Genomic DNA, 72,089 nt, shown 5'->3' on the forward strand with positions numbered 1-72,089 from the left:
GATTGGCCCTTAACAAAACTATATCGTTCTCCTACAATACCGGGACCACGCACCACATCAAAACCTTCATGAATTGCAACACCAAGTGCACTGTTTACTGCTTGATTTGTGTATGTGGCTTAATTTACATTGGAAGCTCCATACGCCCACTCAAGGAACGCATACAGGAACATGTCAGAGCCATCAGAAATGTTAACACCAACTATCCCCTTGCTGTACACTTCAACACCCTACACAGGGAGAAAGACCTTTTAAACATCAGATTCCACGGCATCTCACATGTCTCCAACTCACCAAGATGGGGAGACAGAACAAGGGATCTGCGCAGATGCGAGGCTAAGTGGATCTTAAAACTTCGCGCAGTTGAGCTAGGCCTAAACACAGACCGTGAATTACATTACTTTCTCACATGAGTGTTAGCTCCTACTCCTTCGTTGTCTGCTTATTACATATTGGGGCCCCTTTTGGCCAACACTGTTTAACTCTCACATTTGACTTTATATCATTATCATGTGTCAACATTTTTCGTTCTTGATCATGTGTCTCACCACTTACTCCATGCCTATATGCGACCTCCTATTGCATTTGATCACTATGCGTCGTGGTCTCTGTCTTTATATGCTCCGCTGCCGTTTAACCAATGGACATTTGTTTGGCTAAATCTTACGGTATACTCTGTATCATTGTTGTGTATCTATTATGCCGTTTTTTGATCATGTATTTCAACATCTACTCCATGCCTATATGTAACCACTTGTTCCATCTGTTTACTATGCCCCGTGGCCGTGGTCGTTTTATGCTCGGCTACAGAGTACTCTATGTATTAACATTTTGTACCAATGTACCTGACCGTCACGTATTATTTATATGCATTATTACATTCCCTAACCTAACCCATTCATTGACCTTTCACCAACATGACCCCAATGTCACCTACCATTCTCCTCACTCACACCACTGCCCTTGCATTATATCACCTCGGTTCACTCTACGAAACTATAAATTACTCAACACACCTGATTACCTTTTTCTTCAGTGCTTCCCAGCCTGCACCTAATTAGGGTTTGTTCTTTCTTTTTCACCTTTCAATTACCATTTTCTAAACACCAACTGCGCTCTATTTTTGTATCTCTATTCTTCCTTTGGGTTTCTTTTCCCACGTATTTCCATTTTCTCATTCCTGTCCTCCCCCTTTTTTATTTTCCTTTAATTTTTCTTTCTACCTTCGTAGCAATCTGTGCTTAGACATTTACTCCTTGTCTTCCAACTGTTTTAGTGTGACCGCTGCGTAGGCATTTACTCCTTGTCTTCCAAACTTTTATTGTGACCGCTGCCTCACTGCTACATCGACCTCTCCCGTCATTTTCTACTTTCAGGTCCTCGGACCTCACTTTTCTACACTTAAGATGGCCGCCATACTGTTCCACATCCTACTTTTAGAGTCCCTCTTTTATTTTTATGCTACTCCTAGTTGCTCTTTTTAAGCTGAGAGCACAGGTCTGTACCGACTGATACTCGTCCAGACTACTTGGTGCTACACATCCCCTCGCCTTCTCAGGTAGGCCCTCGCCTTACTCTACCTTTGTTTTCTGACTTTCGGTTCTCAATAGTGTTTTACTTTTTACCACGTGCGTGTTAGTCGACGAGCGTTTAAAACCAACCACGGCTTAATCTCCACTGTCTTCATATATACTTACTTATTGGTTTGCTTGCAACCAAGCGCTGTCCAATTAAGTTTACACCGCGTTTTAATAACTTGCCACATTTTCTAATCCCAGTTCTTGACATGCCACTTTATTCGAGTTTATTCATTTTCCGCGCCGTTAATTCGCAGCCCCTTACACACGGGCTTTTTTCACTGTTTACTTTCACCTACCAACACCAGAGTGCGCTTCTGCTTGGCGTTCTACATGTTACCGACATGATGTCTCCGTAGCTCTCTGGACTGCGTTTAGTTCACCTCAACGTGTGTTACCGAGTAGATCACTTAGCCACGTACTACCTGAATTACCAATATCGTATCTTCTTAGTTACTGGTCTCTATTGTACACAACGTGGCGACCTTGACGCCTTATAGGACTTAACACTTCAATTTTCTTCAATATCATTTCCACTTTTTTTACTCCATGTAGCTTGCTTCATACTTAGTAAATTACTAGATGCACATGTTTTCCTCATTTATGAGAAATTAGCTCAGTTTTCTTTTCCCTTTCACTTTTATCTTTCACCTGTTAGGTTCCGACCACAGGCTTATCAGGGTCTGCTAACCTGCCTTTTCATACTTGCCTAATTTCTTACTCAGCCACATTACTGTTAGGCCTACTTCTAGAAGGCATGTATTATTAGTTATTGTTTGTTACCTATTTTCTCTTCAATCTCTTTATCTACTGTTTATATACCACTCCCCCTCTTCACTGTATTATTGGCTACTCAACTATTGTTACCTTTTTTCTCAGTTACTACTGACGCTCCAAAGCCCACTCAACTGATCAGGGGGCTCCCTCTAATACTTACCTCCGGTACGTACCATCCTGGCCGGACGGCCCAGGTTTGAGCCACACATCTGGCCCCCTTTTGTTCCCCCCCCCCTCTTTTTACCTCTACTTTGGGTTCATTTACTAACCCACCCTTGTTTGACCTTTTTAATTTCCGTTTTTGTGTTCTGAGTCTTCTACTTGTCTGATCTCTCTGTCTCAGTCCCTTCGTACTTATTTGTTTTTCGAGCCTGTCTCACCTCACTTCACAGTCTTTGTTTACTTATTCCAGAACGAAGCTGGTTTATATCCACCATAAACTCTGGTCTTATACCACACTTAACATTGGTTCTTGATTACATAGCATTTGGACACGGTGACTCATTGTCTGTCTTATACCTTGCACTTCGGGTCCCTACCACAAATTCTATTTGCCATGTTTTTTAAAAAATATAACAAATAAAAAAAAAATAATAAAAAAAAAAACCTTCACCTACTCACCTTTTAAAGCTCACTGAGCTCACATATGGCTCACTGGTCACTGATATCCAGTTTTTGGAGTCATTTCCACTTGCTCTCCTACGAGCCCACTCTCGAGTCCGTAATCTTCTATATGCCAAAACTTTTGTTTTTATTATTATTTTGCAGCCTTGATAAAGTCACTGGTGTGACGAAACACGTGTTGGCTGTATCTCGCTGATGGCATAATGTTGTCTAGTATCTACAAATAAAAGACACCAGCTTTAAACAGGACTTGAGACTCCATTCAACTCTGCACCTCAGCAACATACTACCAGGGATACTTATCCCTGCCATACTATTGGACTTTACTTTCTGTGTGCTGTGGCCATTTTGTCCAAACACTCCAGCAAGGATCACGGTTTCAGTTGCAGGCAGCATCATGGGATCCAGCAGTGTTGTCGGTCTGAAGTCGTCCGAAGTCGGTTTCCTTGGATTTTCTTGGTTTCCCACCAGCTTCTTTTTTCAAGGGCTCAGGGACAGGATTAGGCACCACTTGGCAGGTGTCCCAGCAGAGAATCCTGGTACTGGCAGAGAAAGTCTTTGATAGCCCTGAGACTTCAGAACAGGGGGCAAACTCAGACAAGCCCTTGGAGATTTTTCTCGAGCAGGACTATACCACAAAGTCCAGTCTGTGTCCCCTTTCACAGGCAGAAGCAGCAACTGCAGGATAGCCCAACAAAGCACAGTCACAGGTCGGTCGGTCGAATAACTTTATTCGGCAGTTGCCATAAAAGTACAAACCAGAACACATATTACCGATCTATGAATAATGTAAAACACAATTAAAAACTATAAAACAATTTCTAAGAACACCATATAAACATCCGATCTAAAGCCCCTTGACAAATAGCAGATAAATATACTAAACATGATTAAGAAATAACAAAAGCTCTAAAATACAGATATTATCTAAAATAGTAGACTTTCACTAAGATGTACGAATTTAAAATAGATGTGACCTTTTCCTAATACTTAAAGAAGCTGTAACAAAATCTAGTACATGATGACAGGTTTGAATATCTGACAGTCTCTGGAAATATAATAGAGCTTCCTTGTAGTGAATAGGTCTAAGGTGACATAAAATGGGTAGGATAAAAGCCTTTCTGGGAGCAGCGTATAGAGGGCAAAAAAGAAGAAAATGCGAGGTACTCTGATTTGACTTGGAATCACAGGGGCAGAATGGTAAATCCTTTTTCCAGAAACATGGTTCGGGGAAGGCTACCTTAAAATGAATTAGATTAAATCTAAAAAGTGTTAAAAGAGAAATTGTTCTAAAACTTGAAAACCAGGTCAAATAGGGTCCAAGGCATGGAGCAGTCACAATCCGAGTATAGGGATCGAAGGATTACAGTTTCAGGGAACTATAAAATTTCAACTCTGAAACGTGCTCAGAATAAGTTGACTTCAAGACAGTCCTAGGATTTGTAGTTAACAAATGGGGTTTGTTAAACATATACCTGAGCCCTAGCTTCTCAAAGGAGTTTCTCAGAAACTTAAGCCAGGGAATCCTATTTGAATTGTCTAATTGTAGGCAGTCAGAAATGCAGTCTTGAACAAGTTTTGCCGCGGGGTTTAACCAGCATCTAATCCAGAGCAGTAGAGGAGCAATGGAGACCCTGTCCTCCAAAAAACGCTGACCCAATTCTTCATGGCCAATGATATTTGCTGTACATTTTGGAACCATCAGTAATCTACGCAGAAATTTATTTTCAATGCTCTGGAGAGAGGGAATTTTGTTATAGCCCCAAACTCCTGCCCCGTATAGGACTGCTGCAGGGCACTTGGAGTTATAGAGTGTTTTCATCTGTGCAGGGGGTCTGTGGCTTAGTTTACTAGTAAAGCGAAAAATCGCTCTGTTATTCCTTGTCAGCTGTTGAAGCTTGAAGTTAATATGTGTCTTCCAGGACAGAGAGGAACTCACATGCAAGCCTAAATAACAAAAATTATTCACCTTGTTTAAAATATGCCCTCCCATAATAAATTGTTTAGACTTTGTGTTACGTGGGCCACATGTCATAACAAAAGTCTTGGGATAATTTACTTTCAGATCAAGGTTCAACGTAAAATTGTAAAATAGGTCCAAAAGTCCCTGTAAACCATTTGCGGTACGAGCAATTAAAACTGCATCATCAGCATATAATAAAACTGGGAGTGATCTTTGGCCCATCTTTGGTACATCCTTTGCATGTTTTACCAGCGAATCATAGAGCCCATTTATGTAGATCAAAAAAAGAAAGGGTGCTAAGATACATCCCTGTCTTACGCCCCTTGTTGACGGAATGGGAGAAGTTCTCTGCCCATGTAAACCAGTCTGAACAGAAACCGTTAAATCTGTATGTAGCCGTTTAATAAGCTCCAGAAGGGATGTATCACAGCCTAAAGCTCCTAGGGTTTGCCATAACTTTGACCTATTAACCATATCAAAGGCACTAGTTAGATCAATAAATGCCATATGAATGGACTCTTTTGGGACTATCACATATTTACTGAGTATCAGATGCAGATTTAAAACTTGCTCAACTGTACCTACACCGGGTCTAAAACCAAATTGAATAGGGGATAAAATCTGGGCCTCAGTCACCCAATCTTCTAAACGGGATAAGATCACGCTTCCTAAAATCTTTGCCGTCGAATCAATAAGGGAAATTGGTCTGTAACAGGAAGGATCTTGTCTGTTTCCTTTTTTGAAAATGGGAACAATAATAGCCGATTTCCATGAGATGGGTACATTACTATTTACCGCGCTATTCAACACATTTGTAACTAGCGGGCCCCAAAGGTCAATTTCAGATTTAAAAAGATCAGCGGGAACCCCATCAGGGCCAGGAGCCTTTCCCTGCCTTGATCGATTGATGGCACTTAAGACCTCATGGAGATCAAAGGTAATATCTAAGGCCTTAGTATTAGGGTCTAAAATAGAATGTGCTATAGGATTATCTTCTATATACAGGTTCTCATTATTTCCTGGACAAAAAACGTTCCTAAAATGAGTTACCCAGACGTCCTCGGCAATAAGACAGTCATCGGCCTTAGTATTATTATCTGAGAAGTAAGAGTGATATATCACTTTCCAAAATTCACAGTCACAGGCCAGGGCAGCACTTCTCTTCAGCTCTTCTCCTTGGCAGAGGTTCCTCTTGATTCCAGAAGTGATCTAAAGTCTGGGGTTTTGGGCCCACCACTTTCTGCCTTTAATGTAGGAAAACTTCACATGAAAGTCTCAGTCGTTCACAAGATCCTCCTGTGTCCAGGCCAGGCCCCAGACACACACCAGGGGGTTGGGGACTGCATTGTGTGAGGGTAGGCACAGCCCATCCAGGTGTGAGTGACCACTCCTCCCTCCATTGTAGAACAGATGGCTCATCAGGATATGCAGGCTCCAGCCCAGCTCCCTTTTTGTCACTGTCTAGAGGAGACGTGCAAACAGCCGAACTGTTAAACAGACCCAGGCAGGGAATCCACAAACAGGCAGAGTCACAGAATGGTTTAAGCAAGAAAATGCCTACTTTCTAAAAGTGGCTCTTTCAACCTAACAATCTAAAAAACAACTTCACTAAAAGATGTATTTTTAAATTGTGAGTTCGGAGACCCCAAACTCTACATTTCTATCTGCTCTCAAAGGGAATCTTCACTTTAAAGTTATTTAAAGGGAGCCCCCATGTTAACCTATGAGAGATAGGCCTTGCCACAGTGAAGACTGAATTTATCAGTATTTCACTGTTAGGACATGTATCACACATCAGTACATGTCCCACCAGTAAACATACACTGCACCCTGCCTGTGGGGCTACCTAGGACCTTCCTTAGGGGTATCTTGAATGTCTGAAAAGGGAAGGTTTAGGCCTGGCAAGTGGGTACACTTGACAGGTCGAATTAGCAGTTTAAAACTGCACACACAGACACTGCAGTGGCAGGCCTGACCCATGTTTACAGGGCTACTCATGTGGGTGGCACAACCTGTGCTGCAGGCCCACGAGTAGCATTTAATTTACAGGCTCTGGGCACCTCTAGCGCACTTTAGTAGGGAGTTACTAGTAAATCAAATATTCCAATCAAGGATAAGTCAATTATACATACATTTTACATAGGAGCACTTGCACTTTAGCACTGGTTAGCAGTGGTCCAGAGAATCAAAAACAGCAAAAGCAGAGTCCAGCACACATCAACAACCTGGGAAGCAGAGGCAAAAAGTTAGGGGACAACACGCCAAGTATGCCAAGTGTAACACATACCATTCAGATTCAGTATAAGGAAGGGACTCCCTGAACACGCTCTTCCTAATACCAAATCGCAAAACCCAAAATATGATTTGGTAACAGGTTACAGATGCAATTTGGGCTTTGTACATCCGAAAAAGTATTTTTCTAGTCACAAACTGGGCGATTCTGCAAATCAGCCCGTTTGCAACTAGAAAAATACTTTGTACATGTGGCCCCTAGATTCAATCTGTAGTATACATGTAAGGACGTTTGGTAATATGATGTCTTGTGTGATGTCAAAGTGATCAGCGATTATTGGCAACTTCTAACAGTGTTCTCTGTAGTGTATGAAAAGTAAATATACACTGTCACTTACATAAGACTAGGCCTCTGTGGTGGCATTAGTATTGACACATCAAAATTTGTGCTGTAACTAGAGTTCGGGAAAGTGATTATTTCTCCCTGCAAAAGCAGTAAAAGTTAAGGGATTTCAAAACGTATGAAGAACTAGGAAGTTCTCTTAGGTTGGACTGGGACAGAAAATCAGCCCAACCACCAAATTAAAAGTAGCCCCCTTTGGCAAATCAGATAGCTAGAAAAGTGGTCCACATTTGCAAATCAGGGCATATTTAGAGTTGTCAAGTCAAGCTGTATAGGTGTTTTGCAGGGTACGGGAGACTGTATGCATGTGTGCTTGCAGCAGGCAATGTTTGTGGTAATACCAGAGAAATGAATAGTAAAAACTTGTTCACCGGACCATAAAACCGGCACACAAAAAGGAAAAAACGGTCCACTCACTGACCTACAACACCAGCCCTTCGGACACTGCCTGAATGCTCTATGGCCTGTCCGACGCTGAAGTTCTCTACCTCTGGATGAAGAAGGTGTACATTAAGGGGCATATTTATACTCCGTTTGCGCCGGCATTGCGTAGTTTTTTTTTACGCAATTCCGACGCAAAACTAACTCCATATTTATACTTTGACGTTAGACGCGTCTAGCGCCAAAGTCCATGGAGTTAGCGTCATTTTTTAGCGTGGACACTTACTTTGCGTTAATTATATGCAAGGTAGGCGTTCCCGTCTAAAAAATCGACTCCGAGGCATGTGCGTCGGATTTATACTCCCGGGCAAAATTCACGCCCGGGAGTGGGCGGGTCAAAAAAAATGACGTACGGCCGCTTTTGCGCCGTTTTTTAGCGCCTGCAAAAGGCAGGCGTTAAGGGACCTGTGGGCTCTGAAGGAGCCCAGAGGTGCCCTCCCATGCCCCCAGGGACACCCCCTGTCACCCTTGCCCACCCCAGGAGGACACCCAAGGCTGGAGGGACCCATCCCAGGGACATTAAGGTAAGTTCAGGTAAGTTTTTTTTTTTTTTTTTTTTGTGGCATAGGGGGGCCTTATTTGTGCCCCCCTACATGCCACTATGCCCAATGACCATGCCCAGGGGACAGAAGTCCCCTGGGCATGGCCATTGGGCAAGGGGGCATGACTCCTGTCTTTGCTAAGACAGGAGTCATTTCTATGGGGGTTGGGAGTGAAAAAAAAATGGCGCAAATCGCGTTGAGGCGAAAAAATTGCCTCAACCTGACTTGCCCCATTTCTTGACGCCCAAGCCCCATATCCCCCTACGCCGGCGCTGCCTGGTGTACGTCGTTTTTTTTAACGCACACCAGTCGGCGACGGCGGCTAACGCCGGCTAACGTCATTCAATAAATACGGCACCCGCATGACGCTTCAGAATGGCGTTAGCCGGCGCTAATTTTTTGGACGCAAAACTGCGTTAGCGCAGTTTTGCGTCAAAAAGTAGAAATATGGGCCTAAGTATGCCAACAAACCTACAGTCAAGATTTCTACGCAAAGGGACATCGGGCTGGAGGGAAGTGTCTCTCTCCACTGTCTTCCACAGTAATACAGAAAAGAAAATAGCTGCGGCTGGAATCAGTGTGCTACTTTCCCAGGAGCTGGAAGTCACGCCCTGGGACATCCGGTAATGGTAAAAGTGGGTGAAGCACCGACCAACAGAGCTGAAGGTAAGTCTCGGATGTACAGAATGTCGTACAATGTGGCAGGATACTGTACGCTGCTGCGTAGAGCACGTTCCACTCACAATGTTTATGTTAGGGTACGCTTCACCTTGGTCACCATGCCGATTGGACTGCTCATTCAGGTCAGTCCACCACAAGAAGGGTCAAAACATCCTCAGTTATGCAAGATGACAAAAGTAATATTAGTGGGTGTTCCCAGAGCTTTAAGTGGGATGAAAAAACTCGGAGGTCTCTCAAAGGAGCGTGTCCGATGTAGGGACTTAAAATCACATAAGCTAAAAATCTGTGCTTAGCCTTAGTTGAGTATTGTGTGCCACGACTGGTATTTGGCTGCTTCTTTCTGTCATTGCATCCAGATATAGAATACAAGTAACACTACAACTACAACAAGCCAGGACTATTGGCTTTGTCAAATGTTAGTTGTATAAGGTAAATAAGCAGCAATGGCTTCATTGTGTATAATACTGAAAATGCTTCAGCTCTGAATTTATGAGACTGTTTAAGAGGTATAACGAGTCTCTGAAATTACAGCAAACGACAGTGGAGGGTGATACTGTTGCAAAATTTAATTTTTTTTGACGCTGGATGAGAGGATTAAAATGGAGAGCCTGAATTGAACCCTGTTCAGCACCTGCTTTTTTGAACGGCCGGTGCTGATCACTGGCAGAACCTGGCCCACTTAAAGCCCTGGGTATTGCCTTGGTTCTGATCGATTCTAATCCAATACCAAGAACGTTAAGCTTTTCATCACGCTCTGCACAAATTCACGTTTTCACGCATTAAGAGAAGGAGGCATCTAATTAACCACTCGTTTCTAAAGAGACATACATGATTGAGCGCCTAGTAATGGCCGTCCCCCAATTAAAAAAGCTGTTCTAAAGCGCACGTGCCAGAAAAATCTGGGACCTGCCCGGACGCTCTACTGTAAATGGAGCAGTGCTTGTGGGCGCTGCGGGCGTATATGTGTTCACGCGGAGGTGTCGGCGTGCTCTGTAATTCAGAACGCTGTCTTCATCTGTCTTGGTGCTGAAAATGTGTGCGTTTTCGGCCTACTAGCGGAGCTGTCCGAATTATGAAATGTAAAAGGCTGGGATGCTTATGCTTTTACGGAGGGTGTTGTGTGGTCGGTGTTATAGGAGACTTTCGATGTAGACTAAGAAATGCGCGATTATGTGAGCGAGCTGTCTAGGTGCCAAACTTGTTAAAATAGAGAGAGAGGGAGAGAGAGGGAGAATGTATTATTTAGAGTGTTTGCTCAGGCTGAACTCTCGCAGGGGAGCTTTAGCACTGCGTGTATCAACTCAAATAGACACATCTACACAGGTTGGCCATTTCTACGGCGATGAAAAGGCATTTAAGTGAATGTGAGCATCTGTTAATATACATAATGCATTTATAAAGGGTTTTCAAACACAACATATCGGTCAATGCAACATCGCTTTCCCCTGCCACCCGTGGCGAGGTCGGCTTTCTAGCAACACCCTAAGAAGTTAAAATAAGAGACTTTCTTGATGGTGTGTTTTTAAAGTGCCTTACATTTGCATTTATCAGCCCAGGAATGAAAGATCTGTTCACGTGGAGACTGTCCGAAATCCGATGTGCTTACCGAGAGCACGCGTGAATGTCGGTCTGTTGTCTGTTAATTAGAATAAACTAGTCTCCCCGCTTATGTGGCGAGCATTCAGCATTGCAAGATATTCAGAGGCGAATCTGTCTCCCTGTCACGGTCCTCCTGCGGGCAGAGCAGTCTGGGTCCACGCGGGGATATTATTTAATGCGTCTGCCTGACAGGCTCCTTGTGAGATGTCCTTGGGTCACGCAAGGCGTGATAGATATGGCGTTTAGAAAGCACGCGGCCCTGATCTGACACAAAGATGAATATAATATTTAATGGGAGAATGATTACCGCTCACCCTCGGGTTAAGAAGTAAATATTTATTTATTTTCCCCGAAGACCCTTGAGCCAAATAAAGGCATTCGTTTAAGAGAGAAGCGTTTAATTAATATCGTCATTGATTACTGTCAATGGTGGTGACTGCGCGGCACCGGCTGCAGTCAATGAAGTACACGGCCCGACTGCGAAGTGTAAGCAGCAAAAAAATGTTCTAAGATGGGAATGGGGAGCGCGCCCTCTGCAGGTCATCTCGCAGACCCCTGTGACACGCCTGCAGTCCTTAATCTGTGCTTGTGCCGAACGCCTGCCTGTGCTCATATCCATTTTATAAGGCTGGTCCAGAGCAACGGAGAGAAAGGCAGAAGGTAGGCGTAAGATAAATATAAAATAACATTAGCAAAGATAAAACGCAGGACTGAAAAGGAGCCTTCGAGAGTGAGATAAAGTGCAGGTAGTAATGGGTGGTGGAAGGAGAGACACGAAATGGAATTAAGACTAAGCAGCCTTGGTTCTTATTTATTATGGAAAGGCTTTGAGAAATATTAGGTGCTCTCCTACTCTATATTTGGGGGGGAGTAGAGGTATTATATTTAACCTTTTCACCGGCTTTGGTACTGAAAAAAATAGAATTGGACGATTCTGACCATCAGTGGTTTATTCTGAAGGCAACCTAATTGCATGTTACCCGTGTTACTCTTCATTCAAAATAAACCACAGCCATGGGGGATAAGGGTTCTGGTGTTTGGCAGGGTGAAGTATAAGTTGAGTGAGCAGGTTTCTTAACCACAAGGGCCACACACTTCACAAACCGCGGACGTGTCAGATGAATAACCTCTGCCACACAATACCCATGCGTATGAATGAAAGCTATTTTAAGTGAACAAAGGACTTGAACGCTACTCAAAACTTTTAGCTTAGTAACCATATCACACATCAGAAACACTTTCCACTATGGTTATATTTTATGTCAGAGTCGGAAAAAAAAACAGGAATCATTTTCTGCAAACCAATATATTTACCTACAATGTAAAAGAAATTAAAAAGTCCATGTTGACCGTGTCTGTTAAACACATTTATATAACTCACTGTAAAAGAAACAACAAGTATTAAGAAATATTGTATTTAGATATTCTTAGATATATTATGAACCACAACCATGTATTACTCTAAATTGTGGTGTGCAACTAACAACCATTTACAGTTCAAGAACCTTTCATACAAGTGTAGGTCTTACCCCTGTCAGCAACATGGGCCCATATTTATACTTTTTTAGCGCCGCATCTGCACCGCTTTTTAACGCAAAAGCGGCGCAAACCTACAAAATACAATAGGACCATATTTATACTTTTTGACGCAAAACTGCGCTAACGCAGTTTTGCGCCAAAAAAATTAGCGCCGGCTAACGCCATTCTGAAGCGCCATGCGGGCGCCGTATTTATTCAATGACGTTAGCCGGCGTTAGCCGCCGGCGCTGTCTGGTGTGCGTTAAAAAAAACAACGTACACCAGGCAGAGCCGGCGTAGGGGGAAAATGGAGTATGGGCGTCCACAAATGGTGCAAGTCAGGCTGAGGCAAAAAAATCGCCTCAACCCGATTTGCGCCATTTTTTTACGACTCCCAACCCCCATTGAAATGACTCCTGTCTTAGCAAAGACAGGAGTCATGCCCCCTTGCCCAATGGCCATGCCCAGGGGACTTCTGTCCCCTGGGCATGGTCATTGGGCATAGTGGCATGTAGGGGGGCACAAATCAGGCCCTCCTATGCCACAAATTTGTTTTAAAAAAAATACTTACCTGAACTTACCTTAATGTCCCTGGGGTGGGTCCCTCCATCCTTGGGTGTCCTCCTGGGGTGGGCAAGGGTGGCAGGGGGTGTCCCTGGGGGCAGGGGAGGGCACCTCTGGGCTCATTCTGAGCCCACAGGTCCCTTAACGCCTGCCCTGACCCAGGCGTTAAAATCCGGCGCTAATGCGGGTTTTTTAGACCCGCCCACTCCCGGGTGTCATTTTTGCCCGGGAGTATAAATACGACGCATATGCATCGGAGTCATTTTTTAAGACGGGAACGCCTACCTTGCATATCATTAACGCAAGGAAGGTGTTCACGCAAAAAAATGACGCTAACTCCATGAACTTTGGCGCTAGATGCGTCTAACGCCAAAGTATAAATATGGAGTTAGTTTTGCGTCGAATTTGCGTCGAAAAAAACGACGCAAATTCGGCGCAAACGGAGTATAAATATGCCCCAATAGTATTTTGTAGGTTTGCGCCGCTTTTGCGTCTAAGAATGACGCAAATGCAGCACTAAAAAAGTAAAAATATGGACCAGGATGGTGTTCGAGTAGGTGGCTCACAAGTTGCGAGAAACTGTGTACTCCAGCACTAGCCATGAGTCCAGGACATGAGAACCGATCAGCTGGGCATTTCACAAGTGCAGGGCTTCTTTAGCTTTTGGGTCCACAAAGCTTAATTGGAAGCTATCCCAATAGCCTTTGCAGTCCAGTCACTGGTTCTTGGCATGAGTGGAAACAGGTCCAGCCCTTGGGGTCTCGCTTCATGGGTTTAAGAGCAGGAAGAGCCATTCCCTTTCAGAAGTCCTGTCTTGAGTAGGTGCAACAAGTGCAGTCTTCCTTGGTGCAACTGTTCTTTCTGAGGTCCACAGATTCATGAGGTACTCTCCTTCTCCCATTCTTTCAGAATCCAGCTGTGTTCTAAGGCTGGAAGGTGCAGGTGTCACTTTTATGACAATTTCAAGTTTGTGGGTGAGGAGGATTCACAAGTCGACTGGGCTATTATTCCCATGGGTTAACCCTACCAACTTTTACATCATTTCCTGTAGTGTTAGCACTAAATAATCCTTTATCTCTCTGCCAAAATCTAAGATGTCGGGGTGTTTCTTTCCTGTGAAAGAGCCATGGACACACCATTGAGGTGTATCTAGTATATTAAGCAAACTGTGTTGGAAAACCCATTCTGTAACAGGCTTTCCTCCCTTGGAAGAGATGCCAGCAAGTCTACCTCGCACAAAGGGGACAGTCTGCAGTGTGAGTCACATTTACCTATCAATCGTGGTAGCCACTTTGAAGCTAGGTCATCTGTGGCCACAACCCTCTGGCCATCCTGCTGAAGGAGGTCACTCCTCCTGCAACCAATGGTCTCTTTATTTCCTGTTCCTGAGAGAGCTTTACACCCTTCGGCAGGAGGGCAACAGGCTACCTAAGGTGACAACTGCTGTAGCTAAAAAAAATGACTATTAGAACTTTGGGGGAAGACAGCTTTACCTTACTAAAGTCTCCTTTATATTAACAGTCACTTTAAATTTGAAGTCAGCATTGTTAGGTTTAATGTAGCAATTTATTTGATACATTGGAGTACTATTCTTGGTGCTTCCATATGGAAGTTAGCACTTAGCGCATGGGCTCGTGAAGTTCCATGTTAACCTATAGGACTACCAGCCTTACGTCAGTGAAAATGACAATTTCGAGTGACTGGACATGTAAAAATTAAATTCAACATGTCCTTTTTAATATCTGGCACCATGCCTAATGGACAACTAAGGCCTGCCCTAGGGGTGACTCTATTAAAAAAGCAGGGTTGGGCATGGCAAAGGGGTTATTTTGCCATTTGGAATTGGCAGTTTGAAGGATGACCAATTAGGCTTCAATGGTAGACCTAGAGCCATTTTGTTTGTAACAGCAGTGACTGCACAATAAATGCTGCAGTCTACTGGTGACAACTTACTAGCCCAGAATACACTTTGTACCATATACTAGGCACCTATACGTAAATTCAATATGCCAATTGGGATTAACCAATTTGACATAACATTGAAGGCTCAGAGCACATGCATAGGGAACTATTCAACAGAGCACAGTGCATTTCAGAGTAAACAGAAGAGCAATATATAGCAAAAAAGAAGGGTGGAGGTGATCCTGCAGAAAGGGCAATTTCTTAATAGGTTTTCAGACTGTAAATACTTCCCATCACAAGGGAAGGCAGAATAATCCAAAGCAGATTTTTGTACATCTGTAGTGAAAAATTCTGCATGTGTGTTTGGCAGCTAAATGTGCTGCAGTTGTGTGCGCAGCTGAAAGAGTGAACATCTTCTATCTGCACTACTGTGAGTGAGGGCAGCTTGCAACGCTGCTGCCTGTGCTTTTCTCCTTTTGTGTGCTTCTATGTGTGTGAAAGAGGTAGATTGTCCTCTTGCTACCCCTGCCATGCCTCTTATGTGTGTGTTTATTAAGTTTGCACTACAATAAAGTATGTGTGTGTGTGTGTTTGTTTTGGGGGCCATTGCCTGTTCTGGACTTTTTCTGTGTGTGTGAGGGAAGCTTGCACTGGTACAACTTGTGTCCCTCTCTTTTTATATCCTTTTGTGTGTGTGTGTAGGGAAGCTTCCTCTCCTGTTACCTCTGCCATACCTTTTATGTGTTTGTAATTAAACTTGCACATCCAATGAAAGTATGTTTTTGTTTGTGTGTGTTTGTGTTTTGAGGGTCATTGCCTGTGCTGGACTTGTTCTGTGTGTGTGTGAGGGAAGCTTGCACTGCTACCACCTATGTACCTTTTTACACGCTTTATGTGTGTGTGGAGGGAAGCTTTCTGTCCTGTTACCTCTGCCATACAGTTTATGTGTGCTTTTAATAAACATGCACTTCTAGAGCATGTGTGTGGTGTTGTGTGTGTGTTTTTATTTTGTTGGTGGGGATGTTGTATGTGCTGGACTTGTTCTTAGGGTATGTGGAGTGAAGCTTGTTTTGCTGGTGCCAGTGCAGGTTTTGCCGTGTGTGTGAGGAGGTTTGCAATGCTGTTGCCTATGCTTTGTTTCATTAATGGGTGAAAGGCGAGAGAAGCTAGCCTTGCTGGTCACCACTATGACCTTTTTCTGCTCGAAGTAATCTTTCCCGTCATTACCTGTGCTTTACCAATTCTGCTGCAGACAGTTGCACCTTCTAACCTTCCATTGACAGTTTAGCATAAATGGTACGGCTATCGCCTCCAAAAAGGGAATTGGACTTTCCCCTTTAAATTCAGAGCAAGAGAAAATAAACAACAAACCAGAAAAAAAGAACAGCAAGTTCTTATCTTTACCCAGTGGGTGAAGAAGCGACTTGGGGACTTGGCAAAGTCAGGCTCAAGGACTTATCAGCCTGGGCTGGAAGATAAACAGGCCCGAAGATCGGCGTCAGTGGCAAAGAGAATGGAATTCCCAAGGAAATGGAAGCACGAGATAAGGAACTAATGTTCAGAAATCCGAAAAAAAAACATTTTTAGACTCCCCAGGTCTTTATATGAGAAAGTAATCAGCAGTCCTGGGGCATGGAGTCATGTGAGCCGCTCAGATATGCCAGGTGAAGACACTGCAGCTGGATTTACCACACAGACAGCAACAGATGAGATGTGCTTACACCTAGGGGCATATTTAAGAAACCCTAGCGCCATTCGAACACCACATAAGCATCATTATTTGACGCTAATGTGGCATTAGAAGGCAAAAACGCTGTGCCATATTTAAAAAGTGGCGCAATTAATACATTGTGTCACTTTGTTACCCTTTGTGCTATATTATTCCTGCACCAGGCATATTGTATGCAAAAGGGGTGTTCCGCTGTTTGCATAAGAGATTTTCTTGCACCATTTTTTTCATCACTTTCAACGCCTGCTCAGAGCGGACGTTAAAAGGAGGCTTCCATTGCTTACAATGGGCCTTTGGGTACTTTGCAGGATTAGTGCCAGAATTTCGTAATCTAATCCTGAAAAGCGATGGATTTGCGTAAAAAATTATGATGCTAGTCCCCTAGCCACCACCATGGTGCGCCATATTTTAAATACAGTGCACACATGGTGGCATTAGGGGGGTGCTAAGGAGCGCAAGAAAAGTGGTGCTGCTCTGTGTGCAGAGCCACTTTTCTTAAATATGCCACCTAGTTCTTCTGAATACTTGCTTCGGTTCCATGAACTCCAAAAGAACCTCACTTAAGAATAACCTCAGCCAACAAGCCTGAAGCTACACAGTGGTGAATGTGAAATAATGGGGCCCCTTTGTAGAATTTGATGAGGTACCCGAGTCTTCCATGTCTCACATGTGATAATTGGCATTTGGCCTGAATGGGGCCCCCTGCAAGGTTTGGGGGCCCCTGCTGGAATTGTACTGTAAGAGCTTCATGGGCCTGTGGTACACTCTTGATGTTACCAAAACACACAGGTTGATAAACCTCCTGTTAGGAAAAATACCTTCTTGACTCGCCCACCTTTACAGGAAAATACACTTTATCAACACACTGTAGAAACACACTTTATTAAAAATCTCATGTTTTCTCATGGTACAAAAAAACGCCTTCTTGACATATACCTCTTTGCAGGGAAATACACTTAGCCATACATCCCACTAGAAAAAAAAATCCCTTGTCGACATGGCTCACTTTCCAGAAAAATGCACTATGTACAAATTGTATTCACTGGAAAAACGCCCTCCTGTCATGCTCTAGCTTACAATGAAAAATACACTGCACTAAAGCTCAAATTATAGAAAATGTACTTTGACAAACCTTATGCCACAGAAACATTTCTTTGTTGACATAATCCACGGTGCAGGGTACTGCACATCACAAAATCTCACTTGGTTGACACATGCATTTCTTAAAGATAAAGCTAGCCAAACCTGACTTCCTGACATAACCCACTTTACAGGAAAACGCAATTTGTCAAAGGTCAAGGTACGGAAAAATGGCTTTCTGGCATGCTTCACGGCACAAACAAAAATGTCCTCTCACCAAACTTTTCTCTACAGAAGAATGCCTTCTCTAAAAATCTCTAAAAATTATACAATCCTTCCCAACAATCCTTACTTTGGGAAATATTTTTACCACAAATCTTACTATGAAAAATTTATGAACCCTAACCTAATTGTTCACTTCCCTCACTCCATTATAAACCTGCATGTAAAAATTAATGCACTTCCGGCAACCCCCACCTCTCATAACTCCTCACTACACTTAAGGTACCCACTCATTCTACAAAGCAAAAACTCCCCTCTCACCATATCTCAGTTCACTGAACAATACCTTATTAACATATCTCTCTTTATGGGGAAATTACCTTACCAAAACACACCTTCTACATAGTTTATAGGTGTGTAAGTTTTTATTATGCTACTGTAGTCTTGGATAATTCTCAACTATAGGCCGTTGTGAAAATATAATTATGCTTGATAAGTTTCATGGCTCTAGTAGGCACAGAGCAATTTTAGTCAAATGAGTACATTTGCATATGTTTGCAAATCATAACCTTGTTTCCAGTGTTGGCAACCCTAAGCAAGATTTTAGGAGCTTAATGATCTAAGTATTGTATTCATAAATGAAGGTCTCATGCTTCCTCCAGGGCAAGATCCTGCCACCTGCATTTTAGATACTTTTTCTTGGAAGTAACAAGATTCTATCATGAGATTAGGTTGGATGGACTATTATTGAGAGAGAATATATATAAAATGTCATGTATTTCAGCATTCAGCTCCAACTGACCCTATTCTAGGGAGATCTCTGGTCAGTTGAAATGCTAATTGTCTTTTGATTATTTGCTGTGATGCTTGCTAACGCATGTTAGATGTGAGGTCTCTGTCGTGTCGGGTTTAATTTTAGCAGGTGGTGCATTGGTTGGGAATCACCTCAACAGACAGAAGACAGTGAGTGTTGGATCGAGCGTCACACAAAGACCCCAGGACCAAGAGGTAAGGGAGACATTTTTTTTCAGGGGAACTGAGGTGGAGAATGTCTCAGCACTGGACCTGGTAAATTGAATGAAGATGTGAGCACGAATTGAACCAAAACAGTAGGTAAAGTCGAACTGTACATACCCTGGGTTTTGTTTGCTTTGCATCACCTATATTGTCTTGCGTTAGTGTATTGTCAAAAAGGGTGAGTTCACTTGTTGTCTAGCTAGGGGACAGCACTGACTATATAATTGGTTGGGTAGGGAGTACTGGGAGGCATCCATAGAATTAAAAATGAGTATGAGTGTAAACCCATGGTATAGAACAAGATGGCTCTCAAAATATTGTGATAACAGGGATGCTAGGCAGGGTTTCAAAGTACAGACACTTGAAGGATAAACATGTGAGAGGAAGAGGTTTTCTGATCTAGCTGTCCAACCCCTTCTTGAGGCCCTCAGGTGTGGACTGAAAGTCTGCCAAATACAAGGGAATCTTCGAGCGTAGGTGAAGGATGTCCTTTTCCCTTTCTCATTTTCAATCTCCTTCCCTACTTACCAATAGAACATTATATCTACATTCTCATACTTGCATAGATTCCTTTATGAATCTTACTTTACTCTAGTTACTCTTGAATATTTTGCATGCAAGTCTGTTCTTTGCTTAGTTTTTTCTAGTGAATACCGATTTTGAACATTTTGAAAGTGACATTTTGATATTTTCAGTTTTCACGTGAAAGCTTAAACTCAGGAATACATTCACAAACTTCAATTCTTTTTTGTAGTATTCACCAGAAATATGTGAATTTCACACGGAAAGCTACACTTCCAGTTCATAATAAATCACTTTGCAGGCTAATGCCCACCTAAAAAAGCTCAAAATCGAAAAAATGTTGTTCGAAAGCAACCCATTGTAAAGATTAATACTCCCACACAAACTCAATATTTAGAATAATACTCTACCAACCAGTCTCACTGTGCAAGATAATGCTCTTCTGTTGAAACTCACTATTCATAAACGTGGCCCTGCAGTCAACCTCACCTCAATGAATTAGCCTTTATCTATCGGAAATGCTTTTCTAAACAACTACAGTACAATTTTTCGCTGCCTAATCTCACTCAACAGAAGAATGCACACCTGACAAAATAAAGAAAAGCAACTGTTAGACACAACTCAATAAAAAAAACTCTTACCTCAAAGTTCACTATACAGAAATTTACCATTCCAGCAAAGTTAGAGAAGAAGGTAGTGATAATTGACGCTTTACAGAGGAATACCTACCCAGCATAGCTCACATTACAGACAGTCTGATTCACAAATTAAGTTACATTTTTGAGTAATTTGCACTCTTGAGTAGGTTTACTACATTTGGGCTGTTGACAAAATCCAAGTATATATTTACTTCAATCGTGTAACTTGCATGTCTCCACCAAACTGCAGCAGCTGAGGGCTATTTACAAACATGTAATTTATCCTCACACTTTTGAGAAGCCTTACTACTTTGATTATGCACAAAATCTGTGTGTAAAATGATGCTGTCCATCATACACTTTTCTGCAAGTAAAGCCAGCCATAACAAAAAATACACTTAAAATACATGTCCGCTCCCAACATAGATCACACTACAGAACATTTGCCTCTCAAGCAATCACACTATAAGGAGTAAATCCCGCCATACACAATTCAGTCAGTAGAATACTGCTCTGTGAACAAACCTCACTCTTCAGAACAATGGGCTTCTATTGAACTCACTGTAAGGAATAATGGCCTCCGAGTCACCCTCAATCCACATAATACACCTAGGCCCATATGTATACTTTTTAGCGCCGCTTTTGCGTCGTTTTTGTGACGCAAAATCGACGCAAATTTACAAAATACAATTGCATTTTGTAAGTTTGCGCCGATTTTGCGTCAAAAAGCGGCGCAAATGCGGCGCTAAAAAAGTATAAATATGGGCCCTAATTCAGAAGAAAATAACATTTCTCACCAACCTCCCTCTAAATTCAAATGTCTCCTGGACTAATCTCACTCTGTAGCTGAACGATGGCTCGCAAAACTTAATCTATGGTAAAAAAAAAACTGTCAACACAACTCACTCCACAAACTTAACTCCAAAAGAAAATGCACTTTCCATCACATCACACTGTAGGGAATAATGATAACCAACAAAACACTCTATTGATTTCTGCTACCCAACAAGTAAAACTGTATAAAGTCACAAAACAAATTGCACGTTAAAGACAACTCCTCTTCCAATATAGCTCATGCTATACAATACTAGTCTCCCAATCAAAAACATGCTAAAGAATAACATCCTCCATGACCAACCCAGTCTATAGAATACCGCTTTACAACAAACTTTACACTGCAGATTAATGGCCTCCATGAAAAAACACAGTGTTCATTTTTGCTTCATCTTTGCTTATTCAAGAAGAAAATTTCTGGCTGAGAAGTATTTTCTGTTCTGATCATTCTCTAGCCAGTGTCTCGCTTGGCATTTCTATGCGAGGGATGCCATTGCATGAAAGTTTCATTCTCTGTAATTTTTGCAGAGTTCCGAGTAATTTCACCAAAAATAATTATGTGATTTCGCACATCCCTTGTGAAATTCACATTACAGATCAACTGCTTTCCTCTAAATTTCACTCCACAGCATAAACCTCGCTGTACAAAATAATTCTCTCCTGATAATCCTCACTGTACAAGTTAGCATTCTTTCCTGTATGCAAGACAGCAATATATGGTGCCTGTACAAGGTATCAGGCTCTTGGTCTTTGAGCAGGGCCAATGGAATTATGCGACAGGAGAGAACCAAATTATAATGCAGGTTGACTAACTGATGCAGCAAGAAAAAGCAATAGTGTTATCTCGTCATATTGTCATTCAGTTTTACACGTGTTAACTTTACCCGGGCAAAGGTTTCACCTCATTAGTATTAGTTTGACACCCAAATGCAGCAAATAAGCAACAGAAAGGTGACCAGTCAACCTTTTCAATTGGCCTTTAAATGTGCGGTAACATGAGCTACCACGCTTTAGTGACGTTTGATTCATTTGCATAGAAACAATTTTTCTGTATTAAAATCAGCAGATCTTTTAGCACGATTGATTATGTGGCTAATCCTTAATACGCGGCAAATGCCACAACTGCAAAATCTCATAATTTCACTGGCCGTGTCTATGATGTATCTGCATATGAGATAATGTCCTGATTTGAAAACTGCTCTCTGCATGTGAAAGGCTCGGAGGGTTGGCTCGACATCATTTAAATGCCAGACTTTCATACCATATGTTTACATATACTTCAGGCCTCCCAGCGTTGTTGGAGACCAGCATAGAAAGGTTTTTGTTGCATCCCTGTATGCCCATGTTTACATAGGGTACGTGTTATGAGGAGATGGGGCACTCTATGAACAGAAATTAGTAAATGACAGTAATACAAGGTGAACAGTACTTGCTGGCTCCCATGTAACTGCGGACCACTTGCTAACACAGTAGACAATAGGAATGCAGTATCAGCTCTCATTCCATGCCTATTGCATCCTCCGCTATGTTGGAAGAATTTCACCAATCAATGGGAGAGTAGAGTTCATTCTCCAAACATTTCACCCCTGGCTTCATTTTGTTGGTGAGGAGTCTGAGCTCTAGATTAGGAACAGTGTGAATCACCAAACCCATTTAATGTTTGACTTTCCTCTCAATAGATAGATGAGACTTTCATAGTCCATAGAATAGTAAGTCCCTCTATCCTGGAGGGTTTGTGGATGGTGGGACCACTGTGGTTTGAAGGAAACCTCAAACTCCAAGACCATTGGCTGGAAAAAGAGTGCAGTACTCACCATAATTTGTTAGTAAGGGAGATATTTATTAGGAGAGTAAGGCAGGCACACATTACTACCAGATGGAAGGTACTCGATGAAAGGAGAGATCAGAACCCGGAACCGTTGGCTAGAACTAGACGTCACCACCCAGAACTACACTCAGGACAAGTGCTGGAAAGAAGAGCACAGTAGGTACCTAAGGCTATGGTCTCAACTAGAGGTCAGCACTTAGGGCTACTAATTGGAAAATGAGTTCACTTGACAGTACTACTGACGTGAAGGAGAGCTTAGTGCCTAGCATATTTGATATATAGGGTGATCAGGGTCGTTGGCGAGAAGGAGGGATGGTTGTGTACCCAAGAGTACTGTCTGGAACTACTTCTCAGTTCTCACAAGTACAGGCTGGAAGCAGAGCCATGTCCCTGGATTACTGACTGGAAAGATTTTAGGATGGAAGGAGAGCTCAGCACCCAGCATTATTGGCTGGAAGTATAATTTGATAAAAGGAGAGCTCTGTATCCAGGATTAGAGTCTAGAAGGACTATTGGATGGAAGGAGACTGTGGCACCCAGTATTACAGACTGGAAGGATTAGAGGGTGGAAGGTGAGCTCAGGACCCAGAACCGCTGTCTGGAAGAAGAGACCAACTCCAAATAACTGCAAACTGGAAGGCGAGTTTAGTAGCCATTACTACTGGTTTGAAGTAGAGCTTAATACCTACTACTATTGGGTGTGAAGGTTGATCAGGGCTGTTGGCTTGAAGGAAACATGAGTACCCAGGAGTTCTGACTGAAAAGACAACACAGTGCCCAGGGCTATTGGCTGGAAATGAAGGGCAGTACCTACTAACAATGGGTTGGACGTAGAGGACCAGACCCAGGATTACTGACTAGAAGATTGATGCCTGGGAAAAAGAGCTCAGTACCCAGGAATATTTTCTGGAAGAATTACTGGATGAAAGGAGAACCCTCTACCCAGGATTACAGACTAGATGAATTGTTGGATGAAAGGCGAGCTCAGTCCCAGAACTATTTCTGGAAGGTTTATTGGATGGAAGGAGAGTTCAGTACCCAGGAATACTTGCTGGAAGGATTACAGGATTAAAGGAGAGCTCAGTAGCAAGGATTAAATACTGGAAGAACTACTGAATGATATGAGAGCTCTTTACCCACGAGTACGGACTAGAATGACTACTGCATGGAAAGAGACCTCAGTTCCCAGATCACAGACTGGAAGGGTTATTGGATGGAACATGAGCTCAGCACCCAGAACTGCTGTCTGGAGGGAGAACTCACTGACTAAGACTACAGGCTGGAACTAGAGGTTAGTGCTCAGGACTAACTGGAAGACAAATTCACTAGCCAACACTACTAACTTGAATGAGAGATTAACACCTAGTACTATTGGATGTAAACGGAAAAGGCACTTCTGGATAGAAGGAGAGATGCATACCTTTGGGCACTGGCTGGAAGGAGAGTTTAGTACCTAGAATGACTGGCTGGATATAAAGCTCAGTGCCCATATCTACAGGCCAGAAGGATAGCTCAGTCTCCATGATTACTGATTGTAAAGATTATTGAATTAAGGAAAATTCAGTACTCAGAATTACTGACTGGAAGGATTGTTGGATAATTTGAGAGCTGAGTATTCCAGATCACTGCCACAAAGTTGTATTAGATGGAAAAAAAGCTCAGTATCCAGGATTACAGATTGGAAGGACTGTTTGATAGAAGGAAACCACAATACCCAGAACTATTGTCTAGGAGAATACCTCGGTATCAAAGACTACTGGCTGCAACTAGTGATCAGGACCCAGGCCTGTTATATTGCACCTTTCTACCTGTCTTCTGATAATGACAACAAGAATGAACGACCAAGTCCAAATTTGACAAATGAGGTGGTTATGAACCAAATTCAGGAAACGCTGGTGACACAATGACTAATATTAACTGAAGACCTCCATCAAAAAATTGATTATTGCACAAGCAATAGTTCAATGAGGCGTACACTAAGGTTAACATCTGCATAACTATATATCTTATATGCCTAGGTTTGTTGTAGGAATACTGGCAGACGCGTTAGACTGACACATGGTAAAATATGCTACAATATCTGTCAAATGCATCACATTAATTACGATATTTTCATTAGCAATGTCCAATTGTTTGATTCTGAAAAAATGCCCGAGAGAAAGATTGAACCATTTTTTAGAATGTCAATACCACTAGATATGGTGGAATATTCACAAGATGGTGTCCAGGGTATCGTGGGACAGTAATATCGAGCACAAAATATCGGGGGACCAAATATTGAAACGTAAGTATACATAGATTTTCTATACCTAACGCTACTTACGTATACCTTGGTAAAATATATATTATCAAGGTACAAAGATGTGAAGTTAGGAATAATAAATCTATACTTCCCTCTATGCACTCACCTTCGAAATGTTGTCTCTCGATATTTTGTCCACGATATTAGTCTGCAATGATATATTTGCAGTTTATATTAAAGAGTACAATCCGCCGAATTGTCTTCCTACATATACAAATCCATATACATATGCCGGATTTGCTTCCTACATATACAACTCCAACCCCACAGACCTTAAGCTTTGAGTTCACTTCCCATAAAAGCTGAGAATTATGCACTTTTTTCCCTAATGCTTTGTTTTATATAAATTAATATCTGACTGTATTTCAATATGTCATTCAGGGTAAGTAAATGTTATGGTCAATGAAATAAATAATTTTACATGATGACATTTGCACAAACAGCTTTACCTTCTGCATGCGATACTACAGTTGCATTGTACAATAAATCTAAGGCCATTCAAAAACAAAAAATCCCAATGAAATAGCCTTATATCAAGTTATATTTTGATATTTACAGGGAGTGCAGAATTATTAGGCAAATGAGTATTTCCTCTTTATGCATGTTGTCTTACTCCAAGCTGTATAGGCTCAAAAGCCTACTACCAATTAAGCATATTAGGTGATGTGCATCTCTGTAATGAGAAGGGGTGTGGTCTAATGACATCACCACCCTATATCAGGTGTGCATAATTATTAGGCAACTTCCTTTCCTTTGGCAAAATGGGTCAAAAGAAGGACTTGACAGGCTCAGAAAAGTCAAAAATAGTGAGATATCTTGCAGAGGGATGCAGCACTCTTAAAATTGCAAAGCTTCTGAAGCGTGATCATCGAACAATCAAGCGTTTCATTCAAAATAGTCAACAGGGTCGCAAGAAGCGTGTGGAAAAACCAAGGCGCAAAATAACTGCCCATGAACTGAGAAAAGTCAAGCGTGCAGCTGCCACGATGCCACTTGCCACCAGTTTGGCCATATTTCAGAGCTGCAACATCACTGGAGTGCCCAAAAGCACAAGGTGTGCAATACTCAGAGACATGGCCAAGGTAAGAAAGGCTGAAAGACGACCACCACTGAACAAGACACACAAGCTGAAACGTCAAGACTGGGCCAAGAAATATCTCAAGACTGATTTTCTAAGGTTTTATGGACTGATGAAATGAGAGTGAGTCTTGATGGGCCAGATGGATGGGCCCGTGGCTGGATTGGTAAAGGGCAGAGAGCTCCAGTCCGACTCAGATGCCAGCAAGGTGGAGGTGGAGTACTGGTTTGGGCTGGTATCATCAAAGATGAGCTTGTGGGGCCTTTTCGGGTTGAGGATGGAGTCAAGCTCAACTCCCAGTCCTACTGCCAGTTCCTGGTAGACACCTTCTTCAAGCAGTGGTACAGGAAGAAGTCTGCATCCTTCAAGAAAAACATGATTTTCATGCAGGACAATGCTCCATCACACGCGTCCAAGTACTCCACAGCGTGGCTGGCAAGAAAGGGTATAAAAGAAGGAAATCTAATGACATGGCCTCCTTGTTCACCTGATCTGAACCCCATTGAGAACCTGTGGTCCATCATCAAATGTGAGATTTACAAGGAGGGAAAACAGTACACCTCTCTGAACAGTGTCTGGGAGGCTGTGGTTGCTGCTGCACGCAATGTTGATGGTGAACAGATCAAAACACTGACAGAATCCATGGATGGCAGGCTTTTGAGTGTCCTTGCAAAGAAAGGTGGCTATATTGGTCACTGATTTGTTTTTGTTTTGTTTTTGAATGTCAGACATGTATATTTGTGAATGTTGAGATGTTATATTGGTTTCACTGGTAATAATAAATAATTGAAATGGGTATATATTTGTTTTTTGTTAAGTTGCCTAATAATTATGCACAGTAATAGTCACCTGCACACACAGATATCCCCCTAACATGGCTAAAACTAAAAACAAACTAAAAACTACTTCCAAAAATATTCAGCTTTGATATTAATGAGTTTTTTGGGTTCATTGAGAACATGGTTGTTGTTCAATAATAAAATTAATCCTCAAAAATACAACTTGCCTAATAATTCTGCACTCCCTGTAGTGCAAGAAAAAAATAGAAGTGTGTGAAAGCACACTTTTTTTTGCAAACATTCACAAAAAGTACATAATGTTAAGTGAAAATGATTTTGCACTAGCTCACATGACAGCTGAGTATGAGGGCGTACATCACATTCAAAAGTCACGTGAGATTTGTACAAACTTACTGGCTCTTGTGAGACTTTTTTCTGCTGAGACCAGTCATCTGCGAGACAATTTCTGCTCGAACAGAAAAGAAACAGAACATACAGCAACATTTAACACATATGGAATTCGTGGAAAGTTGTAAATTTTTTATGATGCAAAATTTGTAAATTTAATGAATTTTGCAAGCGTAACTAAAATTTCGCACATGCGTACAAACCTATGTGACACAGCGGTTTTATATTCTTCTTAATTGCTGGGCTATCCAGACTTCATGTTTCTCTAAGTGCTGTAAACTGCAGACATGCAAAAAACAAAATTACTGGTACTAGAAAGAAAAGAAGAATATAGAACTGGATGAGGGACTCAGTACAAATACCAGAACACAAAACTAATTCAGGAGTGGATGGTTTTGCTAACCTTCCCCTTGTATTCACCAGTCTAAATATCACAGTGCTCCTGTAACACTTCTTTAGCTCTGCTTGACTGCCTTAAAACCATGTAACCATTCATCCATCCATCCATCCACCCGTCCATCCATTCATACATCCATCCATCCATCTCTCTATCCATCAGTCCGTCCGTCCGACCATCGTCCATTCATCTGTCTGTCCATCCCTCTATCCCTCACTCCCTCCCTCCCTCCGTCCATCCATCTCTCTCTTACTGGTCCCGAATTGCTGAGACATCCACAGTTCTTACTGACCACCTCCAATGTGGTCCATATTGAGTCTTCTATAGACCTATTAAAGGGCCCGTTGAATTTGATGTGGTGTGCACTCTAATACCAGTGTGCTTTATCGTCTGCAATGTCCTCACTATGCATTTCTATCCATGCTTCTTTCATGCACTAGTTACTTTCAAAATGACACTGCTCGCACGTATCTCTTTTATTCTGATTTGCTTTGTAATCTAGAATCGCAGTACTATTATACGTTATTTTGGCACATCATGTTTTTTTATCCGGAAAGGAATTGAAGCAATTCCTGTTTCTGGTAATAGAAGCCACATATGAAATCACCTCCTGCAGAGTTTTGTTCAAACTGTTTGTTCACAGGTTTAAATACCAATGTGGCATCTCTGTTTTTCATCATTTAAAAGCCACCATCATTAGGACCACTGAATATAGTAATAAGCTTTGCCTCTACCCCTGGGCTCCTACAACAGCCAATGAAACTATGTATCTCCATGGAGTGGCTCAGTCGATGCATTTTCGCAGTATGATACAGACCACTCTAAGATGGTAGGCATCTACATGCTTAAATGATGACATTTATTGGTTCTTAAAACACACGAGAATGCATAGTCTAATGCTTGCAACGACTTAGGCAGAGCTTTTTCTGTCATACATACACAACAAGAAACCACTTCCCACCTAGTCCACAATAATTCTAATACTCTTTACCCAGTTATTCATTGATTTTAATACTTAAATGTACCATCAAATATTTTGTTAACAAAAAGTATAAATAGGCTTAGACACTACCAATTACTTACCATTGCTTGCCTTTGGTTGGCTTGGATGTCACTCTTGTTTCCTTGCTTATTAGTGCTCACTGCCTCTTTTTCCTGGGTATTCAAGTATTTGTCTCTGCAGTGGAGCATACCCTAATTACAGTTTCCTGGCTGCGGGGTATGTCCTTCCACTTTTCTCAAGTTTCTTTAAAAAAAAAGAAATTACATGCATAAGAGTGCCTGCGTCTCCAAACCCTTCATCTGCCCGCAATCTGTGCTCTTGCCTCCATTCCTGCTTGCTCTCAATTATGTTGCTGTTCCCTCCCTCCTCCCCTACACCTCGGTTGTGTTGCTTACCCCCCTGCATGCCCTCCATTGTGTTGAAGCTCCCTCCTTCTTCCTTCACACTTCGCTCATATTGCTTGCCCCTCACAATCCTCCCGTTCTCCTTTGTGTTACTGCTGCTCCCTCCCTTTTCCCCTTACATCTCCCTCGTGTTGCTTCACCTCTAACCCTCATGCACCCACAAAAAAAACATTAAACAAAACTGAATAGCTTGCATAGATGCAAGTGCTATTTGGCTTTGTTTAATGTTGTTTAGACATATTGCGCAGCAGCGTGGGCTTCTGTTCAACATGGCTTAAAGAAAAACTGCTCTATGATGTGGTCTCAGTTGGCAATGTCATAGTGCTATTTTTAAAGACACTTTGTACATCAGCCGGTGTTGTTGTGCAACATTTCTAAAAACAAATTGACAAAGCCAGTAGATCTTACATAAGCAAAACCTGTTGGCTGAAGCTTGTTTGCTTCAGCTTCCTGCCTAATTTGAGGCAAAACAAGATAAGAGCAAAAAGGTGGTCTTCATGCACAGCATCAAAACACTACCCATATAGGCCACATATGTGTTACTCACTCTTCAGATGATAGCACTGCCAGAGATAAACATGCTACGTATCTGAAAATGCACTTCAGCTCCTTGTATAGGATATGAAGCACTACATAATTGAAAATACCATTTACTACCCTTTAAAAAATTGTGACCTATAACGTAGAGTAAAAGAAAGCAAGAAATCAGGCTTAATAGAGTAATATTATGTTAATAAAGAGTAAGGAGCATATTTATCAAGGATTTTGTGTTGCCCTTTCACCATGCAAGGGATTGCAAGGACAACACAAAGCCTAATTAGATGTACCAGCCACGCCCCCATGGCTTGGTAAATCAGGAGTAATGCAAGGCAACGCAAGCCACTTACATGTGTTACTCTGCCCCAGGGAGGTATTCCATAGATGGAGCATAGGTGTTCCCATGCATCAACTCATTCATTGTGAGCATTTCCAGGTTTGCCAATACTAGTAGACCTGGGAATGCTTCAGAATGCTACATCTTCCCAGGGGAGGCATAACAAGGTGAAATATCTTTATTTCTCCTTAATGTTTCCTCATTCTACGTGAGCTGAATTCTTCAGCACACAAAGAAAGAGGAAAAAGCATCAGAGGGATGTTTTTGTGCAGGAAGGTGTTCCTTCCTGCACAATAACAAATCTGCCTGAAATGCAGGCACCCTTGCACCAGGCACCCTTGCACTGCTGCCTAGTGCCAAAGCAGGCCCCCTTGCAATGGTGCCTGCGTTGGCACTAAGCAACAGTTTGTGAGTCAGAAACAGGCACAGAGAAGGAATGTGCCATATCTCATAGATAAGGCATGTTCCTCCCCTATTCCTTTTATGCAACGCAGCACAGCAAGGTATCTTGCTGCGTTGTGTTGTGTGAAATAATGATAAAGATGGCCCTAATCAATTCTCCTCTGGTTTGTACCACACAGCAGAAGGAATGCATTGATTCTGATGGCTCCACAGAGGGTGGCAGAGCTCCTTAGGCCCACATCCAAGGGTCTAGGACTGGGATGGCACTACTTAGCATGATAGACTTAAATATGGCAGGCTCCAGGTGCTGGTTTGAAGGCAGTTGGGGCCTTTTGTCCCTGAAACTCCAGTCAGGAGGCCAGCCAACTAGCCCTTAAAGTCACTTCGGAGTGCTGTGTTCAAAAGATGCAGGTCCAGTTCTTCTCACCCAGGCAAAAGGGCAGCAAGCCAACAAAGCAGGGCAGGAGTCCTTCAGAGCAGCAGTCCAGCAGAGTAAAGGCCCTTCCAGCAACACAGCAGTCTCCTCCTGGCAGAGTATTCACAGGCACAGAAGTGTGCTGAAGAATTGGTGTCTTGGGTCCAATATTTATACCTGGGCCTTCCTTTGAAGCAGGAGAAGCTTCTAGATGTTCCCCCTTGAAGTCCCCAAGCATCTTACCTTTCCTGTCCTGGCTCCAGACTGACTATAGGGTTGTGTGTAGCCCTTTGTGTGGAGGCACAACACAAACTATTCAAGTATAAGTAGGTCTGTGCCAGCTTGCCCTCCCATCCTGCCCATGATGGCCCATCCAGGCACACCTAAGCTCTATATTGTGTGGCTGCCTAGAAGGAATACACAAAGCCCAAGTGCCAACTACACCCCGGCATGTGCACAGAGACAAGCTGCTGCACTAAAGGCTAAGGCAGAAAAATGCCAACTTTCTAAAAGTGGCATTGTCAGAATTGTAAAGAAAAATCCAACTTCACCATGAGCTAGGATGTTTCATTATAATTCCAAAGACACCAAAAATAAACTGGTTACTTGCTCCCGTTTGACAAATGCAGTTTAATAAATGCAATAAGGTAAAAGAAATTACAGAAGGCAGGAAGAGACAGGGTGTTTCATCCATCTATGAAGGTTGTGCTGAGAGAGAAGAAGGAGAAATTGGCACTACTTTTTGAGCAGCTATTATAATAGAGCTTTTATAAATGCATAATGAGGGTGAAAAGGCTTGCTATCTTCTTGCATGGATAATTAATCCTGAAAAGTGAGGATCCCAGTATTTTCACTTAAGACAGCATGAAGAGTTGTAGTGTATTCTCAGTTTGAAAATTAGTAATGGATTCAGCGTTTTATACGTGGTTATATGGTGCAGAAGGATTGAGACCTGATTGAGACCGACCTCCAGTCTTATTTATTGGAAGCTCAACTAAGGAGAGTATCCGTCAATGTAGCTGAATCCTAGTGCGGTGAGTTCATTGTGACTGAATGTAAAAGGGTCCTGAAGGAAATGGCTCATGGTAAAACCACTGGTTTGGATGAACTCTCAATAGAGGTCTATCTTTTTTACGCAGACATCCTGATTCCGACCTTAGTAGAGCTGTATAATGGAGCAAAACAATGACATGGCCTCCCCACCTTACTGTATGAAGCAACAGTGGTGGCCATCCATAAAGAGGGGAGAGATCCCCTGGAATTAGCCGCTTACTGGTCACTCTGAATGCTAAACAGAATTTATAAAATACTAAGCAAAGCCTTGACGTACAGCTAGTTCCCTATCATGACACATAAAGAGCACCTGGATCTATGTGGGTTTATTTTCGGACGAAACAACTCTGAATGTCAGGCCCATATTGGGAATTTTGACTGACTCTGATAACCTTCCCAACTGCTATTATCGCCATTGAGTTTGAATTTTTTTTTTTAGTACTGTAATTTTGCACTTTCTTTACATGGTTACGAAAAGGTTAAGTAAAAGAGGGATGCATTTATCAAGTGGCAGACTAGCCTTTGGGGCTTGTGCTGTGACCAAGCGTGGGAGAAGCCACTCCATGCACAGGTTAACACGAAGCAGTGTGATGACGTTGTGCCCTCCAAATGGTTACACCGATTTTACCTCCCTCCTTCTAAGAAGAAACATTATTTCCTCTCCGCCAAGACTAATCACAGCATGTGTCTCCAATTACAGCTTTAATGGCGGCCGATGACGTGATGTAAGGTACGCGTTCAGCGCCTTAGCAATGGGGCTGGTGTGAAGGCCTCAGTGCTTTACGCCTTATTGGCTTTTATCCCCAACGCGGAGACTTTTATGAACTGCGAGATGATTATTAACGCCAACTCTAAACGCTGCTTCCTCAGTTCATATATTGAACTTTTTATAGCATTATTTCGTGGTTGAATCTGTGCCAGCGCAGCGCAAGCGGTCTCACTGAAGTTCTAATGCTTCTACAGACCCGTGGCGGAGATGGTGGTGAGTAAAGTGCGCCGCACATGGCACTGTCTTTCCTCCAGCCCTATTGGCATTCTAGAAGGATTACCGTTTCAAAGACAAACATGTCATTTTCCTAATGACAAGGCCACTAGAATTGTGCGATTCTGCGCAGCAGCGCTTTCTTCATACTTAAGGATTTGTCGCATTTGCACCCACCCTCCATTTTCTGCTCTGTAATCTGCCGTTTTTAACAAAAAAAAAATGTTTCTAGCTCAAACAGATCAAGAGTTACTAAACAAATGGCGGAGTGTGTTCCCTGAAGTGGAAAGCTCTTCCTAAGCTTCACTGGTCATCTTTTAGGAATGTATGATCGAACAGCGCATGCACATTCTACGCATGCTTTTACAATGTGGTAAGTACAACACATGGTCATTACCGTGCATGCACCTACCGCAACATTTTTTGTACCATGCATATGCTATAATATATATATACACACACACACCTTTCTATCCACAAACCCTACCTACCCTAAACCCTAAAAATTACATTACCACCCCAAAACCCACACCCACCCTAAAACCTAAACACCCCTTAACATCTCAAAACATATGCTCACCCTAAACCCTAAAAATGCCCTTACCACCCCAAATTTCATACCCATCCTAAACCATAAAAATGCCCTTACCACCCCAAATCTCGTACCCACCCTTAAACCTAAAAATGCCCTTACCACCCCAAATCCCATACCCGCCCTAAAAACTAAAAATGTCCTAACCAACCCAAATCCCATGCCCACCCTAAAACCTAAAAATGCATTAGAAAAGTGGGAAGGCAGATGGGCAAAGAAGAAAGGTAAACGGAAACGAGATTCACAGGAAGGGTCTGAAAGCGTTCAGAAAGAAAAAGATCCAGTAAAAATGTTACCAATGAGAGAAATTCCAGGAGGGCAATTTGTTCATGTACCTTGGCACAGGAGTGATATTCTGTCATTCACAAATGATTATCCAAAATTGAGAGAGAAACCGATTGTGTGGTATCAGCAGACAGATAGATTTATGAAGCTTTCAAAATGTCTGTTGGAAGACCTGAATACTCTATTGGAGATAGTGGTTCCAGCTGATTTGTGGGTTGAAAGCAAGAGAGCGGTGGATTTGCCGATGAGTGAACCAGAAAGGGATAGAGTTACAGGTGCACCATCACCTGAATTGATAAAACATTATTATAAGGTGATTGAATTCCTGAAGACAAGAATCTCACCTAAAAATATTGATTGGCAGAGGATTGACAGGACAGTGCAGGAAGTAAAGGAGTCAATACATACCTACTAAGAGAGATTGCTGAAAGCGTTCAAGGAGTACAGTGGTAAAGAAGCAAGTGAGCCGAAAGACATGTTGCACTTTGTGTTCAGGTTTGTGGAAGGGTTGAGACCTGAAATAGGTCAGATGATTAAGAGTCATTTGATTTGCTGGCAAGCAAAGCCAATTGATGAGGTATTGCACTATGCAAAATATTGCTGAATTGAAGCAGAAAAAGTTGAAGGCGATGGTGATGCAAATTAAGGCAGCTCAAACAGGAGTGCAGGCAGCTTTAGTGCAACAGATACCGCAACAGCAGGGAACAGTCATGTTCCAACCTCAGGTGAGAGGCAGGGGTCGTGGAATCAGTATGAATTGTGGTCTGGATTTGAGTACTGTAGTGGTTCAGAATGATGTGCAAGGGATGAAAAAGATGTTACCATGTCATCTGTGTGGAAACGTGGAACACTGGAAGCGGGAGTGTCCGTTGATGGTGCAGGATGGTGTTGTTCAGCAAAGTGGTGATGTATTGACATTTCAAACTGTGAAAGTCCCTAGAATGAGAGGACTTAATCCAAATTTTCAGAATAATATGAATCAAGTGCAGAATTTTCAAACCATGCAGAAGTTGCAAGTGCCGCGTGCACAAGTGACAAAGTTGCAATCAATGCAGCAGCAGATTCCTATGGTAACTAGACAGCAAATGCAGATACCTCAAGCCCCGATGGAACAGCAACAGATGATGCTTACTCCGCAGGTCATAGGCCAGAGACAAGACAGAAGTAGTGACACAGTGCACCAATTCCCATTACATAGTGAGAATGAAATAAACGATGAATGGATGAGTATTAGTACGGATGAAGAGCCATGTATGCTTGCAGCATCCCTAGATGTAGATCAGAGAGGACCTTTTGTGAAAGAAAAAGTGATGGGTCATAGGGTCTCATTTCTGGTGGACACAGGAGCTATGCACTCTACAGTGAGAAGTGCAGAAGTTCCAAACTTACCTCTTTCAGGCAGGACAGTTCAGGTTGTGGGAGTAGCAAACAGACAGCTGATATATCCGATCATAGATCCAGTACAGGCTGAGATTGGTAACGTACAGGGACTGCATAAGTTTGTATCTGTGACTCAAGTCCAGTATCTCTACTGGGAAGAGACTTGTTGTGCAAAATCAGATGTTCGATTAGTTGTTCGACTGCTGGGATAGAGGTTCAGAAGAATAGTGATGATGAAGAAGAACAAACTCCTGAAACTTATACTGAAAACATTAATGAAGAATACCCATTGATTGAGTTTTTCCCGATGTTTACTGTGAAGGAATTGCATGCAGACTTGCAGGGAACAGTACAGGAAAATATGTGGGACCTGACAGGTAAAGAAGTGGGTTTGACCAAGGGAGTGGAGCAGATTAAGATCACTTTGAAACCGAATGTAGTGTTTCTGCAGCTTCCCCAGTATAACATGGCACAAGATGTTCTGATGAAAGTGGCGCAGATAATTGGACATTTTCTGAAACAAGGAGTTTTGAAGTTTTGAAAGTGGTGAAGAGAAAAAAATTTGTCGTAAATGAAACAATAGAGGAAGAAGTAGATACTACGAGAAAAGAAGAATTGAGTGAAGGAGAACTAAGTGGTGATCGAAAGTTGAAAAGAAAGAGAATAGCAAGTCGATGTTACGCAGGTCCTGAATGGGCGTATGCAACTACTAATGAATGGCAACACAAGTTTATGTCCTTTTGTTTTGATAGAGAAGGTCCAAGTCAGCACTTTGATGTAACTTGAAGGTGAACAGAGAACTGAATTGTCGAGCCAATCTGGAAGAATCAAAAAGAGACTGTTGAAATATAAACCGGAAGAGACATTGATAACCTGATTTGACATAAAACCGGATGTGACTAGCTGCTAATCGATTTTGACAAGGAAAAGGGTTTCTCAATGGTAAACTAAACTGTGAGAGAATAATTTTCTCTTTTTTAAATTTGTTTTACTGCAATATATACATATATATATATATATATATATATATATATATATATATATATATATATATATATATATATATGAGTTACTTCTACTTTCTGATTCCTTACAGATCATGGCTGAGCTAAATAATCAAGGTAGAAATGTTAGGTGCTGTAGATATATTAGTGTCGAATTGGCAATTATATGTGGAATCTTGTGTATTGTGATGATTGTGAAAATGTCTGTTCTTGATATGAAAGGAGCCAATTGTGGTTTTATTCCTGAGACTACTACACTAACAGCTTTGGAAAGGTTTAAGTTAGATGAGAAATATTTGCATGATTATACTAATGCTCAAGGAGAGCTTTCACTTAACGTTTTCTATTGCTTTTTGAGTGAGTATGTTGAAACGATGGATGCAAGGGATTGTCTTGTGTGTACGCAAATTCCTTCATCAGTAGAGGAAGGAGTTATGTACCACAGCTTACCTTTAACCTATGGAATAAGCTGTAGCTTGCTACTAACAAGGTTTTATAATCAAGAGTACATAAAGTATTTTTATTCCTATTATGATGTGTTTTCGTTTGTTCCTATAATTAGATATTTGAGTAGAGTTTCTAAATAGCATGATATAGTATTAGTTAGAGGATTCTTTGAGCCTACACTAACATTTGGAACCGCATACGCACTTAAGAACAATCTTACGTGCTTGCTTCCACCTTTAGAACAGAACTTCATAGGGCATACTGATGACAGGAGAAAAGCATTAAAAGAAAAATTAGGAAAAGGTTTAGAGAAAAGGAATTACAAGAAAGATTATGCTTATACGGCTGTTAAAACACAAGGGAAATTAGCATTAGATGCATTGCTTGTAGGGAAGCTTTGTATATGCCGGCCAAAATCATGCACTGGCACTTTATTTGTGGGAATGAGTGAATGTAGGCATGTGTTTTTGTTTCAGAGTAAGTGGACCTTTATGTTGAATGGTCAGGACCCTGCGATTCCTGGGTTCTATTTTATTTGTGGACTCAATGCTTATTACTGTCTTTCAAGACGATGGAATGGGACATGTTATTTGGGGATAGTTTTCCCAAAGATTTATCAGATAGATGACTTAAAGAAGTTTTCAAAATTGACTGAATTACATCACAAGCGACAGAGGAGGGAAACGTCTTCTGCAGTGGTGGGAGATATCTTTGGTGCGGTGATTCCTTCAGTGGGAGTCATCGTGAATTTGATCAAGATACGAAAGTTGTCTACTATTGTGGATAACATGCTGACAAACTTTACAGGGGCAATACTCTATATAGATACTGAATTAGCCGCGGATAGAGCTCTGACGATTCAAAATAGGCTTGCTTTAGACATTCTTTTAGCGAAAGACGGAGGAGTTTGTAAGATGATTAATTCTAGACATTGTTGCTCATATATTCCGACTAATGATAGGGAGATAAGAGACTAGGGGTCAGATGTAGTAAGAAATGAATTTGTGAATCAGAAATTGATGGTCGGTGGACTCGCAATTTCCGAGTCGCAAAATCATATGCAGAATGGTGTCTCAGACACCTTCTGCGAATTGCAAGGGGGTCGCAAAGACCCACCTCATTAATATTAATGAGGTGGGACACAATTTGCAACCCCCTTGCGATTTCCTGCACTCACAGGGATGGTGGCCTGCTGGAGACAGCAGACCTCCATGTCTGTGACTGCTTTTTTAATAAAGCATTTTTTTTTTTTTGTATTGCAGCCCGTTTTCCTTAAAGGAAAACGAGTTGCAATACAAAAAGAAAAAATGAAACCATTTGGTTTAATTTTTTCAGAGTAGGCAGTGGTCCATTGGACCACTGCCTGCTCTGAAAAAATATTTTTAGCGACATTTACAAAGGGGAAGGGCTCCCATGAGGACCCCTTCCCTTTTGCGAATGAGTTAGCACCCACTTGACATGGGTGCTAACTGCGAATTACTTAGCGACCGCATTTGCGGTCAAAAAGCAATTTTGCATTGCGGTGCGAATCGCAAATAGGAAGGGAACACCCCTTACTATTAGCGAGTCGCATTCCCATTTTGCGAGTCGTTACCGACTCGCAAAATGGGAATGTGCATCGCGATGCGCGTTTTGCATGGCGCAAACTGCGAATTTCGCAGTTTGCGCCATGCAAAATGCTTTCTACATCTGGCCCTTACTCACTAACCTGACTAACTCAAGTAAGGACTTAAAAGAATTGAAAGAACCAGGTGTTTGGGAAAAGGTTGGAAAGGGATTTGTTGCAGTGGGAAATTGGCTTAGTCAAATTTGGAATGGGGTATTATTAAAAATCATACAGGGAATATTAATTGTGATTGTATATTAGGAATATGAGCTTCTTGTAAATTATGTCAAAAGATAAAATTGAGAAGATCTAAAAATAATAAGAGGAGGGAAGAACGAAACAAGGAAAGAATCTATAGGGAACACTTGAGAAGAAGACAAAATACTGATGAGGCAGAATTATGAAAACAAAGATGGTGAAGAAGGGTGTGATGACATATTTAGTCACCAGAGGAGGGACTGTTGAAGCAGATATGCTAATTGGAAATTATTGATGAATGTTTATGTGTTTTGATTAATAAGAAATTGTTAGAAAAATTAAATGTAGAGAAATTATTGTGCATGATTGAAAATGTGCCCAGAGAGAGTGACAGCCAGTTTAAAGAAACTTGTACTAAAATGATAAAAAATATGAAAAAAAGTAATAATAATGTAGTAATATGTCATATTAAGATGTATAACTTATGTTTAGCATTATATTGTAGAGTTAACTTAGCCGAAGTTGAGGCCTAGTTACCAGGCCTCATGCAGAAGCAGAATTACTAGCGCACTGTAGAGCAGCTGGTGCGTTGAACTAACCATGAACCGCGTATGTTAATAAAATCTGCTTAGCTAGAATTTTCTGAAGTGTACTGACAGACAGGAGATGATGGAACTAGACATGTAACAATTTTGGTGTAAGACAGACTTGATGTGCTTTCCCTGGACTTGAACAATAGAAGCACTGACTGGAGAAGAAGATGCAACATTTTCGATACCCGATGAGCCGGATGATGAGGACATTGTACAGTGAACAAATCAACAAACTGAGAACAGCATAATTTTAGAATTCATTGATTTACAAAATCAATATTATTAGGTAGAGTAATAACTGGTGATCGACTGACCAATTAGGAATTAGGGGGTTGGACTGGAAAACCTTAATAAAAAGTCATGACAAAGGGTAAAAACGTCAGATGATGTGAGGGGAGAACTGATGCAGATACTGGATGTCAGAAGATGCGATTCGAGATTCTGTCATTGGGTTTATGCTCTTGAGAGTCTGATGCATTCCTGATTGATTGATGACCTGAAGACAAAGACTGACTTTGTTGCAGATCCATTCTGTGGATAGGTAGCTATGACAATGTGACTGTTAACTTTTTGTGCCTTTCTTTCTAGGTACCAACTGCGCTGTTTAAATAGTTTTTCTTTTAGGTAGATCTTTTCTTAATTTGTGTTCTAAATTGTTTTCGATTGAAGTCCCACTTGCTAATGCTAATCTGGATTAGGTAAGGTTCTTTTAGGTGACGTTGACAGTGACAAATGATTGACAAACTGATTGCTGAACTCTGCTATTAATTATGTTATATTCATCTTTGTTGGCTTATGCTAAAGCATTCATGCATATGTTTCCTCAAGTTCTGATTGGATTATGTTATTGGTGGTCATTAATGAAATAATTCTGAGCTGATTGAATAAAGTTTGAACTAACCAATGGACTAATATTGTAAGTAATAGGGAAATAAAATTGATAAAACGCATAATTGAGTTGTGGTTATTCATGAATTGTTGATATATCGTCTGATGTTTAATGATTCTTTTAGTAGGTATTGATTGATTACATTGATTATTGATGATACTGGTCACCCCATGGCTAGGATACTCCATGCGATCTAAAAGCTTCATCGGCCTATACACGTCCCCTTGTAAGTTTACTTACTAAGGACCAGGCGCTCTAGCAAACCTAAAAATGCCCTTCCCACCCCAAAACCCATACCCACTCTAAAACCTAAAATTACCTTACCACTTCAAAACCCATATCCAAACTAAAACCTAAACATGCCCTTACCACCCAAAAACCCATACCCACTCTAAAACCTAAAATGCCCTTACCACCCCCAAAACCCATACACACATTAAAACCTAAAAATGCCCATACCACCCCAAAACTCATACCCACCTTAAAACCAAAAAAATGCCCTTACTACCGCAAAACCCATACCCACTCTAAAACCTAAACATGCCCTTACCACCCAAAACCCCATACTCACCCTAAAACCTAAAAATGCCCTTACCACCCAAACCTATACCCACCCTAAAACCTAAAAATATCCTTATCACCCAAAAAGCCATACCCACCCTAACACCTAAAGATGCCCTTACCACCCCAAAACCCATACTCACACTAAAACCTAAAAATGCCCTTACCACCCAAAAAGCCATGCCCAACCTAAAACCTAAAAAAGCCTTTACTACCCCAAATCCCATACCCACCCTAAAACTTAAAAATGCCTTTACCACCAATAACCATTACCCACCCTAAACACCATATGTATATATATATTTACACACCAGCTTGACACTTCTGTCAACGACGCAGCACTCCCAGGATTTTCACAAAATCTTCATTTAATACGACAAAATGATACCAGACAAACAAACACCAACGCGTTTCGACCTTCACGGTCTTGATCACGGTAATTATCCAATCCATTAAGTGATCTATTTATACTCTCCATCTCATTTAAGCCTTAATGTGGCATTCTGGGATATGTAGTTTTTAAAAGTGTGAATACAACATTTAATTATAATAAACCACATTTTCTCTCACCAAACCCCACAATTCCATTACACCCCTTGAAATATCAAACCAACAAAAACACAAACATAGATATTACACAGCTTAAAAGCACAGACCATCCTGTATATTTCTCAAGTAGTATACACTTGCCAATGTTATCCAACTAAATTTAAATATCACCAGTATCTATATATATTATTGTTACATCTTTATCAATTTTTCAGTCCACATGTATAATAGTAACTTATATATTTTTAAAATGCCTAGTAGGACTCATATCCCAATCTTCTATTTGTTCATTTATCAATTCTTTACATGTAGTACTCGCATTTCCTTATTTATTTGTTAACTGGTTTTCGATCTAAGCTCATTTTATATTTACAAATGGCAGTATAATTCCTTGTCACAGTTGATCCCAAATGGGATCTTAGTTTTTAATCTGATGATATACCTAGACTCTAAACGCCTCAGCTTTTGGACTCTGTCACCTCCTTGTTCATGTTTTGCTATTGTCGCAATACCATAATATTTCATGTTTAACCAATTTGATTCTGAATGAGTCTTTAGGTGTTTGGTCATGGCATAGGTATTGTCATCATTTTGTACCGCTCTAATATGTTCAAGAATACGCTTTTTCAAAGGACATATGGTACTACCAACATACCTAAGACCACACCAAAACTCTATGACATAAACCACGAAAGTTGTTTCACATGTGATTCTATCTCTAATTAAAATTTATTTGCCCTGAAAGTCTGTTATCGCTTTTTTGTTGCAACCAATTTTGCATGCTTTGCACTTTCTGCAGAAAAAAAAGCCCTTGTTTGCATCAACTAGCCAATTTGCCCTATTTGTAGTCTCATAATGACTCCTCACTAGCATATCTTTAAGTGATGCCACTTTTCTGTATGTAATTGAAGGATAGGTACCTACTCGCTGTCCAATGTCATTATCTCTTTGAATCAGATGCCAATATTTTTTCAATATATTGATTATCTGTTGATTTTCCTTACGGTAATCCACGATAAGTCTTAACTCATCGTTCTTCACCATAGCTCGTTCTGCCATTTTCTTATTCTTCACCAGTACCTGTGCTCGTGTCATTGCTCTTGCTTTTGTTTCCCCTGTTCTATTACCTTCAATTTATAACCTCTATCTATAAATCTCTGTTTTGTTTCTACAATTTTTTTATCCATATCTTGTTCCTTGGAACAATTCCTTTTGATACAAATAAATTCACCATACGAAATACTTTTGATTAGTGATCTCGGGTGAAAGCTTGTACCATGTAGTATACTGTTGGTTGCAGTAGGTTTTCTATGTAATGTCGTTTGTAACTCATCTGCTTCAACATATACTAATACATCTAAGAACTCAATGGAGATCTTACTTGTTTTGTATGTAAATTGCAATCCAACATCATTGCCATTAAAACCGAGTAAAAAATTCATTAAATGTTTCCTCAGTTCCATGTCAGATCAAAAATAAATCATCTATGTATCGCAGCCAGATCACCACCTTATCCATATAGTGTTCATTCTCCTGATACCAAGCTATGCATTTCTCCCACAACCCCATCATGAGATTTGCCTAACTTGGAGAAAAGGACACTCCCATGGCTGTCCCACAGATTTGTTTATATATTTGATGATTGAACATGAATATGTTGTTCTTGAGACATAGTTCTATCATTTCAACTAACATCTCAGAGTGTCTCAGAAAATGAATACTCTTTTGTCTCAAGAAAAATCTTACTGCATTTATACCTAATTCATGTGAGATTGAGGTGTATAATGATACTACATCTATAGTCACTAACAGGTAGTCTGATTGCCATACAATTCCATCCAGTAGTCTTAGAAAGTCACCCAAGTCCTGTATATATGAACTCAGTTCTTTCACTATAGGGGCCAAATAATGATCAACATAATTTGACACACCCTGATATAATGACCCACAGCTTGAAATTATCGGTCTACCCGGTGGTTTCTCTAGGGTTTTGTGAATCTTAGAAAGAAAATATATTGTTGGCATAATTGGATTTTCATTAATCATAAACGATTTTCCATCAAAACTAATTAGTCCTTCTGAATGCCACTTCTCTAATCTCTCATTCAAATCCAGTACTAATTCATTAATGGGATTCTTAGACAATTTACAATAGTTTGTATCCATATTCAACTGACTATATGCCTCTTCCATATAGTCATTCGTGTCCCAGATCACAATGTTCCCTCCTTTGTCCGCGGGTTTGATTACTATTGACTGATTTTCCATCAGGCCTTTCAATGCTTCCAGTTGGTTTTTGGTAAAATTTTCTTTCTGCTGTTTACTTACAGGTTGCAATTTCTCTAAGTCATTGATGACAAGATCATGGAATATGTAAATTTTATTGCCCGGAGACAAATCTGAGCAAAATTTGGATCTGGGTTTAAACTTTGTCATTTCTTTGAGTCCAGTATCAATTCCCAATGTTGTTAGTATTTGTGTCTCAGTCATATCCTCATCTCTTAGATCATGTGTCAAATCTTATATAGTTTTCAAATCACTACTTTGTTCTATGGTCAAACCCAGATCACATGTCATAGAGGCTCCTGCAGATGTTGTGACGGGTTCCAATTTGGAAAAGTGTTTGGCCAATTTCAGGTTTCTTACAAATTTGTATAAGTCAATCCTTGTTTGCACATAATCTTGATGTTTTTCCGGACAGAGACTTAGACCTTTTTGTAAAACAGTCTTTTCCACATTTAGTTCATAGTTTGATAAGTTCACAATCAAATGTTCTGATTGTTCAGATTGTCTCTTAGAGTCTATTGTTCCTTCCGACTGTGTAGCATGTAATCTTTTCCTTTTTCCTCTTCTCGTCTTCCTTTGAATTCTCGCCAGCCACGGCCCCTGCCTCTCCCGCCTCTTTCTCTGTTTCTGGGTGTTGTTTGATCCAAGTAAACCAGTTTCATTTCATCTAAAAAAGTCGTTTTTCTCATATTCTTGCTAGTTCCTTCTCCTTCACTAAGATCCGTTTCTGATTCACTAGTTTCTGTGTTCTTGGTCTGCTCCAAATCCATATTTCCTGAGTGGAGCTGTTGTTTTAATATATCGAATCTCTTTGCAAAAGTTAAAATGCGTCCTGTCTCATAGTCCTGAGCATCCCTCAGCAACTTCTTTTGCGTTCCTCTATTTGATTTTCATATTTATCAAAGTACATATTGATTGTCTTTTTACACTTCTCTTTCTCTTCTTCCTGATTTAAAGCCCGGATCTGCTCCTCCAACTCCCTAATATTCTGCCTTAAATTTTCAATATCTTGCTTCGCATATTTAATTATAATCTCCATCATGTGTTTGGAACATTCCATAGTATTTCTCCCCCATTCTTCCAACATTTCAGGACTTGTGTCCGAATGATTTGGTAGGGTGAAGATCCTCAGTCCTCTTGGGACTCTGCCCATTTGTATATATTTTTGTAATGTCATTATTTCCCAACTTTTTGATATTTCCTTTTTCATAAGATGCTCAAGTTGTAAATATAGATGTTTCACATCTTCCTTTTGAGTCGTTTCTGCACTTCTTGGTGATTTGTCACGAGTTTGTGTACCACTTATTGAGCCAAAGGCTGATTCAGCTCTCTGTATGCGTTTAGCTAGTCTTTCATCAATATTTTTGTTGAACTGTGACTGGATAGATTTTACTTATTTTTTTATGTAGAATAATCTCAACTAAGTTCATTTATCTTGGTATCCTCAATTCCAATATTTCCTTATTTCCACAATATCCAATCCTGTGTAGTTAACAAGGCTATTATCTTCCAAATGCCTTATGTCTACTACTGGAAAGTAGTGTCTATATATGCAGCATATATAACACCTTAGTTCTAATTTTATAATCCTCATACACTTCTTGCAGTCAGAATCACCAACTCCCTGTATTTCTAATTATAGTTTTTCTATCAGGTCCAATCATTTATTACTTTTTACTCCTACAGAGAGTCATTTGTTACTTCAATATTTCCGTTTTGGGCCATTTTAAGAAAGATCCTATTTTCAAGCACTTTTCAGATACTGAGTCCAGATCCCAAATGTTACAGTGTGGCTATGCGTTTCTCCATATATTTCAGTGTTCTTTTTGCATGATATAACTTTCACATATATATAAACTCAACCCACTTAATACTTACCTGTACTTACCTTTGAAACCTTTATCACACATACACCTTTACCATACATGTTTTTACAACAAAATTCCTTGTAAAGGCATGCATGTTAAAGGTATATTTGTGGTAAAGGCATGCGTGATAAAGCCATGCATGGTAAACACATATGCGTGGTTAAGGCATTGTGTTAAATGCATCTCGTTGTGTTTGCTGCGTTATACGCGATGTTTCCCATCTTTTGGTTGCTTATTACTATATTTTGTTGTTAAACTAGTTCTAATGAGTTTGAAAATATTTACACATACAGTGTGACTACGTGTAAAATGTACAAAAAAGAGACGCAGTATTGTTACAAAATGTGCCGCACAATGTCACATAATTTGCTTTTTTTTACACATAGTTCAGACAATACTGCTGCATTATTTGGCCCTCCCTTGCTGCATAATCTCAATAGGCATGCTTACAGCCCAATAGCCTACTCTGCCATAACCTAACGGGAAAATACCTTGGTCCCTACAAAACTGCAGCTATACTTGAAATATTGAGACCTTCCAGCTCACACGGTATGTCCCACACTATCAGCTTCCTTCACACTGTCACCTGGTAAGGAGCTCATATCACACAATGTACACACAAAGAACTAAAAACCCCTGCAGAGAGTAGGTTTCCAGCTCATTATGTGAAGTCTCTGCACAGCCAGGTTCTTTCCAGGGTGTAAAGCCATCTCAGGACATTGGCGGTTTTTATTCTTGTTTTTTTTAGTTGCTGTGGAAGGAGGAGCAAGGTTGTAGCTACAGGAAGTGCAGTGGCACCTGGCCTGGTGCTCTGACGGGCCTTTGAACCCTGGTAGTTGCCATATTTTAATACCCCAACAGCAGTCAAAAGTGTTTTTTTTTCTTGCTTGCACTAGGACTCATAGGATCCTTGATAGACTCTTGAGAGGGAGGTAATGTGTAAAAGCATCTCAGTCTATGCTACAGAGAATATATTTTAGTATTTGGCGCTACTTGATGCTGTTTTGGGCAGAGTGGATGTTTTAAAAAGTGACCTGAACGTGACATTCGCCATTCAGCGGAAGTTTGACCAACAAGGACACACCAAGACCAAGAGATATCAGTGTTTTTCACAGATGCTTGGGCAACAGTAAGTGACGCAAACTATAGCACTGGCCCCCTTTCACATGAAAAAAGATTTTTGCGGCAAAGTTTGGCCAAGATAAGTGCTTAATTGTACTGCATCACATATATGAAACATGTAAAAAAAGTAATGCAAGTGGGCGTAATTAGCCATGAACAGCATAAACACCTGTAGCATTCTAACCAAAGTAATATCAAATTATCCCAGATGTGTAGGTTGCCCTAGTTTTACGTTGAATGTAAGTGCCAAATGAAAACAGGTACAAACAATGTGAAAAGAAATGTGATATCGCCACATGCAAAGCATCCATTTTTAATGAAAACTACACATATGGTACTAACTACTCTTGGTTTTCCAAGATTTGCATGAAAATAATTGTTCTAGAAGATTTATCTTGAGTACAAAACGTATGCAAGACTGCCTTTGCCCCATGACAAAAACTAAATCACATTTAGCTTCACACAAGCAGAGCACTATTTGCGTCATCATGGCAGATAACACGTTTGGCATAGGACGTATTGTAAATACAATACAGTGCAAGCTTTTCAAATTCGCACACGCAATGCAGGAAAGCTTTGTGTAGCACTGCTTTGCAACCATCTTGGTAAATCTGTAATCAGCATTAGAGCTGGGATTTCATCATTGTGTGTTCAATGAATTAGCCATATGACCATAAGAACGGATGTATGGAACCCCATTAGTCAAAACCTGAAAATTACAGTGCAATCTCCAGAATTATTTGTACAGATTTGCAGTCCACAAGTCAACAGACTCTTACTAATGCTAAGCTTGTGAAAGTGTGATTCCCCCATCCTACAAAAATATGAAAGGTCCTTTTCTTGAGTTCACTTAAATTGCTTATGTCTTAAGAGCACCATTAGAAACTTCTGGAGGTGGGGAACCTGCTTAGGCAGCCAGATAGCTTCTCAGTCCAGGCAACCCCATTTTTTAGGTGAAAGTCTACTAGACAGCACAACTTGTCTTGTTTGCCAGAGACATCTTGGGGATATTCAGAAAGCTGACCTAGGAATGCATTCTGCTCCTTGCTTACCATTGGCTTTGTGGTTTGAAACTCACATTTTCTGACTTTCTATTTTCTGGCTGTAATTGATTTAGGCTGTCCATCTTGAGTTTGTCCTTCCTCTTGTCCAAACCTTGTTTACCGTATTCTTCCACAAACTCACTTTCTGGAAACAGGGACTTTAATTCTGGTTCTTGTCACATTTGCTGTGCATTTAAAGACAGAGGTCAAATATCAAGCTCTCTCTTCCGAGAAAGCTTGGTGTTTACTTTTCTTTCTCCGACTTCAAACGGAGAGAATTTATGTCACAATCCTGCTGAGTATCCATGTAAGAGGAGAGGGTGTAAGGTGTTTCCTTTTTCTAGCACACAAAAAAAAGAACTGTGCTGATGTTTCAGAATATATCAAAATAAGTACAAATGAAGCACCTTTTTTGTAATTCTGAAGTGTGTTGGAAACAAATATATGAATACGAAAAAAATACTAGATGATTACGTTTGCGCCTATTATCGTTTATGTGCAATAAAACCATATTTCAATGTGAATGTAATGGTTATTTCAATTGAAAATGTGTTGTCTGTAATGGCAGTGCGCTACCACACCATGCATACGCCCCACTATGCCAACCCTCTCTAAGGCCCTTCCATTCTAGGCCACACCACTCCATTCTACGGCATTCCACTCTATGACATGTCACTCCACTCTAAAACAATTTACGAAATGCCATTCCACCCAACTCCATGCCATTCCAATCTACACCCCTCACTCCATGACACAACACACCACTCCACTCTGTGCCCCTCCATTCCACAGCACTTAACCTACTCTACTTTATCCCGCTCCAGGCTACCCCACTCCACTCCAATCTATCCCACCCCATTCCACTCCAATATACCACAATCTACCCCACCCCACAACACTGCGCTACAATCTGCCCAATCTACTCCACTCCAATCTATCCCAATCCACCACAATCTACCCCACTGCAATTTATCACCATTTCCCCCAATTCAGTCTACCCCAGTTTACCCATGCCACCCAATCAACATCACCCCACTTCAGTCTACCCCACTCTAACCCCGTCTACTCCACTCCACTGCAATCTACCCCAATCAACTCCACAGCAAATCAATCTACCTCACTTCACTACAATCTACTCCACTCCACCTCACCTAATCTACCACACCCCACTTCATTCTACCCCACTAAAATCTACCCAACATTAACCAAATCTCCCCTACTCCACTATAATTTACCCTAATCCACTCCACTACAATCCAGTCTACCCAATTCCACTACAATCTACTCCATTCCACTCTATCCCAATCTACCCCACTCCTCTCTAATTTTCTAAACTTCACTACAGTTTATCCTACTCAACTCAACAAAACCCAGTCAATCCCACCCCACTCCAATATATCACACTCAACCCCTATCTACTGCACTCCACCCAAATCTACCCCACTCTGCTTCAGTCTACCCCATTCCATTCCACTGCACTCCAATCTACCTAGCTCTAATCTACTCCAGTAAACTCTTCTCCAACACTGTAACCCAATCCAACCCTTCCACTCCAATCTACCTCAGTCCAATTTACCCCACTCTATTCCAAATTACACCACTCCACTCCACTCCAGTCTACGCCAGTCCACTTTATCCTACTCCATTCCAATTTAATCCACTCCACTGCAAACTGCACTGCAATCTAGCCAACACATCTCCACTCTAATCTAAAGCACCCCACTCCACTCTGATCTACTCCAGTCCTCCACCTTCACCGCCACTCTAATCTTCCACAACCTGCCCCACTCCAATCTACCACACCCCAATCCACCCAGCATACCCCATTTCACTCCACGTTAATCTACCCTACTCCACTCTTCCAAACGTCTACCCACATCTACCCCACTTCACACCCATTCACTGCACTCCAATTTGCCACAATTCATTCATTGGATCCCACTCCACCCAGTCTAACCCAATCCATCACAATCTACCCCATTCCAATCTACTCTAGCTCACTCCACCCCAATCTACCCTACTCCAATCTACACCACCCCACTCTCCCCCACTCAATCTAACCCACTCCATTCCAATGTACCTCACTCTAATCTGTCAAATCTACCCCACTCCAAATCACTCAAATCTACCACATGCCACCCAAATCTACCCCACTCTAGGCCAATCTAACCCTCTACACCCCAATCCATCTCACTCCAATCTACCCTACCCCACTCCACCCCAAACTACTGTACTCCAATCTACACAATCCAATCCACCCACTCCAATCTACCCCACTTCAATATTCCCCAATCTACTCCACTACAATCTGCCCCATACCACACAACTCCATCGAACTCCACTCCAATCTACTCCACTCTAATCTACCCCACTTCACTCCAATCTATCCCACTCCAAATGTCCCCACTCCTATCTCACTCCAGTCTACCACACTCCAATCTACCCCACTTAACTCCAATGTACCTTAACATAATCCACCCAATTTATCCCACTCCTATCTACCCTACGCCATTCTACCCCACTTAACCCTAATCTACACTACTCCAATCTACTCTTCTATACTCTTATCTACCCCACTCCACTCCAATCTACCCCACTGCACTCTAATAATACCCCACTCTAATGCACTCCACTCTTCCCCAGTCTATCCCACTCCTCTCCAATCTACCCCAATATATCCCAATCCAGTCTACTCTGACCTATTCCACCCCACCCCAATCTACTCCTCCCCAGTCTACCCCAATCCAATCCACCACACCCTACTTCTCTCCAATCTACTCACTCCAGTCTACTCCACTCTACTCCAATCTACCCTAGTCTACCCCACACCAACCCATCCCAATCTACCAAATCCCACTCCAATCTACCCCACCACTCCATTCTAACCACTCCCACAATCTACAACAATCCACTCTACCCCAATCAACCCCACTCCAAACTACCCCAGCCTACCCCTACTCCATTCCATTCTACCATACTATGATCCATCTAATCTACATCACTCGAATCCTTCCCACTCCACTCCTATCTACCCTAATCCACCTAATTTATTCTACTCTAATCTGCCCCAATTCACTTTACCCCACTCTACCATCATATACGTCACTCCACTCAATCTACTCCTCTACTTTCCTATCTACCTAACTTCACTTCAGTGTACCCCACTCCAACCTACCACAGTACACTCCAATCTACCCCAGTCCACTCCAACCTACCCTATTAAATCCCACTCTACTACATTTTACCCCACTCCACCCAATCAACTCCACTTTGCCCTAGTTCAATCTACCCCACTCCAATATACCCCACTCCCCCAACCTACCTCACTCCACTCTACTCCAATATATCTCACTCCAAGCTACCTCAACCTACCCCCACTCCATTCTATTTGACCCTACTATAATCCATTTAATTTACTTCACTCCCATATACCTCACTCCATCTAACCCACTCTTCCCCAATCTACCCCACTCCACTCCAATCTACCTCAATACATCCCACACCATTCTACCTCAATCTACCCTACTCCTATCTACCCCACTCCAATCTACTGCACTCTAATCTACTCTAAGCTACTCCACTCCATCCTACCCCACTTCACCCTAATCTAACCCACTCCATCCCATTCTACCCCAACTCAATCTACCCCACTCCAGTCTACCACACAAATCTACCCAACTCCCCCATTCCAATCCACCCCAATCTACCCCATCCTACCGCAATCCACCTCACTCTGTTGGACCTCTCTCTACCCTACTCTCCTGTATGTCAATCTACCCCACTCCACTCCACCCCAATCTACCCCATTTCACTGTACCCCAATCTACCCCACTTCACCTCATGGCAATAATTTCAGCAATACCGAACAGCAGCCACAATGGTGTACATAATGGCTAAAACACATTGCCAAAGCCAATATCTCTTTCATAAATGAGGCCACTGAGTGAGGTAGCATGAAATCTAGGATGTTTTTGACATCAATGCATGGACCAAAATCTCAATAGCCAAACATATAAAGTTAGGGTGTGAAGTTACCACACACTGCATTTGCCTTACCTCACTGGGTAACTTTAAGATTGCATGGTCTGAACCTAGAAAACTATTGAGTGGGTTATGTGCCTGCTACGAACAAATATATGTCAGAACAACACATGCTGGAACCACGCATGCCTGAACAATGCAGTCAGAACAATGACCGCGTTGTTACCACTATTGCCTTTACCACAAATGCCTTAACAACGATTTTTCATTGTAAAGGCATTCCTGCGTGGAATGGCATGCATGGTTCCAGCATGCGACCCCCCTACCACTGCCCCTAAAACTACAGTGACCCCCCACCCCAACCCTAAAACCTAAAACGACCCCAACCCCCCACCCCACCTCTAAAACTACCATGCTCTCCACCCAGCCCCTAAAACTACCCGACACCCCACCCCTGCCCCTAAAAACTAAAACTACTCCGACCCCCAACCCACCCCTAAAACCTAAATTACCCTGCCCCTAAAATTACCGTGACCGTCCACCCCCCTAAAATCTAAATCACCCCAAACCCTCACCCCGCCCCTAAAATTACAGAGACCCCCAAACCCTGCCCCGAAACCTAAAACCACCCCCACCCCATCCCTAAAACCACTGCACCCCCCACCCCGCTCCTAATATTACAGCAATCCCCCAACCCTGCCCCTAAACCCACTCCAACTCCCCTCCTCCGCCCCTAAAACTACTGCGACCCCCAACCCCCACCCTAAAAACCTAAAAGTACCCTGATACCCACCTTCACCTCTAAAACCTAAAACTACCCCAACCCCCCACCCCACCCCACCCCTAAAACCTAAACTACCCCAACCCCCCACCCCATCACTAAAACGACCGCTACCCCCCACTTTTGTCACTAAAACCTAAAATGACCCTGGCCCCCACCCACACCCCTACCCCTATAAACTAAAATTGCCCCACCCCTAAAACTACCTCCCAACCCTACCCCAGCCCCACATACCTGACCGTGTCCTCTCCGACCTAGAGTCTGTTTTCTTCTGCCTTACCCATGCATGTTTGTTGTTCCAGACATGCGTGGTTTAGGCAGTGGAAAACAGGGTCGTTGTTCAGGGCTACCCTTATATTCTGTTGGAGTGGTAGATTCTGATCAGAAAGGGGTAGACAGGTCATATTTAGTATGGCCAGAATAGTAATACAAAATCCTGCTGACTGGTGAGGTTGGACTTTATATTACTATATTAGAAATACCACTTTTAGAAAGTGAGCATCTCTCTGCATTTAAATCCATCTGTGCCTTACAGCCTGTCTCCAATCCATGTCTGGGTTGGGATGGTTGACAGCTCCCTTGTGCATTTCACCCAGATAACCACAAACACAGGATGCTCAGTCACACTTGCACACATCAGAATAGTGAATGGATCTTCCTGGGCTGGAAGGGTGGAGGGGCTCGGCACTTACATTTCAAAGGCTAGTGGCCTGCCCCCACACAAAGGTCTGCCACACCCCAACTGGGACCCTGGCAGACAGACCTGTACTGAAAGGGGACTTTGTGCACTTCAAAACCACTCTTTGAAGTCTCCCCACTTCAAAGGCACTTTTTGGTGTATAACTGGGTCCCTGACCCTACCTATTCAGACACTTCCTGGGACAGACACTCTGAACCAGATCCTGCAACCTGCCAGGAGGAGCTGCCTAGCTGCCCAAAGGACTCACCTGGACTGCTTTGCTAGGAAGGACTGCTCCCTTGCTGATGCCCTGCTGCCTTGCTGGCCTCTGGCTCTGCTGAAAAGTGATCTCCAAGGGCTTGGATTGAGCTTGCTTCTTGTTCCTGAAGTCTCAGGGTCAAAAATACTTCTTCTCCCCAAAAGAAACTCCTTGTGCGGTGAAATTCAACACACAGCCTGTCGGAATTGACGCACAGCCTGCCTAGTAGTGATAGAATCATGCCTCGTCGACCCGGAATAATGCAGCCCCGCTCCCCAAGTGGAGATCGATGCAGGGCCAGCGTTGCACTGGAACGATGATGAACAGCTCACCGGATTGACACATCACCGAGCCTGAACAATACAGCCCGACTGTGTGAGGAGTCGGCGCAGCACCTGCCGTGTGACAGAAACTCCAATGTAACACTCACTGGATCGACACAGCACCTGTGACTTCATCCTGCACGCCCAAGATTTCCATGCATCGTCCCTGGGCATCAAAAGACACTGCATCGCAGTGAGGATCCAAGACTGCTTGCAGGAAATTGACGCAAAGGCCTTGCAGCATGGGAAAAAACAGCACATCGTCTATGCGCGTCCGGAAATCCAATGCACACCTTCCTTTTTCCACGCATCTCCTCCTCTGCGGTCTTCGTGCGTGTAATTTTGACACATACCAAGTACTTTGTGTACACAAGAGACATTTGTTGATTTTTAAAGACTTAAGACTCTTCTTATCATTGCAACAGTGATATTTCAAGTTGTGCTTATCAAATCTTGATGGTTTTGACCTTAATTTACTCAGATGAATATCTTATATTTTTCTAAACTTGTGTGGTGTATTTTTGTGGTGTTCTCACAGTGTTATTGCATGATTTATTGCACAAATACTTTACAAAGTGCCTTCTAAGTTAAGCCTGACTGCTCAGTGCCAAGCTACCAGATGGTGGGCACAGGATAATTTGGATTGTGTGTGACTTACCCTGACTAGGATTGTGGTCCCTACTTGGACAAGCATGTATACCTCTGCCAACTAGAGATCCCATTTCTAACAAACATTAATTTTGTATTGGTTATACACCTACTTCTCCATAGAAGATGCATACAGAATTATTAATAACACAAGCGTTTATCTTGGCTCAAAGAAATCCAGGATATAAAGTAATTTGTTCCTCTGCCATTACGCACATTTTCATGTCGTGGTTGATCCCTTTCTTTGCTTGTGAAATGACAATCAGTTGATGTCTCTCTTTTGACGTATACTTGACCAGAACTGCATCTTAGGCAAACAAAAGGAAATCATACACCCCAGTTAAAGAGAGGGTTAGGAGGAAGGGGTGTTCTCTCTTTTCAATCACTAATATCTGCCTCTCAGCTTTCCAGCACAAAACTTACCAGAGCAACTGCAGCTTCAGTGTGACAGTCTGGGTATCTTACTGTCCACTTCGTCCCCTCCACCTTTCCAAGGTGATGCCAGGCACCTGAGAAGGGTAGCTGCATAGAGTTTGAAGATTATTGTTCTAGAATAACAATTTAACAGCTTTTCAAATATATAAAAAAAATCTAAGTGCAATGTTGTTGGAACTGGCCCTCTCTGCAGGGTCATTCCCAAACGTTTTGCCTCCCTCCTCTTCTTTTTTCTGAAATCAATTTTGTTGGCTTTAGGATTCTTACCACTGCTAACCTGTGCTAAAGTGTAGGTACTGTGTCCTCTACACATAGTAAGATTATCCACAATTGGTATGTTTAATTTACTTGTAAGTCTGTAGTAATGTTTCGCTAGTAAAGTACACTATGGGGGTCATTCCAACCCTGGCGGTCGGTGTTAAATCAGCGGCCAAACCGCAAACAGGCTGGCGAGTAAAAAAATGGAATTCCGACCCTGGCGGAAACCGCCAACAGAGACCGCCACATTACCACACCGCCCGCCACGGCGGCACAAACAAACAGCGTGGCGGTCACCGCCAACAAACAGGCGGAAGACAATGTACCACCCACCCTATCACAACTTTCCAATCCGCCACCTTTTCCGGGGCGGTAGGCCCGCCGATAAAAACATGGTGGAAACAGGACTTCGAAGGGAAAACGCTCACCTCCATACAGCCCACGAGGAATCAGGACAGCATGGAACCCGAACTCCACATACTCCCAGCGATTGTGTTCACACTCCTCTAACAGGAGCACGAACGCCGGCGCAGAAGACAACGGTGAGTACTGCACCTACGACACAGGGGAGGGGTGTGGAGAAAATATTACGGGTACACACATACGCGACACACCCACCCTCACCCTCACCCACTACAACACACACATCAATGCGTATCAACACATCAGAGTGACACCCCCCAAACCCCCCGGAAGAATGCAAACACAAACTGAAATGACTCTAAACATAGGAATATATTGTATTACTGGCTTGAAAATATAATTCTACATCAAAAACTGTTATATACATAAATGTACAAGTCCGAGCATTGTAACATGTATTGTCCGTGGACCTCTGGGCCCAAATCACATGGGCAAAGCCCACACAAGATACCTGACTCCAATGGAGAGAACACTGCAGGGGCATCAGATAGCAAAACTACAGGCACCTCAGGGGGAAGGGAAGGGGGGGCACCTCAGCCAGATGAGTCCACAACGCCAGATCCACGAGGGGCCTCCATGGCCACTGTTCAATCCTGGGGAGTGCAAAGCCACAGTCTCTCAAGTCTCTACGGTGGGTGGGTTGCCCACTGTTCAATCCTGGGGAGTGGAAAGCCACAGTCTCTCAAGTCTCTACAGTGGGTGGGTTGCCCACTGTGCCATCCTGGGAGTGCAAAGCCACAGTCTCTCAAGTCTCTACAGTGGGTGGCTTGCCCACTGTTACATCCTGGCGAGTGCAAAGCCACAGTCTCTCAAGTCTCTACAGTGGGTGGGTTGCCCACTGTGCAATCCTGGGGAGTACAAAGCCACAGTCTCTCAAGTTTCACAAGTGGGTGGGTTGCCCACTGTTCAATCCTGGCGAGTGCAAAGCCACAGTCTCACAAGTCTCTACAGTGGGTGGGTTGCCCACTGTGCAATCCTGGGGAGTACAAAGCCACAGTCTCTCAAGTTTCACAAGTGGGTGGGTTGCCCACTGTTCAATCCTGGCGAGTGCAAAGCCACAGTCTCACAAGTGGATAACAGTCTCCACTGGTTCTGGGTGGGGCCTGGTGCCCAGACTGGTACCTGCAGCCCTGCCCGACTAAGATGCGGGCCAGCTCCTGGCGCTCATGGTTCAGCGGTGCTTGAGATGAAGGGCCCTGTTCAGCGGTGCTTGAGACGGCGGTGCCCAGTTCAGCGGTGCTTGAGATGAAGGGCCCAGTTCAGCGGTGCTTGAGACGGCGGTGCCCTGTTCAGCGGTGCTTGAGATGAAGGGCCCAGTTCAGCGTTGCTTGAGATGAAGGGCCCAGTTCAGCGGTGCTTGAGACGGCGGTGCCCAGTTCAGCGGTGCTTGAGACGGCGGTGCCCAGTTCAGCGGTGCTTGAGACAGCGGTGCCCAGTTCAGCGGTGCTTGAGACGGCGGTGCCCTGTTCAGCGGTGCCTGAGACGGTGGTGCCCAGTTCAGTGGTGCTTGAGATGAAGGGCCCAGTTCAGCGGTGCTTGAGACGGCGGTGCCCTGTTCAGCGATGCTTGAGATGAAGGGCCCAGTTCAGCGGTGCTTGAGATGAAGGGCCCAGTTCAGCGGTGCTTGAGATGAAGGGCCCAGTTCAGCGGTGCTCGAGATGAAGGGCCCAGTTCAGCGGTGCTTGAGACGGCGGTGCCCTGTTCAGCGATGCTTGAGACGGCGGTGCCCAGTTCAGCGGTGCTTAAGATGAAGGGCCCAGTTCAGCGGTGCTTGAGACGGCAGTGCCCTGTTCAGCGGTGCTTGAGATGAAGGGCCCAGTTCAGCGGTGCTTGAGGTGAAGGGCCCAGTACAGCGGTGCTTGAGATGAAGGGCCCAGTTCAGCGGTGCTTGAGACGGCGGTGCCCTGTTCAGCGGTGCTTGAGACGACGGTGCCCAGTTCAGCGGTGCTTGAGATGAAGGGCCCAGTCCAGCGGTGCTTGAGACGGCGGTGCCCTGTTCAGCGGTGCTTGAGATGAAGGGCCCAGTTCAGCGGTGCTTGAGATGAAGGGCCCAGTTCAGCGGTGCTTGAGACGGCGGTACCCAGTTCAGCAGATCTGGCAATGGCGTTGAGCTCATTTGCCACCTGTCCTGTGGCTGGCGGTGCCTTCCTGCCCATCTGTCCTGTGGCTGGCGGGGCCCTCCTGGGCCGCAGTGCCGGGCATGTTGGTGGCGTCCTGCCCACCTGGGATGGGGCTGGCGGGGCCCTCCTGGCCAGCTGGGCTGATGGCGGTCTTGTCGGGCGTGCTGCCCTTCCCAGCCTTCCCTGATCGCCTGTGGCCCTTCCCCACCTTGGGCGGTGTGACTGCTGTCTCCACACCTCCTGCCGGAGCCATGGTAGGGGTTTTTGTGCCTGGTATCTTGACCCTCTCGCGCCGGCCACTGCCTATCTTTGATTGTTTCTCCGGGGGTGGGCTGCCCATGCCTTGGCTCCGTACTGAACTGGCCGCACTGGAGGGTGGGGGACTCCATAGTCCATGGCAGACTGTCATGACAGGGCCCGGTTTTGTGGTGACTGAGGTGCTTACTGGAGTCCTATGACATGGACGGGGTGGGGGAGTTGGTGGAAAGAGGTTAAGTTTGGACAGGAAAAGCTTTTTAGGAGCAATGGCAGGGGTAGGTGTAGTGGGTATGGGAGTGGAGGAAGAGGATGTGGTTGTAGGAGTTTGAATTCTGGTGTCTTTGGGTGCAGGTGCTTGGGCTGGAGGCTGTCGTGAGGTGGATGGCTCTTGGGTGGGTGGCTGCCTGCGTTTCTGTATCTTGGAAGAGGGGGTCACAGACACACTGGGAGAGGACACAGGGGACGTGTAAATGGCAGTGGGGGTGGTGACTGCACGTGTGCGGGGGGTGCTGGTGTGTGTGCTGGTGATGGACGTAGTGGCTGAAGATGTAGCGCATGCAGGTGTGAGTGGAGACGTGACAGGGAGGGAGGAGGGAGACGAGGAGGAGGGGGACACAGTGGAGGCAGTGGGTGTTGTTATGTCTGTATGTGGATGTTGCTTGTGTGAATGCCTGTGTGATGTGTGGTGCTTATGTCTGCCTGAGCTTCCCTTGGGTGTTGAGGTGTGTGCAGGCTGGTCTGATGGTGTGTCTGGGATAGGCAGAGGTACAGGTGATAGGGTCTGGGTGGAGGAAGTTGGAGGGGGGAGGCTAGAGACAGGGACAATGGCTGCCATCAGTGCTGAGGCCAGAGTGTTGAACGATCGCTGAAGGGCAGCCTGACCAGAATGAATGCCGTCCAGGTATGCATTACTCTGGTGCACCTCTCTTTCGACACCCTGGATGGCATTCAATATGGTAGACTGCCCAACAGTGAGCGTCCTCAGGAGGTCAATGATCTCCTCACTGAGGGCAGCAGGGGTGACTGGGGCACGGCCTGAGGTGCCTGGGGCGAAGGAGATGCCCACCTTCCTGGGTGAGCGGGCACGGGGCAAATGCTGAGGGGCTGCTGGGAGGGTGGTGCTGGTGTGCTGGGTGGCAGCTGTACCTGTTGTTGCGGGGGCACAGATGTTGCCGCCACCACAAGGGAGCTCCCTTCAGAGGACGAGTCCGTGTCACATATGTCTGCCCGAGTCCCCGCTGTGGAGCTCCCCTCGCCCTCCGTCCCACTGGTGAAATCGGAATCCGTTGCATGGCCTTCCATGGCAATGTGGGATGCAGCTCCCTCGTGCTCCGATGCCACTTCTCCTCCGCCTGATGATGCTAATGCACACATGAACAGGAAAAATACAAAAAAGGGGAGGGGGAGAAAATAAAGACATGTTGAGTGCATGCATTGGCGACACCGTTGGCGGACAGGACAGACACAGAAGCCCCCTGCACTACGCCACGCACTTGGGGTCCACTACTCAATCCGTGGGACATGGCCTACAAGCCTATGGACGACATCTGCACACATAGATGACACAGGGCCATGAATAGCTGTACTTGGCACCCTACAGAGGTGGGGGGTGGGGGCACAGGGCCATGCCTTACGGAGGGGCCTAGCCTACAGAACTCGCCCTGGCCTAGGGATACCCACAGCCCTCCTCCCCCACCCAGACACCTCCACTGCACGCAAAGTCACCAGAATAAGAGTGTACTCACCCCATTGTGTCTGCTGTGATGTCCTCACGCGCCCATCCAAATCGGGGTAGGCCACCGCCAGGATCCGGAACATCAGGGGGGTCAAAGTCCGACTGGCACCCCTCCCACGTTGGGAGGCCATCCCCAGCTGAGCCTCCGCCATCTTGCTGCTCCAGCGTCGGATGTCCTCCCATCTCTTCCGGCAGTGGGTGCCCCGTCTCTGGTGGACCCCCAGGGTCCGGACGTCCTTGGTGATGGCACGCCAAATATCAATCTTCTGGTGGGCGCTGACCTATGTGAAATGTACAGGGGGAGAAAAAGAGTCATCACCTTCTGCACCCTCAATGTGACTGGCCCCCCATCCCTACCCTTGCCATGTGGCACATGCTCTCATCCGTCGTTTGATGCATGCCTCAATCGCTCCCCTCCCCACCATCTTTCATCCACCCCACTCACACAGGCATTGGCCACTAAGCATGGCCTCAGTGTACTTACCTGTTGGTCTGGAGGACCGTAGAGTAGCGCATACTGGGGGAGGACCCCATCCACGAGTTTCTCCAACTCCTGAGCTGCGAAGGCAGGGGCCCTTTCCCCAGTCGCATGAGCCATCGTCGCTTCCAGTTCGAGGTCACAGCAGCACTTGCAGTGTAGGTCCTCTCCTGTCGAAGATCAGGTATCGAGTGATTAAGCTGATAGAAAATGGCGGTCACGCCAGCGGCAGTGCGTACCGCGGCAGTGCGTACCGCAGAGGTGCGTACCAAGGCGGTGCATACCGCGACCACCAGCGCACATCGTCATTGGCTCCTGAGACCCATAGGGCTCAATGTTAACCAATGCTGCTTTGCGCCGCGGTCTTTGACCGCCTACCGCCACAGTGTGCCACGCCAGCGCATTTACCTCACATCCCATTGTCGCACTTCACAGGTCAGGCATCCGCCATTTCAAGTGCCCACATGGCTTACTTTTTACTGCGTCACACATACCTAGGCCTTGCATCAACACTCATACAAGCCATTCAATGCATTGGGAATCGTGATTAGTGCAAGCTGTGGTTACGTACCTGTGGGTTGATTGACTCTGTGCTCGCTGTTGTCCTTCATAGGCACCGTCCGCTGGGACATGGGAGGAGATGGAGGAATCTTCCCGTGTACAGACCGCTGGTGGACCTGTCGACAATGGAGGAAAGACATGTCATACTGACATACAGGCTTGACCGAGCCACTATTCATGAACTGTGTGCCCAGCTGGAGCCAGACCTGATGTCACCAATCCGCCAACCCATAGGGATCCCCCCTCTAGTGCAGGTGCTGTCAGTGCTCCATTTCTTTGCAAGTGGGTCATTTCAAACAACAGTGGCCATATCATCAGGGATGTCCCAGCCTATGTTTTCCAAGGTGTTTTCCAGAGTGTTGTCTGCCCTGCTGAAACACATGCGGAGCTACATCATTTTCCCTGAGGTGGGGGATTTGCCTACAGTGAAGGGTGATTTCTATGCCCTTGGACATATCCCCAACATCATAGGTGCCATTGATGGGACCCATGTGGCTTTAGTACCCCCCAGCAGGAGTGAACAAGTGTACAGAAACAGGAAGAGTTATCATTCTATGAATGTACAGATGGTGTGTTTGGCAGACCAGTTCATCTCCCATGTTAATGCTAAGTTCCCTGGCTCAGTGCATGACGCGTACATCATGCGGAATAGCAGCATCCCTTACTTAATTGGTGACTCTGGTTACCCCAACCTGTCACGGCTACTGACCCCAGTGAGGAATCCCAGGACAAGGGCAGAGGAACGGTACAATGAGGCCCATGGGCGAACTAGGAGGGTGATCGAGCGGACCTTCGGCCTCCTGAAGGCCAGGTTCAGGTGCCTCCATATGACAGGTGGATCCCTATTCTACTCACCAAAGAAGGTGTGCCAGATCATCGTGGCCTGCTGTATGCTTCACAACCTGGCTTTGCGACGCCAGGTGCCTTTTCTGCAGGAGGATGGTCCAGATGGTGGTGTTGTAGCAGCTGTGGAGCCTGTGGAGAGTGAAGACGAGGACGACATAGACAACAGGAACGCAGTAATACAACAGTATTTTCAATGACACACAGGTAAGATTCCAACCCGGCATATTACATATACTTAACCCCTACTACCTCTCTCCTGTCTGACCTTTTCCCCCAGTGTATGGTAACTGAATTGTGACTTTCCCTTCCAATTTCAGAGATGTGGGCCCCACTGCATGACATCTGCTTTGTTTCCCCATGGACTACAGCTGTGTGACAGTGGTATGTTGGCATCACAATGTAAATATGCATTTTTGGCATGGTACTGTCTAATACATTTGTACAAACTCACAGCCAGACTCCTGATTGTTTTGTGCAATAACTGTGTTTATTTCAGTGCTCTATATTGGTGGGTGATTGCAAATCGGTGAGGGGTGATGGTGGAGGATTGTCCATGGAAGAGTCCAGACTATTAGTATCACAGGTGCATTGTCCAAATGCCTGTTGAAAGTGGAGCATGGGCAGTATATGGAGAGGGTGTCAATGTGGGACAGTGGGATGACAATCAGGGAGGTATCCTTTCCTGGCGGGGGTCTTGGCATCTTACTCTGTCTTCTTCCTGGATCTCAGGGCCCGCTTGCGGGGTGGTTCTCCTCCTGCAGGGGGTGGGGTGCTGGTGGCCTGTTGGTCCTGTGGCGGGGCCTCCTGTCCACTAGCGCCGGCAGAGGTGGTAGGCAGTTCTTGGTCCATGCTAGTGTCAGGGGCCCTTTGTGGGGCCACAGTGTCCTGCAATGTGGTGACTACCTGATTCAGAGCCCCTACAATGGTGCCCAGGGCGGAACTGATGTTTCGTAGTTCCTCCCTGAACCCCAAATACTGTTCCTCCTGCAGAAGCTGGATCTCCTGAAACCTGGCCAGGACCGTTGCCATCGTCTCCTGGGAGTTGTGGTAGGCTCCCATGATGGAGGAGAGGGCCTTGTGGAGAGTGGGTTCACTGGGCCTGTCCCCCCCCGTCGCACAGCAGCCCTCCCAGGTCCCCTGTTTCCCTGTGCCTCTGTCCCGTGGACCGTGTGCCCACTACCGCTGCCCCCAGGTCCCTGTTGTTGGGGTGGTGGGTTAACCTGGGTGCCCTGTAGTGGTGGACACACCGCTGCTTGACGTGTCCTTGGGACAGAGGGATGGGCCCGCTGGGTGGGTGCTGTGCTGGTTTTACCAGAGGGGGGAAGGTCTGCTATGGGCTGTGGCTGTCTGAGGGGAACCGACTGTCCAGAGGTCCCCGATGGGCCGGGCTGGTCATCTAGATCCAGGTCGACAGAGGTGTTGTCCTCACTGTGGGCCTCTTCTGGGGGTGGAGTGGACATTTGTGGACCCTCCTGTGCGGTGACGTGGCGTTCGGGTCCTGCAGGGGTATAAAAGTATGGTTATTGCATTTGTGTGTGCCATTGGGTGTAATGGGTGGGTGCCCGTGTACCCCAGTGCTGGCATTCCCGTGTGGGGGCTTTTGTGACGGTCGTTTGGGGGGGGATGGGTATGTGCAGTGGGCATGCTTTGTTGATGGGTGTCCATGCTTTGTGGTCGCATGCAGGGCTTGGGGTTGGGATGGGTGGGCTGTGATGGGGAGACATTTGCAAGGAGCAGGATGTGATGGGAGTGAGGGTGGGGGTGTGAGTTGGCATGCTGGTGGGGCGAGGGGGATGAAGTAGTTAAGATTTGACTTACCAGAGTCCATTCCTCCAGATACTCCTGCGAGGCCCTCAGGATGCAGGATTGCCAAGACCTGCTCCTCCCATGTTGTGAATTCTGGGGTAGGAGGTGGGGGTCCGCCGCCAGACCGCTGCACCGCGATGTTGTGCCTGGATACCATTGAAGTCAGATTTTAAAGTGCAAGTCTGAAAATTAAACTTTTAGAATGTTGGTGTTTTCTTACTTTAACCATTGTGTGCCTCTGCCTGTCCACATGTGGGGTGGCTGACAGCTGGGCTTTGTGCATTCCCTCTAGACAGTAACACACAAAGGGAGCTGGAGTGTGACATTTACATTCTGATGGCCCATAACCAGGCTGATGGGCCTTCCTGGGCTAGATGGGAGGGATGAGCTGACACTTACACCTCAAAAGGGCTGTGCCTGTCCCCACACAGAGAGCTGCATAACCCCCTGTAGACAAAAAAGGCAGGGACCTTGTGCACTTCAAATACCTCTCTTTGAAGTCACCTCGCTTGGAAGGCTCGACTGGGTATTAGTACTAGACCCCCAAACCCCACCAAATCGGAATTCTGCTGGAACCAAGGACATTCTGCCAGGGGGAAGAGCTTCTCTGCTGTAGGAAGGACTGCCACTTAGCTAACTGCATTGCTGTGTTGGCATTCTGCCTGCTGATGCTGTAGGAGAGGTTGCCACTTTGCTTACTGCTCTGCTGTGTTAGCCTGGTGCTTCTTGCCTGGGAGTGAGAAGGACTGGCCCTGCTCACCCTACATCTTTGAACCCAAGTTCTCCAAGAGCTTGCTGGCTTGCCTCCTGTTCTAGAAGTCTCAGGGTCATTAAAAACTTCCCTCAACTCTGCTTTAGCTGCTCGACTCTGCCCACTGTGAGTCCTGCCCTGTCCAGAGGTGCCAATCCAGTCCTGGGCCTTGAAAGGGTAGTCTGCTACAGTTTTTCTTCAAAATTGATGCGTTTGGGGCATTGCGCTTATCAGAACCAACACAATGGCCTTCTGTGCCAATGCAGTGGCGATTAGACAACAACTTGGGTCCCGTCTGCGAGGTTCGACAATGATGCAGTGACAATCAGTAAACATCACTGTGCGGCTCAACGATGACTGCATCAATAAGGTTTCAACAATGAAACAGACCGACGCTTGCTCCATTCAAAGTACTGTTTCAGCAGGCTATGTGTGGGTCATGTAGCTGGCTTACCCTCCGTCGTGGTCAGCCTGACCTTTGGATTTACCCCGGTCTAGCATAACCTCAAGCAACCCTTTAGTGGTATTGACTTTTGAGCACTACACTGCAGTTTATTCTTTAAAAAATCATTTCTTGAGTTCAACTTGTTGGATTTTTGTCTTTTTGGTCTTCTTCTACTCAGATTACTCTATTATTCTCTATTTTTCTAAACTGGTGTGGAATCTTTTTGAGGTATATTTCACTGTGTTACTGTAATTTAAGTGTTACACGAATACTTTAAACATTGCCTCTAAGCCTGATTGCTCTGTGCCAAGCTATGAGACGGTGAGCGCAGCTAATTTAGGGTGTGTATCTGACTTACCCTGACTGGGTTTGTGTTTCCTACTTGGACAGAGTGCATACCACTGCCAACTAGAGACCCAATTTCTAACATATAGAACTCATACAATATAAATTGCCAAAGTCAAATAAAGCAACAACCTAATATAATATAATGCAGTTGCAGCTCTGTGTCCCCAAGTGACACACAGTAAGAGTCATATACTATTTATATATCATTAGGTGATCCCAAACATTGACTTTTTCACACTCAAAAGAGAATACAAAGGTAATGAGATCTTCACACTAAAAAAGGGATAAACGTTTAAACCCTCTTGGTGCTTGTTGGCTGATCATAAACAACAGAAATCTTACCAAAATACTGAACACAAATGTTCACATCTGTAGGAGAGGAAAATAACATTCTAAAGTAATGGAGTATTAGAGTCCAAGGGGGTTATTACAACTTTGGAGGAGGTGTTAATCCGTCCCAAAAGTGACGGTAAAGTGACGGATATACCACCAGCCGTATTACGAGTCCATTATATCCTATGGAACTCGTAATACAGCTGGTGGTATATCCGTCACATTTGGGGCGGATTAACACCTCCTCCAAAGTTGTAATAACCCCCCAAGTTCTCTGTGCTCACAGTCAAGAGTTATAGAGCCGCACAATATACTTATAAACTGGCTTATTATTTAAGGTTTCCCTATACCATAAACTGTATATATTTACTCTTCCCATGGACAGATTAGCTGAATGATCCATAGGTGGTGGGGTTGGGATGAGACAAAAGCCTACAGATGCAAGGAGCCATGTTGGACTTCTGAAGGATATGAAGGGTGAAGGGTTTCTCCAGATTGAGCTCAAGGACAATAATTCCATCACCCAGCCGAGATTTGATACTACTGGATACTGTGAAATGGGCAATGTAGGAGGACTTCAGCACCCATGAACAATGAAAGCTTTGGCACAAGGAGAGACTGTTCACCAGGAACAGTAATTACTCAGTGTACCTGCATTTGTAAGAGTATGTTATGTCACCTTCATCTAGTCTCCAATGAAGTATTTAGGGCGCCACACAAGTCAGGCTCCCTACAGCAGTAGCACCAGCACCAGCTGAGGCCAGCAAAGAGCATCACACAAAATGAGAAACAAGTATATCCATGTGCACGAAGCACAATGACATGACTCCCACAATCTTAGTTTATGTAGCTGTTGAAAAGCCTGTAGAAGAGCTCCTAATAATATTCACAATCTTTGGTAGTGTGGCAGAAGCTATAATACTGCCTACTAGAGCTGCAGCATTCACAAAGTATGTAATCCCCCGAGCATGTTGGGCCAAGGGTTCCTCCCGGAGAGTGGTTTCTCATAAGGGTAGGCCTTACACTAACCCGAGAAAGCCCTCTGGGCATTTCACCAATATAACCATGGATCGGTAACCTCTATAGCGGCCTACTCCGGAGATAAACACTGTTTATTCCCTTCGGCCAGGACAAGGAGACACAGTAGCTGGGAAAGAAAGAAAAACTGCAGGATAGGGCTGACCTTATTGCCTCTCTATAGGCAGCAGCCAGTCACCACTTTGCAGACGCAGGGGCAGATTTAAGAGCCTCTAGTGTTTCCTTGCTCCACATTAGCACCATTTGTTTTACGCTAATGTGGCCCAACGGGGCCAAATTGCTGTTCCAAATTTACAAAGTGGCGTAATAAATGCATTGCGCCACTTTGTAACCCTTTGCGTTACAGTATGCCTGTGCCAAGCATAATGTATGCATAGGGACATTCCCCTGTAAGGGAGGCTGAAAAAATGGCGCAAAGAAATCTAAGACATTCCTTTTCTTCATTTATTCTGCACTTTTAACCCTTGTTGAAAGCAGGCTTTAAAATGAGGCACACCATTGTTTACAATGGACCTTAATGGACTTTGCAGGATTAGGGTCAACATTTTTGATGCTGATCCTGCAAAGCTCTGAACTAGCGTCAAAATTTCTGATGCTAGTTCCCTTAACTACCGCCATGTTGATCAGAATCTTAGATACGGCGCACATATGGTTGAGTTACGGGGGGTGTTAAGGGGCGCAGGAAAAGTGGTGCTGCACTGGGTGCTGCGCCACTTTTCTTAAATCGGTGCCACAGTTTTCTACTGAAACCAATTCACTATCATCTAACGGTAAACCTAACAACAGGTGCACTGAAAGTGATTGAAATTAATCTTTAATTTGCAGTTTGTACGGATCGCATTAATTACTGCAAAACATGTAATGTACATGAACATCCACAATCATTCAAAAAATACATAAAAATGGGGCCTAATTTAACACAGATTGCTGTACTTAATTGACATGGGCAGCCATTTGGTTTCACCCTTTGGTATAGCCTTCAACCCAAAGCTATGGATTGTTACTAGAGGCAGAACTCGAGAAAATATCAATGTTGGTCGGGAAAACAGTTGATGGTCTTCTGAACCTTAGGACAAACTTCCGCTGCCTTCATCACGCAGACATATGTAATATGTAAGAATGGATAACAACCTTGCAGTGAAATGATTGAAAACCACTAAATGTGTGGATTGAGGGTCCCTTCTACTTAGACCGCTTCAAACTGGGCACACCATGATGTTTGAGATTAAGGGGTTTCCAGAAAACATTACCACTTCTCTCTATTTTTGACTCTTCAATTTTACTTCAAATTTTTTGTATGTGGCGACTGATTCCAGGACCCCATTGACATCTAGAGGTTACTGAGCCTTAATTGTATCAATGGAAATTGCTTGCCAATGGTATCCAGGGATCCCTCCACTATTGGCATCCTAAATTCAAAACAAAGCACACACATTCAGCACTTGACCTTCAAGAAAGACATTTTGAGTTCTGGGTTTGAAAGTGAGAACTCAAGTAACAAGCATAATAGCACCCAATAGGTAATTGCCCAGTCACTGCTTTTACATTTAAAAAGGTAAAGCAATTTAACATACATACATGTCAATACTACACATGCAATTACTCACATGCATGGAATATACAAGTGCCAAGTTCTTGGTTGGAATAATAATTTTAAAATCCCCCGTAAAGGAGGCCAATGAGATAACCAGGTGTAAATCATCTAGAGAGATTCATCACAAATGTAAGTTAAGTGCCGAACCTTAGTTTGTTTCTGTTTTTCTGTAGGATAACTAGGCCCATATTTATGCTTTTTGATGCAAAACTGCGCAGACGCAGTTTTGCGTCAAAAACATTAGCGCCTGCTTGCACCATTCCTGAGCAGAAGCCAGGTGCCATATTTATGGAATGTGGCTAGCCGGCGCAAAGGAATGGTGAGCGTAAAAAAAAATGACGTTAACCATTGCGCCCTGTCATAAAGAAATATGATGTTAATACTGCAAAAGTGGCGCAAAACCGTTTTGAGGCATCTAAACATGTTGCAAAAGGGTTACCGCCATTTTTAGCCTGCATTACTGCCAAATTTAAACGCGCATGCAGGGAAAAGTGCAATTGTAATAGAAAATGGAAGAAGCAGGCCAGGAGAGACCCCAAGGAGACCCCAATCGCCCAAGCACCAACCAGGAGGATCCACAGAAGTCCTTGGAGAATGAGAAGAAAAAGCGCAAATGTCACTTCAGTGAGGAGGAGCACTACATCCTTGTCAGAGAGGTGACGGAGCACCAACACCAGCTCTTCATCACCTCCAAATTGCCAGTTGGCAAGAGAGAGAGGCTATATGGCAGCAAATAGTGGACAAAATAAACTGCGTGGTAGAGGTGAAGAGAACTGTCACTGAGTGAAAGAAGCGCTGGCATGATTGCAGGCGTAGAACTAAGGGGAAATTGGCCAAAAACAGACAGGCATCACTGCATGCTGGAGGTGGAAGTCCTGCACCACAGTAGTTCCTGGATGAGCTGGAGGACATGGTTGCAGCGGTCATCCCCGAAGAGCTGGTCACAGGAATCCAAGGACAGGACAACGCAGACTATCAACCACCAACACAAATGCAGGGTAAGTTGCATGGGGAAATTAACGGGAATCTTACAAATGCCAGAAGGGGGAAGTAGATAGGATACACCCAATGCATGCTGAAGGAGTGCATGAGGACACATGCGCCCTCAATCCAGATGCCCCATCCCATTACAAGCAGCACATGTGCACATGCCTTGGATATGCTATGCCCCCAACGTATACACAACGTGGATATACACCAATCACCAGGGCTATACCACACCATGTAAATATGCATCACATTGGCTGGAAGGGATGTGTACATGCTGTGCCTGGGGCTGTGCCATCACAACACCCCTTGCATATTGTCAAACTTCCTGCACCCACACAACTTAGACATCTGACACTAGAACGGAAGTCAATACCATTAAGTGGGCTCAGGGTAGTGTATCTTGCAAAAATGCTCCCCTACTTCCTTGTAGCATTGCCAGTACACATTTGTGTCACACACATTGACAAAGGTAAACATGAGGAGGACATAAAGTATACATCGACATTGCGCCCTGCTAATGTCACCCCTGGGGTGGTGATAGATATTGATGCAGCCTCTGGTCTACATAAACAAATAAATCTGGGACTGTGTAAAAATGCAATGGGTGTTGGCGGGGGCCACCCCAGCTACAGCAAATGCACGCCCCTTTCATACAAAGTGCAGCATGGGAAGGGGCGGATGTTTACATGGTGGCGTCAAGGCAGAAGAAGTTGCTTAATGCCACCTAGTAAATACGACACATCGCATTGGGCTACTGGAGAACCCCTTCGCGTAACACTACAGTGGCACTAAGGGCTAAAAATATATGCCATATAATGTGCAATAACAACCTTGTGCCTTCAACTAGTCACTGAGCATTCACTACCGTATGCATTATGTGCCATGTAAACTGCCAGAATAATCTAGGATTGATTTCAAAATATCTAATTGCAGAGGATGATGGCTTCCCTCCTGCCGACCTCCCTTCCTGGATTTCAATAATGACCTGGATGACCAGCTGACAATCATCAAAGATCCGACTCTCCAGGGGGTCCTAAGATCCCTCCAGACACCACCTCCAGTTGCAAGGAGGACACACAGCATTGCGGGGTCTCCACATGGACCACACCCAACCAAAATATCCCACCTGCCAGTACTGACACATCCCTGGACACCGAGGACCCAGAGACCAACTTTCAGAGGACCGTGGTAGGAGTCCCGCAGAAGCTGGCAAAACTGATGTGGGTGAAGATGGAGGCCATGGCAGGCAGCTTAGAGGGAGTGCAGATGTGCCTCATAACAGGTAATGAGAACACAGCTGCCATCTGAGGCACACACTCCCCCTTGCGTGGAGTCCAGCAGTCCCTGCTGGACATAGCAATTCCACTCCCAAACTGGCAGCAGCATAAAAGACAACAGGCCGGAGTTCATTCAGTGGGAAGTGGCCTCCCTCAGGGGAGATATGGCTGCCTACCACCGCAATGTTGCTGCTATATTGAAAAATCAGCTGTTCCTCCTTGCTACAGTGATGCCTTGTGTCTTACCACAAATGGCTGCGGCTGGCAACTTGGACTCCACATCTTTATCCCCTGAAGTGTGTATGGCCCCATCTACCTTAACAACAGCACCACCAATGGCACAAGAGGCACCACACACATCAGAAGATGAAGATATGGAACAAATTACTTTCAGTAGGAAGAGTACCCAGTAGCACCATTACGTGCCACATGGACAATTCTCCTTAGTTCTGGCCTCAAGATCATGCCAGTGTTGTGACAGTAGGAAATGTGCTCTCTTCACCAGTCCACTGTTGACTTGTCTGCTATGTACTGTCATTGTCTCTGACATACCAATTGGCAATTGTTGTTCCGCCTCACTAATGGACACTACTCCTGAGCATGTCTCGTTACATGTCCCTCAACCCTGTACTCTGATTGTGTCACATATCCATGACTCACACTAATGGGGTCTCAGTCTTGGACATTGTAAATAAGTCACTTTCACACTACCACCTGTATGTAAACACCTTGTACACATTTAGCATGTCTACGTTTTCGGTGAACCAACTACTCAGCTAAATGATTGAATTGTGTGAATCCATTGCAATGATTACAGTTAAGCAGTACATTAGTGCAATACTTTGGGACGCCAAGCTCAACCCAAGGTTGCTGACCTGAGAAATCTGTCAGATGGCATTGTCTGATACAACCAATTCACTGAGTACAATAACTGAAATGTTTGCTTTTACCATTTACTACTAATATGTGGCAGGTATGGCTGAGGACCAAGTCAATGCCAATATAAACAGATGGGAATCCCAGAACAACCCATTTGTGTGGTACAGAGGTAGCTAACCTCATCAGTGATGGGCACTTGTCAGTGTTGTAGGATACAGTTCCAACCATGCCTATTGACAGATGTGTCACAGTTTTCAGTATAGAAACTACAAGATCCCACCAATGACAGCTGAAGTACCAGACTTACCTGTCCAAAACAAAGTACACATAGACCTTATGAATGGCAGGTATAGTGGATGACAAATGCATGGACCAGTAGACGTGATGTTGCAGACAAAGAGAAAGCTCCTTTGTCAATAGGGGAAGCACATGGTCAATCACAGATTACAAGACAGGAAGGTTTCTATTAGCCTTTACCCCAAGTTGCCCAGTGCACTCATGAGAAGACCCAGATACTCAGGCAACTGACACTAAATGAATGTGAATATTAAGAGGAATTATTATTAAAACAACAACCTATATCTTGACTAAAACCTACCCTATCCTAAGCTAACCTATACTAACTATACTCATAAAACAACTACATCTATCTAACCTAATCTAAACTTATCCTACACATGTGGAATACACATGGAACACCACACTCTAAACATTGGCCCTCCAACCCCCTTAAGAGGCAAGATACAAGTAGGACAACAATTACTAAACTACACATGTACTAACGTATCCTATTTACTATACATATATATATGTATTTGTTTTTTTCAGAACTTTTTTATATATTTTTTTAATATAAATACACATATCCCAAAATTATCCCCCCAATCCCCCCACCAATAAAATATAAGAATAAACCCCCCCAACATGCTTAACCTAACTAAGGCCTACCCTACACTAACCTACTACTAATTATCTAAAACCCACCCAAAATAACAAAAACACAATAGGGAGGGGAAGGAACTGAGGGTAGTACAAATTGTCCCGAAGTTAATTTGTGCTGTTTCTTGATCTTCTCCTTAATGAACTTCAACATTTTATGGTTGGCAGCCAATTTCTTTTCCAGTTGAGGATGGCATTTAAGTCCCTCCTGAGGTCCAACTCAAACTGGGTGGGGGCACCAGCTGCTGATGGATGTACCTGTGGCTGTGTGCTGACAGGTGGTGCTGATGGTCATGGTGTTGGTGGAGCAGGGACCCCCTGCATCCCTGAGATGCTGGCTTCTGTGTCCCTAGGTGGCTGCAGCGTGGGACCATCATGTGGAAAGGCATGCTATTCCCCAGAAGCTCTCTCATGCCTGTAACGCCGGCCCATCCTGCGGTATCCCGCTTCCACTTCTAGGATGTGGCCGTACCGGTCTGCCCTCTCCATGAACACAAGCCGCTGCTCAAGCCATGTTGGCAGCTGAAATCTGAGGAGAACCAAGCATCAGTATTAGCATTGGGTGGGGTTTGTACAGAGTCAAAATTTACACTGCAACAGCAATTGACACATACAGTCCCGCACAAATTCCACAACACTGACTTCTACCTCATCTGTGTCTAAAACCAACTAGACATCACCAGTATCATGT

This window comes from Pleurodeles waltl, chromosome 11 (assembly GCF_031143425.1).
Source record: "Pleurodeles waltl isolate 20211129_DDA chromosome 11, aPleWal1.hap1.20221129, whole genome shotgun sequence".
NCBI classification, from domain to species: domain Eukaryota; kingdom Metazoa; phylum Chordata; class Amphibia; order Caudata; family Salamandridae; genus Pleurodeles; species Pleurodeles waltl.